The sequence below is a fragment of the Dendrobium catenatum genome, unplaced genomic scaffold, assembly GCF_001605985.2.
Source record: "Dendrobium catenatum unplaced genomic scaffold, ASM160598v2 fragScaff_scaffold_231, whole genome shotgun sequence".
Classification (NCBI taxonomy): Eukaryota; Viridiplantae; Streptophyta; class Magnoliopsida; order Asparagales; family Orchidaceae; genus Dendrobium; species Dendrobium catenatum.
The window spans coordinates 4,081,806-4,142,753 of record NW_021318693.1 but is presented as its reverse complement, the minus strand read 5'-3'; the positions used below and the strand labels follow the sequence as shown (position 1 = coordinate 4,142,753).

At 33.4% G+C, this 60,948-nt stretch overlaps 3 protein-coding genes across 3 annotated transcripts; 2 read left to right on the top strand and 1 right to left on the bottom strand.

Moving 5' to 3' along the window:
• Positions 1-8,422: 8,422 nt before the first annotated feature.
• LOC110097985 (probable ubiquitin-conjugating enzyme E2 C) lies at positions 8,423-21,622 on the top strand. Its single transcript, XM_020824676.2, has 6 exons — positions 8,423-8,603; positions 8,743-8,770; positions 17,582-17,809; positions 17,890-17,953; positions 18,040-18,099; positions 21,185-21,622. The coding sequence occupies exons 1-6, from the start codon at positions 8,500-8,502 to the stop codon at positions 21,241-21,243; spliced, it is 543 nt and encodes a 180-aa protein (XP_020680335.1). The 5' UTR covers positions 8,423-8,499; the 3' UTR covers positions 21,244-21,622.
• Positions 21,623-24,967: 3,345 nt separating this feature from the next.
• LOC110097978 (fasciclin-like arabinogalactan protein 11) lies at positions 24,968-25,914 on the top strand. Its single transcript, XM_020824667.2, has one exon. The coding sequence runs from the start codon at positions 24,990-24,992 to the stop codon at positions 25,734-25,736; it is 747 nt and encodes a 248-aa protein (XP_020680326.2). The 5' UTR covers positions 24,968-24,989; the 3' UTR covers positions 25,737-25,914.
• A 3,093-nt stretch (positions 25,915-29,007) lies between these two features.
• Positions 29,008-31,658, bottom strand: LOC110097991 (uncharacterized protein At4g08330, chloroplastic). The gene is made up of 2 exons (XM_020824686.2): positions 31,470-31,658; positions 29,008-29,685 (listed from the first exon to the last, which is right to left on the bottom strand). Exons 1-2 carry the CDS (start codon positions 31,550-31,552, stop codon positions 29,289-29,291), a joined length of 480 nt encoding a protein of 159 aa, XP_020680345.1. The 5' UTR covers positions 31,553-31,658; the 3' UTR covers positions 29,008-29,288.
• Positions 31,659-60,948: the final 29,290 nt, after the last annotated feature.

Below are 60,948 nucleotides of genomic sequence, written 5' to 3'. Positions count from 1 at the left end.
ATTAGGTAGATCGGTGATGAAATCCATGGAGAAATCCTCCCAAACATGAGAGGGAATTGGAAGGGGAGATAGGAGACCGAGTCGTGGTAGGTAACTTGATTTCTTGGCATGTGAGACATTTACTAACAAATTCGGCAACAATTTTATGTAGCCTTGGCCAATAAAAACTTGCGGCAAGCCTTTTGATACTTTTAAGAGTGCCAGCATATCCTGCAAGAGGTGTAGAGTGAAATTTTGTAAGCAAGTAATTTTTTAAGAAATGCATGCTTACTAATTTAAATATGATTTTTAAAGTAGAGAAGGTTATCCATGATTTGATAGTCCTTGGTTGAGAAATCACCATTGGCAAGATGTGATGTAATATGGACTATATCTGGGATAGTCTTTTTTTTCTTGTTTTAAGTCCTTACCAAAGGAGAGAAAAATTAGTAATTAAGGCAAAAGAGGGAACCAAGAGATTGGATAGAAGACTCCCTGACATTGGGAAGGTGAGATAACGAGTTAGCCATTGTATTTGTTTGACCTAGTTTATATTAAATGCGAAGATTGAAGCCTAATTCTTTACAAAGATTATATTGTTGGTTGGGAGTTTGAATAACTTGGGTTTGTAATTTATGACGGCTCTTGTGGTCTATACGAATAACAAATTTGGTACCTACTAAATATTGGCGTAACTTGGCAAACTGCTTATGCAATATCATATAATTCTTTTAAATAATTGGAAGATTGAGACAAATGCGAACCTAACTTTTTACTATAAAAAGCAGTCTTATTTTGTAACAAAATATCCCCAATACCAACATTGGAAGCATTAGTTTTAATAACAAAGTTTTGATTAAGTCTGGTAACACTAGAATAGGAGCAAAAGTCATAATGAGTTTCAAATTATGAAATGTGGTAGAGGCATGAGTGTCACATTAATTTTTTTTTTTTTTAAAAGAACATTTGTTAAAGGAGTTGCAATAGAGGCGTAATTAGTTATGAAACGCTATGAAACGCCTGTAATAACCTGTTAAGCCCAAAAAGGATCATACATGTCGTAATGGAGTAGGCCATGTAGTCATTACTTCATTCTTTTTGGGATTCGCCTGGACGCCTGGACGCTACGAGAGGTAATAATGTGTCCCAGATATTCAATTGAAGATTGACAAATTTGATATTTATTTAATTTTAAAAAGCGATGATTATCTTGTAGACATTAAAAAACCATACGGAGATGGTCATAATGGAGATCCAAAGTATATGAATGGAAGACTTGATTCATTAAAGCTCGAAAAGTAGAAAGCAATTTTTGAATATCTTTGGGATGCATACAAACTTGATGATAAATTGAACGAAGATCTAGTTTAAAAAAAATTATGATACCATGTAATTCATCTAAAAGTTCATTTAACATAGGGATGGTAAATTTTTGTTTGATAGTTAAAGCATTAAGGGCTCTATAATCAACACAAAAACGTCAAGTTTCATCACGTTTCTTGACAAGTAGTACATGATTGGAGAAATGACTATGGCTATGATGAATTATTTCAGAATGTAACATTTCAGTGACCTACTGTTCCATTACATCATTTTGAAAATGAGGATAGCGGTAAGAGCGGATGTTTACTGGTTTAGATAGTGAAGATAGGTTGATACCGTGGTCAATGAGATGAGGAGGTAGTCCTTGTGGAGGATCAAATAAATGTTTAAAATGTTATAAAAAATTATAAATAAAAAGTGACAGATGGTTTATAATGGAAGTAAGAGTTTCATCTAGGGAGTTGGTGAGTTTAGTGCTATTGTCTAAAACATGAGAGTGAATATTAAAAAGTTGTAGGGATGGAGAGTATGATATTAAAGCATGGAATGATGAAAGGAAATAGGGTTGGATATTAATTGAGGTTCTTCGGAGAAAGTGATTTGACAGTTGTTAGCAGAGAATTGCATGGTGAGGTTTTGATAATTATGTAATACAGAGCTTAATGACTATAGCCATTTCATGCTCGAGACAATATCAATACCTTGAATAGAAAGAACAAGTAAGTCAAAGAGAACACGATAACCTTGCATGAGTATAGTGACTTTGGAACATTTGGAATTGCAGACTAGAAGATTATCATTGCCGACTGAAACTTTAAACTGTTTGATTGGTTGGGATTAAAGGCCAAGTTTTTGTAAGAGGCTATCTTGTATAAAATTAGTACTACCACTATCAATTAAGATATAGACCTTATGTTGGCTAATGAAGCAGTTTAAACGAAAGGAACACAAATTAAATTGGTCAGCTAAAGCACTTGAACTTATTTCGAGTGTGAGGTCTTGGGAGGTAGTATCGTCAATAGAAGGTATTTGATCATCTGGAGGATCAGAATCGTCGGTGCCCAGTAAAAGATAAAACTTGTTTGGGTAATGATGTTGAGGAACAAATTTAGAATCATAAAACAAAGACCTTTTTCGCTGTGAAATTGAATTTTTGTTGGTGAGAGTTTGAGTTGGGGTGGGGGGGTGGGGTGGGGGGGGGGGGGGGCGGGGGGAGTTTTGAAATGGTTGAGGTGGTTGAGGAATGGAAGTGGGTGTCTGGCCGAAAGGTGAAGTAGTGGCTATGTTTTAGTAGTTGTAGTGTTTAATGTAGGTTTTCACCAATGCGAAGATGGGAGAGCGAATAAATCTTGAAATTTGGATTCATGACGACGGGCAAATTCCATGGCATCCAAGAGTTCTCTACGTAATTCTTATTTTAAGCTGGAAATAAAATAGCTAATTAGAGTTGATTTAGATAGATGAGGAGCTTTGAAAGCAATATTTTCTAAAGCGGTATGATATTCCAGAACGATGGATTGTTGTGTTAGTTAGAAAGATTTTTTGTATAAATCTTCATAATTGCAAGGATAACATGGATTTGGGCCAAGGAGTTTGGCCTTTCATACGTAACCATTGATACATGTTGCGGTCCTTCAAGATGAAAAGATGCAATGTGAACGCAATGAAAATCTGTTGTGTTGTGAAAATAGATATACTCATGTGCTTTAAAGATTCAAGTTTCTACATCAAAGCCATTAAAGTGAGGGAGTTCGATTTTCATATTTTCAAGGAAAGAAAAACATGATATGGGTGTAGCTTGCTGTTGGGAGGGTGAGTGGACGACAAATCCTAGGATTCCGGCGGACCATGATGGTTCTTGATACAGTGCAGGAGGCCAATCAGTGCATAATCTCTAGGCGCTTGTCCACGGAGTCCATGAAGGCTTGGAATTGTTGTAAGGTGGTGCAGATGGAAGAGAATTGAACATCAGCTTGGTGGAGTGATTTCTGAATTAAAGAGAACTGTGATTCTTGTTGATTTTGCATGAAATAGCTTCTACCAAATCTGCATTATTCATGTTGGTTGGTGTTTGCGGATGGGAAAAGTTGGAAAGATGCAATTCTTGATATCAAGAATAGGTACCTGTACCCAAAAAAAAAAAGAACAAGTATTCCGCAAGAAAGTAAGGAAACAATCAGACTTAGGTTTCGTTTGAGGCAGCATTCTTATTGCTTCTTAAAGCAGCTTTCTAGTACAAAAATTTATTTTTTTCTACTAGAAATCTGCCTTAAGAAGCAGTAAGCAAGCCATCCCAAACGAAGCCTTAATCTTGGAAAAGAAAAAATAGCAAGAGGTGGCGTGGAGGGTTTCTGTTTGCTGAAATTGGTGTTGCTTAGACTGTTGAAATGCTGGTTGGAGTGCTTGCAGTAGAAGGGAAATCTTGAAAGGTGTAGCTTGCTCAGGCAGGATGTCGGCTGCTATGAACTACTTTTTTGCTGCAGATCACAAAGGGATTGCAGCTGATAGTAACTGTAGGAAGAAGAGCAAGAAGTGTTGGCCGGTGAGAAAAAAATGTGGCTGTGAGGAGGAACGACCTTTATTTTCCTGTTCTTTAGTATTCTAATCCATTCTTCCCATTTTTTCTGAATGAGAGTGGAATCCAATTGAATAACTTGCTGCCAAACAGTCCTATCGCCGCATTGGCAATATTGCATGATGAATGAGTTAAGTCGCCTATCTTGCTTAACATTAAAGTTAAAAAAATCAGGAGTAAATATTGCGACTTGTGACTTGCACTATGGTCATGTATATAGTATTAAGGCTTCGTTTGGAACAGCTTTCTTAATGCTTAAAGCAAATTTCTAGCATAAAAATTTAAAAGCTGCTTAAAGAAGCAGTAAACCGTCCCAAACGAAGCCTAAAGCTCAACGTTAAATGAAGAAATCAGGATACTCTCTTAGCAATGATATTTTCATCAGTTCTAGGATTATAGTTCGTGTTAAGACTAATTAGGTTGACGGACAACCTTCACACCAACTGGTGCAAGGTGATTGGCCAATATGGGGAGAAACTGGTCTACTAGTGCTCGAGAATCTTCTCTCTTAGACAGTTTTTTTGTTTGTCATTGCTGAAGAAGCTATCTCTTCTTAACCATATATTTGTCTTTAATGATCCAAATCTTTGAAAGAATATAATATCCACATTAAGATCGACTGTCATCAATATTATGATCTTGGAATTGAACTTCAATGTGAAACCCTTTTAGATAATTATTTTATGAGAATTGAAAGCACCATCACTTTACATGCTGTCCTTGATGAGTACCCTAAAAATACCACACATGCTATCCAGTTGATTGTGATGAAATTGAAGTTCACATTTGATGCGATCATTGATAGACCTCTATACTTTATCTTTGGCAATATTGCATGTCTTGCTTGAATCTTTAGTTCCATGCATCATTAGATACTGTAGTGTTTAAGCATAAATATCTAGTTGCTCACTCATTCTATCTTTAGTAATCTTAATCTCTCTCAATAATGGCTTCCGACGCTAATGGCGCTGATATTCAGAACAAGAAGGCACTTGAACTTACTTCCCCTCTTAAAGAGGCTCCTTTCTCAGTAAATCTTTCTATGATCATTAGAGTTAGGCTCCTCAACCTTTAAGTGCAGCACTTTTTAGTTTTACCCTTTCCAAGCTCATCATGATGATCCTGATAAGCCTTGCTAGCTTGAGTCTTTTCTCAATGTTGTAGTATGAATAACAGCTTGAGTTGGTCTTTTTTATTTTCTAGAATGTTTCTTCAATGTTTCATGAAATTTTCTCTCATACTTGTAGCTTTATGTTAGGAAATACTTGATTATTTCAAATAAATCGTAACAAGAGGTATGAAAAATAACAAACAATTCATAAAATCAGATGGGAAAATACACCAAAGCAGTAGCATTTATTGTAGGAATCAAATCAAAAGAAGAACTAAAACAAGATACAATTGATCCTCAATTCAAGAGGAGAATCGTTCTCTCCCAATCCTTAGACGAATTTAGGGCCCAAGACACAAACACAATAACTCCTAAAGCAGCCACAAAACAAAGCATAACCCTAACTCTAATTCCCCCCCCCCCCCCATTGATAGACCTCTATACTTTATCTTTGGCGATATTGCATGTCTTACTTGAATCTTTAGTTCCATGCATCCTTGGATACTGGAGTGTTCAAGCATATAAATATCAAGTTATCCACTCATTCTATCTTTACTTATCTTAATCTCTTTCAATAATGGCCACCGACGTTAATGGCGCTTATATTCAGAAGAAGAAGGCAATTGAGGCAATTGTACGTGCTTCCCCTCTTAAAGAAAATATTATTGTCCGGATAGCGGTACCACTGTCGGTACCGAGTGGCATCAAGCGCTGTACCGAGCGGTACCACTGTCGGTACCGAGCGGTACCGAGTGCGGTATCGAGTTCGGTACCGAGCGCCTAGTGATGTGGCATATTTTTATTGGTCTCTGGACATGTTTGGTATCCGGACACAATAATCTCTCCTCTTAAGGAGGCTCCTTTCTGAGTAAATCTTTCTATGGTCATTAGAGTTAGGCTCCTCAACCTTTAAGTGCAGCACTTTAAGCTAACCCTTTCCAAGCTCATCATGATGATCCTGATAAGCCTTGCTAGCTTTTGTCTTTTCTCAATGTTGTAGTATGAAGAACAACTTGAGTGGGTATTTTTTATTTTCTAGAATGTTTCTTCAATGTTTCATGAACTTGTCTCTCGTACTTGTAGTTTTCTGTTAGGAAATACTTGATTATTTCAAGTAAACTATAACAAGAGGTATGAAAAACAACAAACAATTCATAAAATCTGATGGAAAAATACATCAAAACAGTAGTATTTATTGTAGGTATCAAATCAACAGAAGAACTAAAGCAAGATACAATTGATCCTCAATTCGAGAGGAGGATTGTTGTCTTCCAATCCCAGACAAATCTAAGGCGCAAGACACAAGCACAAGAACTCCTAAAGCAGCCACAAAACAAAGCCCCTAATTTTAATTCCTCCCTCATACTTAAAACAACAATTAATCATTAAAGCCAAAATACAAATATTAAAGTAATTAATATTCTAATTTTCTGTTAAGATTTCAATTAAGATTTGAATTTCAAAATTTATCTTATACGTTCCAAATGAGAAAAAAATTTGTGTTTATTTATTTAATTTGAGGATGCTATATTTGTTCTTACCCATTATTATACTAATATATGTTGTGTTCCTTGATTAAAATTTATCCATAATCCCACCCTTAGGCTATGATCGAACAATAAACATGGATCAATGTAAACTATACTGTCTTTGATTAACAAACTTATATTTCTAATTGTAGGCTTAGGCTTCATTTGGGGCGGCTTTTTTAATGCTTTCTAAAACAATTTCTTATTACATAAATTTGAAGTTCAAGAAATTTTCTGTATTAGAAAGCTGCTTTAAAAAACAGTAAAAAAAGTCATTTCAAATAAAGCCTTGTTTGAAATAATTTTCTTATTGTTTTCTAAATCAGTTTTGCTTTAAATTTTTTTTAACTAAAAGCTGCTTTAGAAAACATTAAGAAAGCCACCCTCAAAGGAAGCTTTAATTACATCAATCTAAAAGGTTTGAAAAATAAAAAAAAATTGAAGGTCTAATTAATAAGAATAATTATGAAGAAGATTATAAATATAATTTAGAATTGTTAGAAAATGATGATGTTATGCTAAAATACTTCTCTTCTTGAGAACGAATATTCTCTGTAAATAACTTATGAGATAAATGTATGAGGTGGACATAAAAAGTTTGAGAAGTATAAGACTTTTTGGCTCCATTCATGTGCTTTAAGATTTGTTCATCACACAAAAAAATTATAATTATGCCTCATGAGATGGAAAATTTTGGAGATCTCTAAAAGGCTATGATCTTGATTAAATTTTTATTTGACATAAATCTCAAATCCCATGGAGTGAATTAATTCATTTTTTTTATTTTTTATATTCTCAAAAAAATAAATAGAATTGATGGACATAATCTCATATCTGTCTAAATTAGATTCAACTGCTCAAATAGTGAACTTATTCGAGTTTTACGAGTCAAAGATGATTGAAATGGATTGAAATATAACATTTGATAGGCAACTAATTAGCGGTACTTATCCTCTACATAATCTAAGACTTCGTTTGGGACAGCTTCTTGCTACTTCTTAAAACAGTTTTTTAGTTAAAAATAATTAATTTTTATGCTAGAAAGCTGCTTTAAGAAGCAGAAAGAAAGCCGTCCCAAACGAAAGCAAAGTATTAATCCTATGAGGCTCTCGAAGCAAGGGAGATGACCTTTACAATTTTCTTAATATAATGTAGCGCATTATATAGCGTTGACCTTGATTTATACCTATAAAAAAAGAAGGTTAACAGCTCGTAATCAATTATTATTAGAAGCCTAAGTATATGCCACATGCCATTTTTATTAATTAACTCATAGGATATTCATTCATAAAAAATTAAGATATCCATTATATAGAGTAAGAACTAGTCAAATGTACATGATAAATGAATGAAATCATATGCCAATTTTAAAATATATTCTACAATAAAAATTATATTATAAGAATTTCATTTATTTTGACTATAAATATGAATTTTTTGAGATATATATATTTTTACTTAGTTCCTTTTTTTTCGTGCAAATAAAATGGAGTGAACCTATAAAACCTAACAAAAACTCTTAAAATTATTAATAGCGCTGATTTGTTAATAAAAATTATCTTTTAATGTTGAAAATTAAAGTTTTTTCGTGGTAGAACTCATAGGAATATAAAAGTTAATATTGCCAAATAAAATTTAAATGAAGTTTTTTAAGCTATAAATTTTTTTAATGTTGTTCAATAAACTAATAAAACTATCTATTTTCAAATAATTCTCTCTAATTAATTCCCCTTCACATTACATAAAATTTACTTATAATTAAATAAATATAAATATTATTTTAAAATAATAATAGTAATTATAAATATATTATTCAATTTAGAATAAAAATAAATAATTTTCTTCAATAATCAATGGCCATGAGTAATTTCACAAGCATATAGTGTGAACTTTAAATGTTAGTACTTTACGACAGCGCTGGAAGGTTATCAGCGAAGGGTCCGGGCCGATCCTGTTGAATTTGAAGGAGAGGTAGGAATCGGATGATGGAGGTTAGAAACGAGGAAAACGCCTCCGCTGCGCCCGCCTTTTCAAAGCAGACGAGGCCGGCGCCGGCCTCCGTCGACTCCGCCGCGGTCTCCCAAAGGTTCGGATTTGCCCCAGTTCTTTCGTTTTCCCCCCAAAAAATTGTCCTTCTTCTTCTGGCTGGTCAAAGGCGGCTTCTTTCCTGCTTTAGACTCTCTTTTATCTAGGACGTGGTCGCTTGATTGATATTTTTCTTGCAGGCTTCAGAAGGAATTGATGTCGCTCATGGTACGTTGGCTTCCTCCTCGATTTACCCTTTTTTGTGATTACTTACTTCCACTGGATGCTTGAATTCCATTTTTGTGGCCAGGATATATTGTCTGGTATTTTCTATATGGCATAATTTGATCATTTGGGATCATTACGTAAATTATTTTCGATTCAGTCAGTTGTGGAACTGATTTATTATTTCGGTTCTGTTTGTGCACATTCAATTCTTGCTTCTTATCAAGGTTTTGTTTTCTTAAAATAAAGAAAGTGATTTGACTTACGTTGCTTGTCAAGGAAAGGCCCATCTTTTTTTTTTAGGTTTGATTAAGTACTCTTTGAAAAGTTTACTTCAATCCCAGATTGCAGGAAATTTCTGTAAGCTGGAAGTTTATCTTGATTGCGGTTATATTCATTGCCTGTAGATGAATCATGCTTGATGGCCACTAATGGTGAAGTTTGGGAACTCATGTGAAATTCAATTCCTTTCAGTAGCATCGTTGGATATTTAGCTTTCAAATATTTTTATAAAAAATAAAAGAGGTTAGTGCCTGGCACACTTGGTTATTGGACCAATAGGTCCTCAGTAGCTGGCTTGATATGGAAGTGGCGAGGCTTTAAATTAAGATTCGGTTAAGGTTTATAATATACTTCCAAGAATTAGATTTATAGCATTGTCTTTGAAGAAAGTTCTACTCAAATTATGGTATGTAGAACTTGCAATTGAATTAACCAAGTATGGAGGTCTCCTTGCAAGTCTCGACCAAGAAGGCTAGCTTGAGATTTTGTATGTAAAATGGAAAAGGTTGATATAGATCCTAAGAAATTGCTAACCTATCACCTATGACCAAGACAAACACTATTTATTACCAACTATATGATGTTTATTTCTTTTGTTGATCCTTTTCTTTTTCATTGGAATGCCTCAGTTAGTGCAAGGTGCTGTATCCATAGTTTAGAGAGGGTTAGAAGGAGTGAGAGGGACCCATTGATAAAGAGAGTTTGAAAGGAAATGGAATTTTTTACACGTCCCTTATTCATAGAAAGAGAAAGCACTTGATTCAAATTGAAAACTAGTGTTTGTCATCCTTAAAGTGAGCTAAGTGGACCTTTCTTCCCTACTTTGCAGAAGTTTCCCTTCTTTTCTCCTCTTTATAATAAAATTAAACGGTAAAAGAATTTCCTCATGAGTAATTCTACACTACCCAAATCATCTAAAAAAAATCTTGATATGTTAGCTATTAATAAAGTTGCCAACATGTTAATAAAGGTAGCCTTATCATGTTAATGCCCATTATTAACTTGTTAATAGAACTACCAACATGTTAATGGAGACTACATATATGTACCATATAAGCTGGGAACACACCTAAACTTATTTTTTGGGTGCCATGGGCTGGGCAATATAGCATTCTCCGCCCTTATTCCATGTTACCCTGGTGTGTGGCTACATTTATGGTTGTATATATATATATATATATACTATATATAATATATATATATATTTAGAGAAAGTCTGACTAATTTTTTACACCTACACCTATTAGATCCGGTTGTACAAGATTAGTTCTATGCATAGTTTAAATTTGCGCAATTTGCTCCAAAATAAGCCTCAAAGCCTAGCAATTTCTCAGGATCATGAGCGTACGCTCAGGTGGAGTGAGGTGCGCCTCACTAGTGTTATTGTGCAATTCTCTTGAGCGTGACGCCTCTAATATGGGGGCCCACTTACTTAAAAACCTCTAAATTCTTCCTTATATCCACTTTCCCGACCAAAGACTACTTCCCGGCGAAGACGTCAATCGAAGCCCAGCGATCAGACACACAGACGCCACAGACCAGCTCTCCGCGTTTCCGCCGCTCTCCCGCGGCGCGCCGTGCGTCGCGGCGAGTCTTGTTTCCTGCCGCCTCTCTACACACTTCTTCAAGTGTTCTTAGGATTTTTTTTTTTTAAAGTTTAGGGGTTTGATTTTTCAACTTATAGGAAGCTAGGGTCATAGTTCTCGGTCACCTGCTATATAGATGTCAGATACGCTGTATGTACGCCGTAACATGCTCGGTACTGGCTAGGTACATGCTGGTACCTGCTAGGTATCTTTCCATACAAAGACTTCGAACTTTAAAATAACCAGAATCTTCAAAAGTACTTCTTACAAATAAAATTTGTTTTTGCTGTTTTAGAGTTTTGAGCCTCAATTTTTTCTTCTCTGGGTGTGCAGCGAAATTGAGGTACATATAATCAAGTGCAACGAAGAGACAGAAATCGATTTTCAACACTCAGAATGAACTCCTTGTGTTATTAATGCACACACACGAGAGGGTAGAGATAGAAGTTGAGGCAACTGGGAGGATGATAACCTCTGTAGTGTGTGGATGTAGGCGTCGATAATGATGTGATTCTATAGATGTTGAGGACAAATTTGTCATTATTAGGATTGCACTAAGGATTAATGTGTGACGTTCTTGAGGGCGCCGAGTAGTCAAATGGAACACATCCACTAATACTCACACACAGTGCATCTCCTGTCGCAGCACAACAAGCAAGCTAAATGTATTCCACAACTTTAATGTGCTCTTTTATTTAAAAATTATAAACTATTTATATATTATTATATATATATATTAATTAGAGAATATTATATATAAGTATTAAAGGGCAATTAAATCAATGACAATAATCCATTTTCTTGAACAGGGGAAGAGAAAAGCGGGAGTAACATTGAAAATGATGAAGATATGATATTCATAGATATAATTGGAGAACGAAGATTACCTCTGATGACTAATTTAGTCGATGAGACACTGATTTGATTTAATATGTTCTTTCTTATATGTACTTTGGGTTTTGATAGACTTTATATGTGGTTCTGTACTTTGGGACATGATTTTATTGGCATCTGTTTTCTTACTTTTCACTAATTTCACTTTGTCATTTGATGTTTTTATTGTTGATAGAATCTTACTTTATTTACCTGCTAAACCCTTAAATTCTCATTTAATTGCGTTCATAGAGGCTTACGCCTCACAACGCGCTTAAGGCTTACGCTCGTCTCACAAGACGAAAATGCTTCGAGGCTTATTTGCAATTGTAAACCTTGGTTCTATGTTTGTAGAATTCTAAAAATAATAAGGAAAGTAGTAACAAAATGGAAGTGGTTGCTACATTTTGAATAACAATGGTGATTGTTTTTGTATATTCATGTGTGCGATGCCCATGGCATCATTACTGTAGATGTTTAAGGGTATGGGATTTTTAATGCAACTAGGATGTGATGTAGAACGATATGGGAGGGGGGGGCGCATCGGTTGGTAAGTGAGCTTGGGGGTGGGGTTTAGAGACTTGCCTTAATTAAGACACTTAAATGAGGAATATTGATTTAAATCAAAACCTATTTAAAATTCAAAATGGTTGGTTTTAAGTAATTTCCTAATATAAAAAAGTAGATTAAGGAAGAGATTTCAAGTTAAAGAAACAAATTTTATTGCTTTCCTATTGTGATTTGCTTCCCATAAGGAAACAATTAAGAAGTAATTCGAAATTTGGAGGCAAGGGAGAGGGGCCGGCCAAGCAGAAGGGGATTGGGGCCAAATTGGAAGAGAAGTGGCCTGATATGGGGCCGTTAAAGAGAGAGGGGGAATAGGGGTGTCTAGGTTCAATGTATATTAGGTTAAGAGGATGTGTCAAAATTGATTAGTTAATTGAATGAAAGAAGTTCCAAAATTAATGTAATTATGAGTGATTTGAATTCAAATTAGATTAATTTGAATTTAAAATCTTTTCAAATTAATGACAACTTAAATAAGGGAAGAGAGATTTTTGGAGGAAGTGGGGTTAGGGAAGGAGGTGGCCGGCGGGTGGGTGGAGCCTTGGTGGTTTCGGCCAAGGGGAGGAGAGAAGGGAGGGGTATGGTGTAGGCAATGGTGTGTGGAGGATGATGGGGTGAGAAGACGGCCTTGGTGGAGGGCTTTGAGGTGGTGTTTGTGAATAAGAAAAATAAAACAAAGAAAAAAAGATAGAACCGCGGTCTTGACTCTTCCGAAGCTACGGTGGTGCGTTGCCTTCACCCAAGGGACTTCAAGCCACGAGCCGGACTTCCTAGGCTAGTGGAATACGATTCCCTCTATAAGGATTCTCACTAACAAGTCTCCCAAGGAGCAAGTGCCTATAAATATTATTTTATATTAAAACTGCATCATATTCATTATTGCTAGTAAGGACTCTAATATATAGCCTCAGAACTAAAAAATGAAACATAATATTTAGATAATGCCACCTAGGGCTTACATGAAGATTAAGACCCTTATTAAAAATGATAAAATGATATATATGTAAAATATAAAAGATTACAAAATAAAATGATGTGAAACTACTAGAGTTACGTTCCAAAATTAAAGAGAATTGTTAAGTTTGCGTTTATAATTTTATGGATCATGCAAGATTGAGTAAGATGTCGAAACGTTAAGTCTTATGCTTAGGCGAAAGAGTTGCAAACAAGATTAACCAAAACGATTTCTTTCAAGCTAGGCGAAATTTAATATGCAAGAGTAAACAACAAAACCAACGTTTAGAGAGTGCTGTGGCGTGATTCACTGCAATGAAGGTATGGATTTTTGGCGGAAAGTAATATGAGATCCAGAGATGAACGAGTTCATACTGGGAAGGGCGCCGAAGAACTTCGTTCGAGGGAAAAGTTGCCGGTTGGGTTGAAGTCGTAGACGACCCGTTCGAGGCTGCCAAGGCGTGCTTTGAAACTTTCGTGTAGATCTTGCGCAGGATTGGAGCGACTGATCCAAGCTTCTTAACGTGTCTGTCTCAATTTCCTAGCGTCAACAGGTGAACGTAGAAGTGTGATGCGTCACCGTCGGCACTGAGCCAGACCCCCTCAAACTCACGGATCCGCATTCAACATTGAAGAGAATAAGAGAGGGGACCGTCCCACGTTGTCGTGGTGAGGGCTTTTCAACGTATGAGAGAAGGAGAGAGAGGGGGGGGTGGTGGCGGGATCCTCGAAGGGAGAAGATGAAGCGGCGGGTGGCAAGGAGGGAGAGTTAGGGTTGGAGAAAATATGCTTAGAAAATTATGGGAAGGGAATTTCAAATCTGAAATTTAATTTCAGTTTTGTAATTTAGGGGAAGGACTTGATTTGAGAGTTTGGAATTTCAAAAATCAATTGGAAATTAATGCCTTGATTAGGGAAATAATGGGGGAGCTTTAAGGGGGAGGCCGGCGGTTTTTTTTCTAAAGGAGAGAGGGAGATGTTAGTGGTAAAAATTCTGAAATAAATTAGATTTGAAATTTTGGAGGAATTTTATTATGGAAATTATATCTAATTTCAAATGAGGGAGTGATTTAGTGTGGCAATTAATGGGAGTGGGGGGCTTGGTGAAGCCGCGGCATAATGAGAGGGAGAGGGAAATTGGTGGAGCAATTTACACAAACGTTCAAATTGGTTGTTTGCATTGAGAAAGACTAAATATGAATTATTCGATTCGAAATTTCGAAATGATTTTAAATTGAAAACTTTCCTTGTTTGTTTCAATTTGCAGTGTTCAACCAAAATTTTTGGTTTTCATAATTCGATCAAGAAGAGTGGGAAAGGGGCCGGTGGTGGAGGTGCAAGGGACGGTGGTTGGGGAGGGGTTGCCGGCGGCCAAGGCTTGACTAGGGCCGGCGGTTGTGAAGGAGGAAGGATAGGAATGAAGGGGATAGACCACGAGCCACGGACTCTTCCAATGACTGGTGGGTGTTGCTTTTCGCCCTCACCTTGGGCTCTCGCTCTCCTCTCTAACTCTCCACAAGAAGAAAAAGAAGAAGACAAGACAATCAAAACAAATTTTCATTCATAATATTCATTAAGCTCAAAATGATACAAGAGACCACTATATATAGGTCTTGACTCAAAAAAGTGAAAAAAAAAACTAAATTGCCCTCTGGGCTACAAAGAAACATAACTCCCCACAGGGGTAAACTGGGACAACAGTAAATCAAACTAGACAATAATAAAATACATCATGTCATCTCAATCAAAAGTAGAGGCGCTGAATCGTGGCCGTCGATCTGCGGTTTCGCCGGCGATAAACATGTCGGTAGCGTTTGTCGATGTCCTCATCATAAAAATTTAAGATAACGTAGGACGATCACGACTGTCGATCTTCAGCTCCTTAGATAGGCATGAACGGTTGGATGCCCGCATCAGGATGATGTAATGAATGTTTATCGCATGAAAGAAATAAGTATTTACATATCAAAGACTACTAATTATAGGTGCAAACTTGAAAATACTTGAAAGGAACGATAAAACAATGATTGATTAAAAAAAAAGGTGAGAAATTGAAACTGCAAAAATTAGAGAGGCGATTGAAATTTCACCAGCACAATTGAAAGTGCAATTGTGACAAATTTGATCTAAAATTGGATGCCTCATAATCTATTCAATTGTGAAACTGCAAACGCACTCAGGTGTTAGCATAGTAAAAGCCCAATAGACTTTTCATATATGTAGATATGTACCGCTTGATACACCACCTAAATAGGCACATTAATCATACCTCTTCATAGCAGCGATGGGAACTGCCACTGTAACCTCCACAGCTACAGGGATTGCAAACGTTGGCAGGGAAAAAACAGAAGGCACCGTCAAAGCATCTTTCTAACAAAATCACCTGCTTCAGGAACCGATTAGACTAGGCTACAAGATAAGAACTTCTGCAGCACGTCCCAATTCTGAAGAAGCCTAAACTGCCACAGAATCATTCCTTAAGCAGCTCCAAAAATAGATAACTCCAAATCCATGAATTAAGCACTGAAACAGCTTTGAAACTGAGAACTCATTCATTTTCAAATGAACCAGTTAATCCAACAGCTATAGTTGAATAGTTTTAAAAAAAGATAATCCAGTTGTCACCTCTTCAATGCTACATGCCAAAGTCTAAATGCAGAAACTTCCCAATTATCCAATTAACATCATAAATCATCCATAGCCATTGCTGAAACATAGATTTCATCACACAATCCGTTGTGATGCACATGTGAATCATGCAAGCAACTTCTGATTTTATTGCATTTGGAGCCTCCTATATCATCATCTTTCATAGCAGCATTACTGTTTTCCTCTTCTTTCATGATGAGCCTCGAGGCGTATGCCTCAAACGCCTTTTTAAACCATGCATGATGTAAATATTATTTTATTATTTTAGTATTCCAAGAATATTTATATCTTGGCAAAAGTGCTTGCATAATTGCTATTTCAAGCTATGGAGATTGCTGGTAAAAATTATGGTGCTTTGCCCAGATGAAGTAATCACTAGTTGAGCAAGGTTACATGAGTTTGTTCTGCCCCTCAAACGGTGAAGGCTAGATTACAAGTATGGAATGCTAGTTTGACTTCATGTGGTTGTAGTCGTGAATGCTGGAGAAGTAGTGAAGGACGATGATTGTTGGACAACAACAACCAAACGATGGTGGTTCAACTATGATGGTGGGCAATGACGGTCGAGCTACAAAGGTTGGTGCCAATGATCTTCGGTGCCAATCGGCGGATAAGGCTCTAAAGTTCTTCATATCTCTAAGGTCTATTCTATTTGGGTCCCCTTGTGAAGTAGCATTTTGATAATCTTCTCTAATTTTCCCAAACACTACATCAAATGGCCTTTGTTGATTTTATTGATCATAAACCAGTTTTTAGCATTTAAGTACCTTAATGATATCATCATTAAGTGATCTTATTCTTGTTAGGTTTCAATCATTGAGATACTCGTTTTAATTATACGCACGTAATATTCAGAGATCATTTGATTATTCAATTAATATCACGAAGTTTTCCAGCTACACACTCGTTGCTTAATTTTGGTTCATTTGGACTCGAATCTAAACATTTTGCTATTGTTGGACTCATCTCATTGAAATCTTTGTTTAGGCTATACATTTGCTATCAATTTTTTTAAATCTGTGTTGGATGATCTTGAATTTAATTTTTGAAGTTTTTAATTCAAATATTAGGTCGAGATTTGTGCTTTGATCAAATGAATTTTCCAATGGTGGATAAAATTTAATTTGTATCTATCTTTTATCATTTTTATATCATCAAAACGTTGATGGACTTAGATTGTTATTTGGTGCAGCATATCTGGTTGCCATGGTAAAAACCTCGATATCGTACATGAGACTATTAATGTTTCATTTGGTTCCGGTTTTTGCCATCTTAACATTTTTGAAAATCACCATTTTGCATATTCACTTCTCTTTGATCTCATGAATATGCAGATTGACCAATCTAATAACTCATATTTATATGTGAGAGCATGATGGCTTTATGTCATACAACTAATTAAATTCACACATTAATACAGTTGTATAAGGGTCATAAATTCTAAAATTTTTCTCAGGCTCATTTCACTTATATTTTCTTGTTTTTGTACTCTTTTTGACACTAACGGTAAAAATTTTTCTGCGTGATTTTGTATAAATAATTATTGAGATCATAAATTATAGGTCTGCTGCTTAATTGATGTCTTTCAAGTGATTTAACTCTTTTTCAGGATCATCCTATGAAACAGAAGTGATTGTCTTGCTTCTGCTACTTTTCTTTTCTGGATCTGTGGTTTGTTTTCTGCTTTTAGTTATGGATGGTGATTTCGGGTGTGCGAGTCTGTTTCTCTTAGCCAGTCCTTTTTTGTAGATGAGGATTGCGAATATTAGGAGTATTCTAAATAACTGTTTTGCACTGCCTTCACCCACCATCCTAGCTAAAACTCTCTTTGATGTCTGTTTTCATAGCATCTCATTTTTTTATATCCTCATCTATCATATATTGCCCTTCCTTTGAACCACAGATGAGCGGCAACCTTGGAGTATCTGCCTTTCCTGAAAGTGAAAACATATTCTCTTGGATAGGTACAATAGATGGAGGCAAGGGAACTCCATATGAAGGTTTATCTTACAAACTTTCTTTGCGCTTCCCTCTGGAATACCCATTCAAGCCTCCTCAAGTTAAATTTGAGACCTCCTGTTTCCATCCCAATGTTGACCAGTATGGGAACATTTGTCTTGACATCCTCCAGGTATTATTGCAGGCAATTGAAATTTCAACTGTTATTAATGCTGCCACTTAAAGCTAATGCAATCTGCTTAATTCTGAAAGGACATGTGGTCTTCAGCATATGATTGCAGAACAGTGTTGTTGTCTATCCAGAGCTTATTAGGAGGTGAGCTCTCAAGCATTTGGTCCTCGGGAATGCAGAATTTTTTTTTTTAAAATCAAAGTTCCCAACTTCCTTGTTGTTTGACACAGAACCCAACAATGAAAGCCCTCTCAACAGCTATGCTGCAACGCTATGGAGCAACCAAGAAGGTATGCATGTTTTTATTGTGTTTTTTAAACTGTTTTCAGTACTTATTCAGTAAGCCTCATTCGTAATTTAGGCTTAGTTTGGGATGTCTTTCTTATTTGTTCTTAAAACAGCTTTCTAATACAACTATTAACATTTTTGTACTAAAAAGTTATTTTAAGAAGCAATAAGAAAGCCGTCTCAAACGTAGCCTTAGTGTGCTAAATAGTGTGATATGGATCTGTTCCAACAGTTTCTTGATTATTTTTTCTCAAATAATTTCTTTGGTGTTGCAACTTGTTTGAGCTGATTTAAATTCTTTGCCCGTTATCATTATGCCTTCTCTCGGCTTGAGTTTGTTTAGCAAACTATTCATCACGCCTAGTCTGACTATTTTGGGTTCTGTTACAGATCTTTCATCAGTCCTTCCTATTTGGATTTGCATATAGTGTTCATTCTTGATAAACATTTTTGAACAATTTATGACATGTTTGCCTTCTAATCCCATCACCTTTCAAGTCCGACATATTCTCTGCCTTTTATGTTGTTGATACTTCTTTTCTATATGTTATGCGCATACCTAAGTCTTCTCAATCTATCTTAATCTCCCAACGCCTTGAGCCAAAAAAATGTTACTCGTAGACTTTTGGACTTTGGAGGTTCTCATTAGAATCGAAAAAATATACTTTTAAGGGTAGTTAGATAGTATACAAACAGTACCTGTTCTACGGGTGGCAACCTTATAGTTAATTATCTCTTATGATTATAAGAGAGCACTCTCAATTAAAGATATTGTGAGGCTTTATATTTGTTTTTATGCAAATTTCATCTTATGATTTGGTTTGATTTTTGTTGGGGGTTGGTTATAAATCTTTTTATGATCCTACGATTTCGTCATTTAGGGTTTGCCATTGGAGCCTGATCAAAATAGGATGAAGATAACTCTTGTTGGAAATTTTACCTTGGATAGCTTTGCTAGTAACTATAGAGATTCTCTAATCTAAAATATCACATATACCGATGTTGGAAAACATGAAAAGGAAGTTAATTAAGAAGGATTTAGAGGTCTTCTATCGGAGGCTAGACCTAAGAGAGATGATTATGATGGGTTTGATTGAATATTGTTGTCACCATGTATCGAGTCAAGTAGGGTTTATTTTGTTGGGGAATTGTTGACTTAAGGGTTGTTTTGTTATGTGGCAATCACTAATCTTGTTGAAAGACTTTTTTGATAATTCCACCAATCGAAATTCCCACCTAATCCTTTAGTTGTCATCGCTCTATATAAGCCTAATTCAATTCTCTTAATTAGGGAGTGAATTCAAGAAGAACACATACATTTTTAAGCCAATTTGAGAGAATAAAGGAGAAGACCAGGACTTGAAGATCTTCACCAAGGCCCATAATGAAATATTATCTTCACTGGTGAAAGACTTAATATCAATCAGTAGCTTGTGGCTACCTTAGATTGTTAAGTGTCTAGGTAGCGTCTCACGGTGTGGTTTGTATCACTTGGTACACTGCAAATTATGTTGATATGGGTTCTTGGTAGAATAAGCAACTTGACCATGTTATGTTGTGGATTATTTTTTTCCCTATGAAGAAAATATGCTTGCAGGTTTTAGTCGAAGCAAATCTAGTTAATTATAAGCCAACCATCCTTGAAATGAAGCTTTCAAAATCTAAATTTCTAGTGATAACCGAGTGTGTTTTGAGTTTCTGGCATAATTGTTGGCACTAATGAGGCTTTGATGGCACTAATGAGGTAGTTTTTAGATGTTTTGTTTGTTTGTTGGGTGGTATGGGTGACGTTATTAACCAAGGCTATATGAGGATATGCTAATCCATATGAATCATTGATTGTCAATATCGAGGCAATGGCGAAAGGCTAGTATCGATGACATCACGGAGCTAGGTTCTATGAGGGCCTAAGATGACCTTTTGAAATGTTGACTGTCATATCCTTGGTGATCCCTAAAGTTTAGGGATCAAGATGAGTGAGTTATGTTATACCTTAGTGTGTGCGACGGCAATGCTTGGAAACAGATCATCAATTTACCTTGCTTTATTCATTTTCAACCTCCTCATGAGGAGTGATTATTCTGTGCGGAGGCTGGACGCAGCTCTATGTGCGGAGGCGAATTAGGTACAGCCACATCAGTGGTACCAAGCAGTACCGAGCAGTACCGAGCCGCAGTACATAGTGAAAGGATGATATGGCTCATTTTTGTTGATCTCTAGATGACGTTCGACGTCTGCACAGAATAATTAATCCTCATGAGGGGATATATTTACGACAGAGGGGATGTTATTTCCCTTGATGTGGGGCTGCCTTAGCTTAATAATATTAGTATTTTTTTTTGCTTGTTTTCTTTTTTGTCTCTTGTCCTTGTTGGTAAAAATGCTTTTCCTACGGTATGTTATCTATTAGTTTTATCTACAAATTGTGAAGATGTACTTCCTTTAGTTTCATATAATTTTGAATAAAACTTGAAGGGTCTGTTTGGGACCATGTTTTTTTTGTCTAATTTTTCTGATTGTAATCATAATTTTGTTTGGCTATTACTTTATTGGTGCTTTCAAAATTTTTTTGTGATAGGAAGTTGCTTTTTACAGCAACTATTAAAAAAATTTCTTTACCCATAAGAGTTTTATAACAATCTTTACAAAAAAACTGCAGTCATCCCAAACAAATCCAAAATAATTTCATCTCAAGTGCATCGATTGGTTGTCAATATCAATGTATGTTTCATCCATATATTACATGGATGTAGCATCTCTTCTAACATATTTATAACTTTATTAATTGGGAGTAAATTTTTGTTCAGGATAGTCTTGTGTGTTCTTTTCCTCTAAATATAATAATAAAACTAGTGAAACATAATTTGTCACTAATTTTTCTGTTTCCATTGCAATACTTTGGAATAAATTAAAGCTGCATACATAAGGACTATTCGTTCAATACATGATATGCAAATTACAGCAGATCAAACAAATTTTTTAACCATTTTTTTACAGCATTGCACCATCGATTGTTTGTATCTGTTGATGATCGATCATGCTACTTGGAATTGTTTTAGCTTAATTTTTGAGCTTTATGCGCTGCAGATTACAAGAGAATGGTTAACAAGCAGTACATGGAAGGTGTAGAGCAATTAGAACGGTGAGGAGATTCTCTCCAGCAGCTCTCCCTTTTTGTTTTTGTGCTGGAGATAAGGTTCATGCGTTTGTTCTCTTGCCATACAGTTCTGATGTAAATTTAAACAGCATAAATAGGATAAATTATTACGTGCGGTCACTGAATGTAATTCAGAGGTAAATTAGGATATGTCACGTCATCATTTTGTTGTGTATCTTAACTGTGTATCGGATGATGTGACATATCCCGATTTACTTCCGGACAGTCTGATGACCACACATAATAATTTTTATCCTAACGGTTAGATAATTTATGGATTGGTATTAATACAAAGAACAAATTGGTTATGTTATATATATAAATAAGGATTTAATCATGAGATGAACTTACACTGAACTACTATAATCTCTCCTTAGTCGCTGCAAATTTAGTTTCAGGTTTGCTTTCTTTTTTTGGGGTTATTTGGGATTGTTGCAGATATATATATATATATATATATATTTGTAAATCCATGAAAATCATTACTTCTCCTTGAAAAATCTTAGAAGTAATAAATGTGGTATTTAAATGTGTGGAAAAAAGGCTGACCTGTTTGAAATAGTTGTAGTATTTTATAAATGTGATTGTAAAGTTGTATGAGAGAAGTAAATTTTTTGAAAAATGTTGTAAATATTATAAATAAATTAAAAAAAATGAACAATTGATTTTTGAAACCATCACATTTGTAATTTTTTTTGGTAAAAAAATATTTCTTATCACAAATTTTTTTTAGAAATTAGTGATAAAATAAAAAAAATAATCAAATATAATTATAATTGTGATAAGAAATAAAAGAAATGACTAATGAGAATACTATCCGTAAGTTGTGTTTTACAACCCGCAATCACTGACGAAGCAGCTTTTTATGGATTCTCTGATAATGCTGAAGAGTAATTATTTTTAGGCAACTTCTCTACCATGAAAGCTGAACTTTTATTTGGTCCGGTGAACGTACGCAACTTTACGTTCGGCCGCCAGTACAATCGCGTCAAGCGTTTTTATTATTTACCGCGCGCGCCGACAACCCGACCCGGAACAGACCCAAGATTGCTCGGTATTGCTAGGTATTGGTCGATTTTGCTCGGCAATAACCAATACCGAGCAAATACCTAGCAATACCGAGCAAATATCGAGTTGTACCGAATTTTTTCTAGCAATACCGAGCAAATACCTAGCAATACCGAGCAAATCCCGAGCAAATACCGAGCAAATACCGAGTTGTAGAAAAACTCGGTACAACTCGGTATTTGCATGGTATTGACCTTCACAGAGCGGTATTTCTCGTTTTTGCAAAGCAATACCGAGAAAATCGCGAACATAGCATTCCCTGGTTCCGGTCCGAGTCAAGTCGTTGGGCCGCGTGGTAAAGAGTAAGAGCACGTGGCGAGATGTTATTGGCGGCCGAACGTAGCTCTACGTCCGATCAGAGGACGTAATAATTGTTCATGAAAGCTCCTCCTTCCCTATCATTTTCTCTGCAATGCCCTCCCTCCTAATTTCTACTCACTTTCTTCTCCACCAAATCTCTTCTTTGTTTCTTTCTAACTTGCATGAAGTTTCATTAAAAATGCATAAATTAGTCTACTGGAAGAAGCTGAGCGCCCAAATCCCACATCAAAATACAAATGCCATATCGGAAACACGAGTAATTATACTTTCATTTTTTATAGATGATAATTGTCTCATCTACATTTTTCATAGTTTGGATAACAACTTGCAGGTGTTGGCTTGGATAGCCATAGTTTTTCATGCCTGTTTTAAATTATTAGCACTCTTCGAAGGGATGAAGCTAAATCTATCCAAACATGGGGATTGAGGTTGTATGGGGGAGAATTATCATCTATAGAAAATGAAGGGTAGAATTACTCGTGAACATTGGGTCTTGTAGATGGAGATTTAAAGTTCTACTTGGGAGTATGGTTATCACCAATGAATAAAGAGTGGTTGATGTTCAAAGGATTTAGGTTTAATTTGCGTCAACTTTTTTACTGCTTTTTAAAGTAGCTTTTTAGTTTAAAAATTTCAAATTAAAGCTTCATTTGGGACGGCTTTCTTACATCTTCTTAAAGTAGTTTTTTAGCACAAAAATTAAAATTTTTGTACTTGAAAGATGCTTTAAACAGCAGTAAGAAAGCCGTCCCAAACGAAGCATAAAAAAAATTATATTAAACAGCTGCTTTAAGAAGCAGTAAGAAAGCTATCTCAAACGACACCATAGCGACGATCTCAAAAGTAAGGCTTTGTTTCATAATGTTAGTGAAGAGAAGGCTATGTCCAAGATATGACAGGCACAAAAAGACAGAAATAATAGCAGTGACCCTACTTACAGAAATATTATCAGTTGAGGTTTGAAGGTGCCTCAAAAAGAAATTGGGCAAATGAGAAACAAGGAGAGGGAGGAATATGATTATTTTTGATGGAAAATGAGGGGAAAGGAGCTTTCAAGACATAAAGCCTCATTTTTTTCATTAAATTATCATCATCCTTCCAATATATAAGGTAAGGCAGCTATTATTTATGCAAAAGAAAGGAGGCTAAGATGACATAAATAGCCAAATTATTTTCTACCAAGCCTAATGTATTCCTAAATGTTATGAACATAAGCATAAAATAAAAAACAGGCAAAATAAGAAATATATAATGGCACTAAAATGTATCAGGCTAACTCGTGGAGAGGAAGAGGTTTGGAGTCTGATTCTGATCCAACAAAGTTGAAATAAGTTTAGTTTCACGCAATATGTTCTCAGTCATAACCTTAATTAGGTTAGCTCCAGTTGTGATATGTAAGGATGCTATCCCGACTTGAGCCAATCCGATTCTGGTTCAAGATCGGCATGAAGTCGTTTGATGCTATCCCAAGTTGAGCCAAATCAGATTAAGGCTTCGTTTGGAATGACTTTCTTACTGCTTCTTAAAGCAGCAAAAAACTGTCCCAAACGAAGCCTAAATTTTGGCTTGATTTGATCTCGATTTGATCCAACCATGACTCATTAACCTAATTTTCGATCTTTGAAAACAAATTCTAAGTTTAATATACATACTTATACTCATGTATATACATAAACATACATATGAAATGATTTTTATAATAACCATATAAGATAGCAACTCAGAAACATCTGTGAACCTTTAATTTGGAAGATTTATGACAAGATTTTCCAGCTAATATATTCCCTTACAGAATTTTCAAGACACGCATTAATCATTCCTGGAGTACAAATTCCTATCACCATCCTCCCATACCAAACATCAATTTTGTTAATAGAAAAGCCAAATCAAGCAAAGCTAGGCTGGCATATTATCAAAAGCAAAGTACCACCTTAAGCACACAATAAAATAAAACCACATTCACCAACTAGTTGTTTTCTACTCTAATATTCAGTTGGACAATAATAATATTAAATAAGATTTTATATAATAAATAAATAATAGTATATTATGTTTTGGTGAATAAAGATATTTCTTCAGCAAATCAGGGAAAATGGGAGAGAATTCAAGAGTAAAACCCAAGCTTCACCATGCAGATGGAATGCTTACACCTGATATTGTTTGCTAACATAGCAAGCAATCAGAATCCAACGTCATACATTTGGTGCCAGACACAACCATATTACCTACCATCTCCTCTATCTTCCCTCCCTCACACTAAATCCCACTTATCTACAATCATATATAACTAATGTATGAATGGCCGAATGCATGTGTATGAGAGAGAGAGAGAGAGAGAGAGAGAGAATGGAAGGTTTCTCCACTTATCACTTGGCCACCATTTTCCTTTTCATCTTCAACATTGCCGGTAAAGCTCGAGGACAAGCAGCAGGAGGCCCAGCTGCGGCGCCAGCTCCAGGGCCACCACCTCCACTTAATGTTACAGCTGTGCTGGAAAAGGGTGGGCAGTTCAGAACACTTATTCGGCTCCTACAATCGACACAACTCGATGAAAGAATCAGAGGCCAGCTTAACAATTCCAATGCTGGACTCACTCTATTTGCACCCTCTGACAATGCCTTCTCTAGCCTATCTCCTGGTACTCTCAATACTCTTACCAACCAGCAGCAGGTCACACTGCTCCAATACCATATCATCCCTACACTCATCACACTATCACAGTTTCAGACAGTAAGCAACCCTCTAAGCACACAGGCTGGGGACAGCAGCCCTGGGCAGTACCCGCTTAATGTGACGACCGCCGGAAACCAAGTGAACATCTCCACCGGGCTCGTTAACACTACGATATCTGGAACCGTGTACTCTGATAACCAGCTAGCAGTTTATCAGGTCGATAAGGTGCTTCTGCCACTTGGTATATTCAGGCCCTCAGTGCCTGCTCCACCCCCAAAAGCAGACAAGAATGCTTCAGCACCTACTGAGGGGCCTTCCTCGAGAGATTCTGCAGATGCTTCTTCCATCAATGAATGGAGACCCTCCAGATTAGGGCTTCCATTTGCTGTCGCTGTGAGTATCTTGTATTGGAGCTTTTGAATAGTTCATGTCATTACTCAACTTTGAATGTCAAAATATGTTATGTAATTGATGCCCCATGGTTCTCGACTTCTTGTATTTAGCAATGGAGAGTTTTGATTGATATTTGACGTACACACATGGTCTGTAAACTATATGGTTTCTTTGATTTATTGATTTATATTTGGCTCAGCGTAGTGTGGCTACTTCATCATATCATAATGTGTCATTTGCAGTTAACTGTGGCCATCAAGTGTATTGAGGAGATCAGGATAGCTCTCTACTCACCTTATATTCGCTTATGAGAAATTCTTCATTTGTTCGGAACATGGTTATGTAAGAAACATTTGTGTATATTAAACTATTAAAATTGTAAAAGAAAAAAAAAAGTTTTTTTAAACAGACATACAATCTTTGCATATTTAGATCATTCAACCCTTTCCCAGAAATGTTATTTTGAACAATAAAAAGCATTGGTATGTCATTTGGTCGATATCTAAACTAAACAACCCATCTTACCATAAAAGTACAAATTTTAGGAACTTTTTAATCCAGAGATAAAGTTCTGTTCGTTACATATCTAAACCAACCAGGTTTGAGGAATGACACAATAGGTTTTATGTATCACCTTCTATTTTGAAATATACATCGAATAAGTAGAAAATTCACAATCCTGAAAATACCCAGTCATCCACTACCTGCATGGAATAACCAGGCCTTTTAACCGCGTGTAGCGGGTATGATTACAACATGTATGTTCCAAGTAATAAACAATTCTACACGTACTATACCAAGTTTTGAAAACCCAATTGTTATAAGAGGTAGTTCATTTTGAGAATAGGTAAACCAAATAAGGCTAGAAATTAAGTTAAACCTGGCCCAAAACCACCTCTTTGTGGTTCCTAGAAGGAGCTCATCATTTAAGGGTGATAGTCATGTGAGTCACTTAAGCCTAACAAGAACTGGGTTTTGATGTCTAAGTAAAAGTATTTCATATATCAGAACATATCACGTTCTATGGTCGATGAATAAATCCAGCATCATATTGAAAGTTTTGGAAGATTCTGGATAAAATGAATAAAATAATAAGTTTTTGCCAAATAAGTTTTGACAGTCACAAGGAGTAAAATCAACGGCCAAGAAGAATGATGAAAAGTAACTTGAGCTCTACGATGAGAGAATACAAAACTCATGTCAGGGTTCCTTTTTGTAAATAAGTTTGAAACTAATATTAATATTTCACCAGAATATTCATCATATCAAGCATGAATCTCGATGAAATATTTGAGTTGAAAACTTTTAGAATTAAATTCAAGGCCATCCGATTTAGGCAATATTGTAGTCCAAATGATTATTTTGAAGGGACGAATGCAAATACACCAAAATTATTCTGATCAGAATCCAAATAATTTAAATAAAACATGTTAAAAACTTCGTGATACTAATTGAAGTAATAAACGACCTTCAAATTTTAAGAGCTCACAGTTAAAACAAGCATCTCGATGAGAAAAATTCAACGAGCCCAATTTCACTCAAACCAAATGTCAGTAATGTATGGCTGTCCAATAGAATATTTGAGAATTTTGACTAAAATAATCAAAATATCACAATGTAGAAAATTATATATAGACACCATTTTTCACATGAAGGGGAGTTTGAACTTTTCGCTGAGATGAGAGAGAAAGAGTTTAGGGATCTAATGAAGTCCAAAGGCTTACCGAAAATCACCATTAGCGACTATCATAGCTTAACCACTGTAGTCCAATTACTGCTCTCGACCATAATCACCTTCTATGCAACAACATCCATGTGCGACATCGCTAATAAGATCAATAAATACTGTCGATACTAATGTTGATGCCTATCGCCACAAACAATATTGACGCATGCCATCTCCAATAAGTTTGATGCACGTCATCGACATCAACTTTGATGCATGTCATTGCTAATAAGACCAATGCACACCATTGACACCTAAAGGCTTCGTTGATTGCTATTGCCAACAAAATTGACATATGCCATTGCAACAAGGCCGATGTTGCTGTCAATGCCAACACCAATGTCAACCAACTTCATTGTTCGTAGTTGTTAATAACATTGATGCAGGTATTGCCAAAGCCGATGCACATTGTCGTCACTAATGCTTACTTCGTGTCATACCATTGCCAACAACATCGACACATGTCATCACCAAAAAAGCTGACGCACACTATCACCAATAAGGTTCGTGCATGCCATCAACATCAATGCCGACTCTCGCCAACTATGTTGTATGCCGTTGCTGACAACATTGACACATGCCATCACCAAAAAGGTTGATGCACGTCACTGACACCAACATAAACTAATTGACTTTGTCACCCATCGTCACCAACAACATAAATGCACGCCATTAATAACATGACAGATGCATGTTGTCAACATCAACCCCAACCCATGTTGTTGCCAACTTGGATGTCACTCATCATCACCACCAGTACTAAAGCTTGATGTTAACATCAAAGCTTATGTTAAATTTATTGGTATTTGATCTTCTTTCCTCAAAAGACAAAGATCAAATAAGCCACCAACGATCGTTTGAGGACAATTCAAATGCCTCAAGACATCTCCACTTCACAGTAAAGCCCATTTTTCCAGCGCGTTTAATATATATTATATTGTAAATACAATTTCCCAGGTATCGTGAGAGAAGAGTAAGTCCGAATCTTATTGTCACGATTAGCTGCATCCTAGAGATTTCTCTTTAGGATTACCATATAAAATTCCTTAACACTCCTATACGACAACATTAAAACTTATGCTCAATTGGTCGCAGCTAGAGAGGAGAAAAAAAAAGGCGAGACGATGTGGAGAGACTGCGTGTCTAACCGTGGTGGACCAACGAGTCGCGCTCTAATCGCGCGCCTTCACCCTCCATGAATTTTAGCAAATATTTTTGCTTTTGGAGTTATATGCTAAAAACAGAGTTCAGTATGTAGACATAGTATTCAACTAGATAACATGATGAATCAACAATCAATGCAAAATCTCAGAAGTCCCCTTGCTATCAATTTATTTGACAATTCATTCGATCTTTTCAGTAATCCCAATACTTCTTCGAAATACATAACACTGACCATTTATTCATTTGGTGCGTTCTTGTTGATAATTTGAAATCCTTCACTCACATTTAACGAAAACAAACTAGGAAGAACCTAATGACTATGCCTCCAAATACGTCAACCATACACCATATTCCACCACATAACAAACAGGTCTGAGTAGCGTCACAGGAAAAACATATGACCAAGAATTCTTGCAAACCAGAAGCAATTTTATTACTGAATGAGGCATATTTACAATAATATTAAAAAAAAAAAAACAATATCCTTGCAAGATTCATCATGGAATCCCCTGCAGGTCTTCACACACGCCCATGATGAGCAGGCTTATGTATAGCAAACTCATCTTACATAAGAACAATCAACTAATCAAACCTTTCATACCAGCAAAACTCTATCTAGATTTCAACGGTCAGGCAATTTTTCACATAAACAATAATAGAAATGGGAAAATATAACATATTCACAAACTTCAACGAACTATAAGAGCAGTACCCGACTCTTCTGAGGTTGGCTGAAGTGCACTAATTTTGATGTTATACTTCTTAGAATTCCCGATCGAGCTTGAATCAGAGACATCTGACCCCATAGAAGATGAAGGCAAAGGTGAAACCTCCTCATAAGCACTGCCAACAAAGTTCCCACACTGGCGGCATTGCAGCTTTGTCTTATGCCTGAAGAGCCCCCATGAACGTGTTGAATTGAAGTATGGAAAACAACTAAGCTCATCAATCTGAGCAAACCTGCTCTCATCAATTGAATAGAAGGATACAATACCCTTCTTGATAGCTTTTCTATACTTTGTCCCAATGTTGGTAGTATTCCGATGTGAAGAACTCAAATTCAGTGAATAACCACAAGACCCACAACTACAAATTCATCAACTGCAATTAGCATTTATAATTTTATAATAGCATATGACATCAAGTAAAATAAAATACAAAAAAAAACTGAAATTTGTAGAAAGCAACGCTAATGCATGTGAGAGTTATTGGGTTTAGTCTCAAATTGCATAGATGAAAAATATATTAGCGTAGAAATACAAGTATTGGGCCTATATGTTGGATTAAGTTTTTTGATTAATGTGTGCTGATCGATTGGCTCAATTAAAGCCTATGATGCATAGACACGGATACGGTGACACAGATATGACACGACACGGACACGAGACATGTCAATTATTGAAAATATAGGATAAGGACACAATGTTAAAGTTTTTATATTTTAAAAATAGTGCATAAAAAATAAATAACTATAATTTTAAAAATAATTTAGAAATAATAAATCATTTAACAAGAATTTGTGCTTAAAATGATGAATATTAGGATGTCGATAGTCAGGCGTCGATGTCGTTTATCAGTCATCGAGAGAGGAGATGAAAATACCTCAACTGCCAAAGAGAAATGAAAGTGAGAATATTCGATGAATGAGGTATTAAGTGCGGACGATTGATTTGGTGTTATGGATATGAAAAAAAAAGGTTAGTTTTTATATTTTAAATAAGTAAAAAATTTAAATAAAAGAAATTATATTTTAAAAAAATGCATAAATATTTAAGATACGCTTTTCAGATATGTGTGTTCAATTCGAATTTAATATTTTTTTAATCGAACACATTATCAGCGTCTCCGACACTTGTCGAAGGAGTGTCGGTCACATGTCATGTCGGATAAGTGTCAGACACTGCATGACTCTATGAGGATAAGTATTGGTGCATCATAGATTAAAGGCCCCATTTTCACCATCCTAACAAGTAGAAGAGCCAATGGTTTGGTCGGTATCAAGTAAATCATTAATCATGTGATTTGTAGCTCTTATATCTTCTACCATGGTCAAGTCAAGTTAGAAAATAAATGACTCCTATGTAGGCTATACATGCTTTAGTGTACTCTTCATATATCATACTTGATGCTGTCAAAAATCTTACATTTAGGAGAGAGAGTCATGACATAGAGAGCTCTCACATGGGGGAGATTTGTTCAGACACACAAGAATTATTAGGTTTAGTAGCACTTCTAATAGACAAGAAATGCATTGGTGTAGAAATACTAGTGGCTCACCAATAAGCTTACAATTTTGGTTTAATGAGCGTCCATCAACTACTATAGTGTGCTTAATTTAGGCCCCATTGCCATTCTACCCACATAACAACCAAAACTAATTCATGAAAAATCATAGTTCAGCAACTACGGGGCTGGGGTGGGTTTGATCCAAACAATCCAAGCTCGCATCTTCTCCAATTATGGAAATATTTTCACATTTATGGGCTAAAATTAAAAAAATAATAATTAAAAAAAAGAAAAAAATAAAAAGGGCTAAAATTAAAAAAACATACTAAAACAACCATAAACTACCAAAATAAATTCGTACAAAATTAGAAAGTCCGCATCTTTCTCCATTTATTGAACCCTTTTTCGAAATTTCGAACTGAAACTCGAAAAAAAAGTAACCAAACCCTAATTTTCTTACAAATGCACTAGCTGCTTATGCGACGCCCACTCAACTTAGAACCTACAAGGTAAACTACCCAACTAAAGCATCAACGAAACAACCATAGTTCAGCAACTAAAAAACAAGCGTTTAGAACCAGGTGACAGAACCAGTCCAAAATATTCTTTGAAACAAGATAGAATTGCAAGAGAAAGACGAATACCTATAGCTCACATCCCTCATCGACGACAGCCTCTGCATACTCCCCGACGGCGTACCTATCCCATACCCTCCTTCGAGAAACATCACCAATCCAAGAGAGAGAGAGAGAGAGAGAGAGAGAGAGAGTTGAGAAAGAGAGAGCGGAAGAGAGAGAGTCGGAAGTAGACGAAAAGAAGGGGGGCAGAACCGACTGTGAGCGCTCTCAATCACCGCGGCATTTTTTGCACGGCAGTCCTTTCTAATTTGTTATTGTTTTCGAGATTACGACAGCGCAAAAATATATTTACATGGATGTGAATGGCCGGCGATCCCTAGTTCCAAAATCGAAATTTTAAATTTTTTTTGCAATATGTATCATTATTGTTATAAAAAATAAATTTATCAAAATAAATGGGCGAGTCAAAGTGATCCTAACTGGATTTATTTGAGATGGCGGCAGTTTGTTAGGAAATTAGAATTGTAATAGTTATAAATGGACTGAATAATACATTAATATAAGAGTATTTATTATTTAGTATATGAGTAAAAAATCTAAAAAGTAAGAGTATATTTAATGATAATAATATATTATAATGAGAAATAGGATAAAGTTTTGTTATAAATATTGAATATATATAGTAATAATATTGATATGATGATATAATAATTTAAATAATTTTATTTTCATCATAAAATTAATTGGTATGTTGTGTAGCCTTTAATGAATTAGATCAATCAATGGTGATCCTATCTAATATTTATTTGATATATTCTCGACAGTCGTAGTCCTTCACTATTTGGCACCACATCGAACAATATTAACTCTCGATAAGCATCATTGCATATGATTTGGCACCGCTATCGACTAATATTGACTCCTAGCATCATATGTATCCATATGTCTATTATTAATTTTTGTTATTGTTCATCGTCTTATGCCCATCAATGACCGATGCCAACATTTTTTGCTCTCCAACTTTTAATGTTTGTCATATAATCTCCATTGATATCTAATATGGCCATTGGGCACTGTTATTAAAAGCCCCATACAATTTAAGTTTTTATAGTATAATCCCATTGTCGCTCATCATGTGAAGGGCAAATCATGGTGATCAATAGCAATAAGTGAAACTTTTTTAACTAGGCTAGTCCTTTTTTTTTTCTTAAACTAGGGTAGACCTTATAATACTTTCCTTTGTAGGATTTTTAGGTCAACAATTTATGTTTGATATGTGTGCATCTCTCTGTGTTTGGTGGATATTCTTACTAGCCAAATAATGATCTTAATGGACATGACAAACAATAGCTTAGACCATTTGGGATCCAAATGATCAATTGCAATTCTAATGTATTGAACATTATTGATAAGAACTCATAGGCATGGAATAATCTCAATTATTCATAAGTTTTAGCATGACTTAAAGAAGCATATCTATGACTTTGTTTGAGACAACATTCTTATTGCTTTCTAAAATATAGTTTTAGTACAAAAATTTCTTGAACCAAAAATTTTTGTAAAAGAAAACTGCTTTAGAAAATAGCAAGAAAGTTGTCCCAAACGAAGCCTAAGACATAAACATTTTGTATTATATGTTTTAATTAGTGGATTTGATTTTTCATTTCCTAGCTTGTTTTTATTTATTAATTTTTCTCTTACATCATCGAGCATGTTAGTATAGAAGCTAACCTGAATTTAGGTTGGGTAGGAATTTACATTTGTTGGATATTCAAAGTAAACTAAGATGGGGCTTGCATATGACTTGAGTTTTGATTTAGCGGGTTTCTCGACTTTATGATAATCCTAACTATTTAGGATGATGCTTACATCCATTAGAAGACCTAAGTTCTGATTTAAAAGATTTGTTAGTTGTCCCATCCATGTTAATTAGGTATAGGGATTGCATCCATTGGATGAACCCCTTTTTTTTGGTTTAATTGGGTATCTTAGCTTTATGTCAGTTCCATTAATTGGAGAATATTATCTTAATGATATGTTTGCTTGTAATTTTTTGGACATGTCTTCAAAGTTTGCAATAAATATGCTCCTTTATTTTATTTGAAAATTTTGATTATTATCTTAACCTTTGTCTTTTTTATTTGGAGATATAAGAATATTTTATAATTGTAAGTTGCACTAACTTGGAAATAAATGAAAGTTGTATTAAATCAAATTTGTAAACTTTACTTAGGTATTGGGGTTTCTCTGGTGTTCTTACTAGATAGATATTTATCATTATTATTAGTCTTATCCAAAATATCAACATACGACTTTATCAATCCTCTTTTTTTATTTGTATCTATTGACAACTTCATTAGGCATTGAAACAATTTTATGCAAACCTTATTACAAAATATCCATGCTATATTTGGTTTATCAAGTTTTTTTACTAATCCTTTGAGATTAATTTTGTTTGTCCGTATTTTTTTTGTTCTTTTTTACCCTATTTTATATATATCAAAATCATCTATGTGTACCTTATCTTAGTAGATGCTAGTCCCATCATCATCCGTCGCAATCTATCATTTCTAGCTTTTCCACTCAATTATTAATATTTTCATTTTTGGCATGCTTAACTTATTTATGAATGAATTCTTTATAGCCCAAGGTAGATCCATATATATTATAGCTAAATTATTGAAATTTCATAAAAAATGTTTATTTCACTATGATATTCTCTTATTACATAATATTATCGTGGCACTTTTTTCATTTTGTCCAACTTGATTTTAATCAAAGAAGTACAATATGTGATAGGCTATTATTAAGGATTTGAAATAGCCTACTTGTGAAATGATAAGATAACAACCTCCAGGATGATTCATTCTAATAATGGCCCAAGAAGAGTAATAAAGTAGTAACAAGTTAGTAACTAATGAATTAATAGTCTTTTACATCAATAAATGAGCCCCATTTGGAGAAATTACAAAGAATGAGAAAAGTCTCTCCCCAAATATATGTTCCTCCTTTTTATCTCCCGACCCAATTTTTAAAGTTGTCAAAGAACTCGAATCTATAATATATTAAGAGTTGTCAGTGAACTTGAATCCACCATTTATCATTTGCCCAATAATGGGTTCATAATAATTGTTTTGTTGTTGTACTTCTCCCTCTTATTGTCACCATTGATCCATTCCACCAAATTATTGCCATTAATCATCCTGCATCAAATCAAGAACCACCATTGTGAAAGAACACTAGCCATGAGTCTCTACTGATTATGCATTTCCATTTCTAAAGATCACGAATCATATTTTGATTGAAGATCATGTCTTCATGCCAAATCTTCAATCACATTATGTTTTGCATATATTTTCACTTGTGTAGATCCATCACCCCCTTCCAAAGTTAATTCCACAAATCCTTTCACCTCCGCGCTGGTGCCAATCTCTATAAATTCTATCATCCCATTTCTTAGTATATGTCCCAAACCCAGATTTGAACTAGTTAGTCGTTTATCTACTATCTTCATCTTAGATCCCACCCACTAATGATCGTTGATCATCCACTCCTCCCTTTAGATATCCCACAAGATCTATCAATATTCATCTCGTAATCGAATTTTGCATATCAATCCTTCCACCATTGCATCCTATATCTATGGTCATGTTCCAAATCTTGTGATGTTGTTCATTCCACTATCATCTCTTCCCACATCTAAATCTACCTTTGCCTGACCATTATCCAATTCTCCCTCACACCAACCTCAACTCTATCCATGATCTTCTCTACAAGATCATCAATATTACATTTGTAACATCACTTCATCTCATCTTTTACCACATCAAGATTTAAAGATTTAAAACTCGGTTCATTTAAGAGCCCTTCACAGATCCTTCTCATTTTAGATAAAAAATACTTATCACCTCCCATGCTATCGATAACCACTTGGTCGACTTGACAAGAAGGTTGGTTTGAAGGTAGGTGGCAATAGGGATATGAAAAAGACTCAATGTATAGTGATATATTAATAAGCTTGTGGATGATTAATTCTTAGATTAGACTAATAAGAGTGGTTAAAGAGTAAGAAGTTAGTTATCAATGAATTAGTAGTCTTCTATATCTATAAAAATATCATTTATTTGTAGATATTAAAAAGATTGAAAATAATAAGGTAAGTCTCTCCACAAATGTCTCATGCTCTCTATTTAACAACCCGATTTTTGGAGGTTCTAACATACTTGAATTTGATGCTTATCTAAAGTTGCTAGGAAACTCGAATCCACTAGTTTTACGATCCCAATAATATAGTCATAATAATTTTTCTTTAGTTTCACTACCTTTTGTTGCCATCATCAATCCATTCAACCCAATTGCTGACATCAATCAATAACCATTATTGCATAATACCTACACCCATGGGTCACCACTAATTTCACAATTTTGTTTTATTTAGATCAGTAAGCTTATTTCAATTTATGATCACATCATTGCTCCAAAGCTTCAACTTCTATTATATTTACTACAGGAAAATGCACTATTACTGGAGGACAAAATCTGCCGGTAACACAAGAAATATGTCGGAAAATCTTTATTTTCGGCGAAATACCGGCGAAAACTGTTCCAACGATAATTCGTGCGTCGGAAAATCTATACCGGCATAAGATTTCTGCCAAAATTTTTTTTGGCAATTTTCTGGTGCAAATTTTGAGAAACCATCGTCTTTTAAGGTGGTAAATTACCAACGTATTTTCCTGTAGTTTTCCAGTGGATACTGTACGCTGGAAGAACAAACAGATAATTCGCCACTCCCGGTCGTCACACTATTAACGGTAGAAATTACCGGCGGATATATAACCGAAAATTCCTGCGCAAATGTACGCCGGAAATAATGATTTAGTTTCATCGTATTGTGTTGCTGGAGGTGTTTCCGACGGATAATCCACCGAAAACCTGTAACAGATAGAAAAAAAAATCACATGACTTCTAAAATTAATTTCCATAAACCAGAATAGAAAAAAAAATGCAATACTATATACATTCAAACATCCAGCTCTAATCAAGAACATCACGAAACATATACTCAATAATAAAAATAAGAATAATATCATCAACAAACATCAATAATTATATAACAATAAACAAGTGCATATGTCCCTAAAACAAACAAGTAAACATGTCCACAAATCTTATTTTCCTCGTACTATACTCGGGTAGTTAGCAAAATAGACTTGACTTATCTGATAGCAATGATGAATGTGTCAAACTTTGAATATCTCCTGCCTCACTTAATTTCTGTTATACCGTAAAGCAGATGTATTCTAATACCTCTAGTATGTACTTGATCAAACCACTCACAATTGAATAGATAGACATTATTCCTTTGACCAAGATATTTCAACTGTAATACTTCCTGTAATACCTTATAGTACTCAGAATCATCACCTGTATGAGTATTCTCTCTTACACATATACCAGAATTCTCCATCTTTAAACCTTCTCACAAAATTTTGTTTGAAATTTGTAAATATTAATAAAAAAAATTGGATAACATTTCACAGCTCCCTCTCTTCTATTATCAATTACATGAACAATATCATCAACAAAAAGCATACAACAAGGTAAAATATATATCCTCTTACAAATATCTAGTGAGAACATCCATAAGTAAAGCCAAGTGCAAACACCAAGAGACATTTTCTTGCAAATGCCTAGTGAGAGCATTCATAACAAAAACAAATCAAAAGCATACACAAAGATACTTTCTCTTACAAATGTCTAGTGAGAACATTCATTACAATAGCAAAAGTATACACTATGATTCATTCTCTTGAAAACTTCTAGTGAGAACATTCATACCAAAACCAAAAGGCATACACCAAGATACCTTCTCTTACAAATGTCTAGTGAGAACTTCCAAAATCAAGGTAATGAGATAATACCTTCTCTCACTGGTCGCGTTCGGGGCAGCTTTTGGTGAAAGTCGACGAGGGTTCGATAAGGACAGCTCTCGGATGCCAGGAAAGAAATGCTCGCCGGTTCGGTTGGGGCAGCTTACGGAAGAGAGCAAAGAGAAGGAAAGAAATGCTTGGCGTTGGGGCTGCTCTCAGACAATAAGTGAAGAGGGTTCGATCAGGGCAGCTCTCGGAGGTGAGAGAGGGAAAGAAAGCGAAGAGGGTTCGGTCTAGATAGAAATGAGAAGTCAGATGGAAGACGGGTCAAAATAGGGCTTGTACCGACGTCTTTCCAGCTTATTATATTATTGGAAGATAATACACCGGTCACGTTTTGTTGAGTTTAAGTATGCTGGCGCAATATTCGATGGTAATTACCGGTGGAATATGCTCCGGAAACCTTTAAAATATCGGCAGAATATGCGTCGTTGTTTCAGCGGCAGAAATTAATTGCACCAGACATTTCATCGTTAATTTGCCGGCAGTAATGACAAATTTTACCAGAATGTCCGGCAGTAATGACAAATTTTCTTGTAGTGGTTCGACATATACCTTTGTCATTGAATATGTGCTTACTACCTTTCAATGCTAATTTCACAAATTATCCCATCTATTCTCCAACATAAATCTTCACAAATTCCATCACCCTAGTTCTATGCAAATGCCTCGACCCCATATCAACACAAGTCTAGTAGATTACCTCCTCGATGTCACTTCATCCATGCATTTCCTCTTGTAAATATTCAAAAGATTCACAACTCTAGCCATCCAAGACCCGTTCATAGACCTTTCCATGTTTAGATGAAAAATCTTTATCGTCTCCCACATCATCGGCAATTATTTGCTCAACCTTCAAGATAAGGATGCTTTTCATGTGCGGGTAATGTTAGAGTTTTAAAATATATAGTATCTATGTGTAATGATAGAATAATAAGCTTGGGGATAATTAATTCTTGTATTTGGCTAATAAGAGTGGATAAGTACTAAGAAGTCAATTAATAAGGAATTAATAGTCTTATACATCTATAAATAATCTCTATTTGGAGATAATAAAAAGAATAAGATAGTCTCTTCCCAAATCTTTGTTGCCTCCTCTCTATCTCCTCACCTAATTTTTCATGTCGTAAAATTGTGCTTCCACGGCTGAAGCGCCACCGCGTGCACGAACTCTAGATTTATCAGAGCTGACTTCAACTTGCCAGGTGATTTGTCCCATTTCTCCAGATCCGCTAAAAACATTTGCATCTTCAAGACCCGTCGGCATCTGTCTCTCCTCCATTCACAACTCAAGATCTGGCTAGATCCATCTCCAATAACTCGAGGTCGCCTCACCCCAGCATTACTTCATCATCACCTTCACAAATGCCGTCTACAAATACAACAACTACATTGGATCAAATGACCTTGACTGGCATCATGATCCTTGTCAATGGCGCCGAGATCACCGGCCCCAATCTTTTCAACAATGGTCAGATAGATCATCATATCCGACATCCAAACCCTAGTCGCCATCGCCGATAGCCCATCCTCATCTCCAGATCCAAAATTTCTCATCCCTCTCACCTCCCATTCTAGATTTAGCCGATTCTACCTCCTTCAACAATTGAGTTGAACAAATTAGTTACACCGCCATTATTTTCCCTTCGTGAGCTACTTGGAATTATCCTAAATAGTAAATACACAGCATCATCCTCAATAAGGCTTAATGGGCCAAATCCACCAAGAAAAAAAGGCTGAATGGACTAATAAATCCCAAAGCCTAAAATTCATCTTTAAACTCACCTAACCTTCCACCATACTGGGCCTATAATGGAGTGTTGCTTCACAATGAACAAAAGGTTAACTTTTATTGGAATGAAGAAAGTTCTATCGTGTTCTTAATTGTATAAAATGAGTCAAAATAGTGGTTGCGGCGCGTTGAGGTGCGTAGCAAATTGAAGTGTCATGTATTCGATACGGTTTAATCATCATGACATCTTTGGCGTTGCTGCCTTCCATCCATCGACATACTTGCTTTTGCTTTGTCACACCACAAGTCTAAGATCATCTTCAACCGAAGACCTTACTTTACACTCCAAAATACAATAATACTCTAAAATGCAATAATTTATTTCTATTCGAACTTCAATTTTTATATCAACTGGAAGAAATGAAGAAAAAATGGCGTACGTATATTGACGTCGCACTGTTCACCTCGCACAAAATGGCGCTAAATTTAACGTTCAGTTGGAACTCCGCGGCCACTGCAAATGCTCTCGAGATGCCCTAACATCCAGCCCTGAGTCACTCTCCACTTAACTGCACTACAAGACAAAATGCTCTAACAAAACAAATTCTTCTACCATTGTTTATTCTATTTATTCCTTTAAATTATTAAACCTTATCTTATCTCTATAAAAGCGCAAAAGTGGAAAGGTGAGAAAGTGTTCATAATGGTTCATATTTTACTTCTTAAATAAGCTCTATAAAAGCATTAAATAAAAAATAAAATAAAATTCTTATGAAGTTTATTATACTTTTTTACACAATTTTTTTATCAATATAATTGTTATCATAAAGATCCGAAATTTAAATAAATAATGATATAAAAAAATTTATGTCAAATTGTTCTGATCAAAAAATAATTATGATGTATTTTAAAACTTTTTTAAAATTGTTTTGAGATTACAATAATACATAAATAATTTATATTACACTCATCTTAGTATAAATCTAAGAGTTTTAAATTTAATCTTAATATTATTTTTTTTAAAAAAAAAATTACAAACATATCATAAATTTTTTATATATTTATATGTCTAACATCTAAATCCTTATATTCACTTCTACCACATTCAAAGATTTTAAATCATACAAAAAAACAATTAATATTCATTCATTCAGAATAAAATATATTTCTTATAAATATATTTTAAATAATAAAATACTATATTATTAAATATTATATATATGTAAATTCATATAATTTCAATGATATATATGCAAATTTCTGATTTCACACTCAAGCTGAAGAATGTAAAACATGTGGACTTTTTCCTGTCTCCATCACCAAACCTAAGAGTTACTATTATTAAATAGGGAAAAAACTATTTTTTTAAGTGACAAGTGGCGAATATTCACAGAGATATTTGTGTCATTTTTATGCTGATGTGATGTTGTGAGTATTTTTGGCTTTTGTCAATTTGACAATAATTGCATATCTTTATTGAGCTTATCTTGCCGATCTTGTTAAGCAACAATGATGGTGATTGAAGAAGGAGAGTTTGGGTCTAAATTACAAATCATATGTTGTCTTCTTATATAATTATTTTTTTTTTTGAAAGAGAAGATATTTTTACCCATTTAGATTGTGGAACCAAGAGATTATGGTTCATATATTATAAAATGGGGAAATTATTAGGGTTTTCTAATTGAATAGTTAAAGTGAGTTATAAGATGGTATTTTCGTAAATAATTTAATATGTTTTGTTATAATATAATAGGGTGAGATGTTAATTATTGCAGGGATATTGATATTTGCAGTATAAAAGGCTGTTTGATATCATTGATGCTAGTAATAATTTCTGACTAAGGGTTATGAATAGATGACCGTTATAACATACTCAAAAGAAGTTATGATACAAACTTATAAGTGGTGAAGACGATAGGCAAGCATACATTGTATTAGCGTTGGCATAGTGTTGTAAATGATGAAAATTGAAGGTAAGGGTTAGTGCAGGACCAAATGTACATAGTGACATTGTAAGCTTTTAGGTGGTTAATATATGATTGTGGTGCACCCGAAAATAGATGTTTTGCAACATAAGAAGAAATAATTATTACTTTGAAAATTTCTTAGAGGAATCTAAACATATTTAAATATAGTTAAAATCTTTAAAATTTAAAGCTTTATTCTTCTTTAATGATGAGTATAAAAGCTTTTGTTCATTGTTCATATACCTAGTGAGTTTTTTTAGTTGATGTTGACCAAGCAGTTAATTATATTATAAGCCATCTTAGTGAATCATTTAATGAATATAGTTGATCTTTCCTAATTAATATTGTGTCCCATCCTAGGGCTTACTTATAGTTAATCCATCATGGAAACTTTTAAATAATTGGAGATCCACCAATATGAATGTTTTTTCCTTATAAGGCTCATTTTTCAATAACTTAACCAACCCGATAGTGTGTGTAATATAATATATTTGAGTGTTGCATCTTAAAATAGTATAAAATTAAATACAATAATCATATTATCTTATCCACAACAAGTCAACCATTTTTCCTACTTCAATACTCATTGTGTATGTATTAGACCTAGTTCTTTACTTTTCAACATCATTAGCTTTCTTTGTAGGTTTTATATTCCAATACATTTTAAGTTTAAATTAGTGTGTTTATGTGAGAGATTTGATTTAGAGAATTTTGAAAAAAAATTCAAAGATTATGTATACCGATGCTATTGAGCACCACCCCCTTATTAGGCTTCTTTTGGAACATCTTTCTTGCTGCTTTATGAAATAGCTTTCTAGTACACAAATTTTAAATTCAAAAAAATTTTAAACTAAGAAATTGCTTCATAAAGCAATAAGAAATTAAACTGTCCCAAACAAAATCTTAGCGTGCCTTCGCTTTACATAGACTTTATAGATTCTAGAAGATGCTGCTTTCACTCAATTATTTAGAGAATGCATTTATATTCGATGGGGAAAATTTTGATGCTTCATGCATTCATCTAAATTTCACTTTTCACCTTAAAATTGGTAGGCTAACTTCGTAGATGTCTTTTGTATCTCATAATTTTTTTTTTCATTGAAAAAAATATTGAAAACAATTCATATAATTATGAACCCAACATAAGATAGCTGTCATAAGATGCCTATCCTTGCATTGGCAACTCTTAAAACATGCTTTTGTTGGAGGCCAAATTTGTATCTTTTATTCTTTTATTTTTAACATATTAAATATTTCTCCATATAATATATTGTTGATATACACCAGATTTGATGAGTCATTATCATGTAAATAAATAAAGTTTTATGATATGTGAATAAAATTCAATTTATATGATTCTTTCTTCTATAAAAAGAAGATTCTTCTAAAAGATTTAGAAAGAGGATCATTAAATATTTTTTCGAAGAAATTACATACAAGTATAACACCCAAATCTTATATCTTTAGCTTTTGTCAAATTTCAAAGGTTTCATCGCTGCACACACAAATATATGAGTTCAATAATTCAATGGTTGCATGTTCATTATTGACCCCCCCCGTGTTAGAATTTAATATCATTTCTTTCATTTTTATTCAATTCAGACAAAGATTCAAGGTTTATTGATAAATTCAAAAATAAGTTCGTTTATTGTTTTTTATTTCTTCAATATTTATGTTTAATAAGAAATAATATCAAGTAAGGTAGTCAGCGACAGCAGTGGACCAATGTTCCTATCACTAGAGAGAGAGAGAGAGAGAGAGAGAGAGAGAGAGAGAGAGAGAGAGAGAAGTTCAGCAAATTATAGAGAATGAATCTAAAATTTCAATGTTGAAAGGAGGAGAGTTATTTCTTCATCCTGTTATTCAGCTGGAGATTCATACTTCATCTCTCAATTTAAGGACTTCCATCATCCTTCTATTAGAAGTTATCATTCTGAGAGCTTTCTCTCTCACCCTGCGGCCCACTTCACTAAATTCCACTCATAATATGCCAACATGCATGAATGTCTGTGCATGCATGCATTCCTTTCATGTCATTTTCTTCTTTATAGTTTTAATCACGTGTTCATGCATGGTGCAAATCACGTCATGTCATTCATGGCAGAAGGATAATAAAACGAGATAACAATCATATCATCATTCATATAAAATACAATAATTGGGAAATGAACAAACATTTATAATGAAAATGTCATATTACTAATTAATGAGTAATTTGTTCTTTACTTCGGTATGATGTTGTGTATATGACAAGTGATGTTAGGGTTGATATATGTGCTTGAGGAAGAATTATATTTATCTTACATATTTAGGGAAAAGGAACATAGTTTTATAATATTTATTCTATTATCCATTTCACACTAACATCTATTTATCATTAAATAAAGGTTAGATTTTTAAACTCATGAGCCTAAGGATTCGTTTGGGACGGTTTTCTTATTATTTTCTGAAGCAGTTTTATAATACAAAAAGTTTTAATTGAAGACATTTTTGTACTAAAAAGGTGCTTTAGAAAACAGTAAAAAGCCAGTGCCAAATGAAGCCTAAATGAGTATTGTGTAGCTCATTCATGATTTGATGACAATAAATTTTATGTGGTGTAATCTGATAATTTATTAATTGGATATTAAACTTATAATTCAATTAAGCAAAATACATAGAGATGGTGATCAATTGTACTAAACATAGGCTTTGTTTGGGACATCTTTCTTGATTATTTTAAGGCTTTGATTTAAGACAACTTTCTTACTATTTTATGAAGCAGCTTTTTATAACAAAATTTTCTAATTAAAAATTTTTTAAATAAATTGAAATTAAACTAAGAAGTTATAGATGATGAAAATAAATTGAAATTAATGCTATTTAATTTACAATTATAAAAAATATATGTTATATTAAAAAAAACTAATTTTTAATTTTTTTTGTAATATATTCAGTTTGATTTCTTATCATTTTATTCATTACTAATTAAATATTAATGTGCAAATTGATTATTAACTATATATTTTTTGATAAAGTGCTTAAATTAATTATATTTTTATTTGATCAATTACGCTTTAAAAAAAAATTTAGTTGAGCTGATTGTTCATTGAATTTGTTAAATACAATTTTATATAATAACTAATCAATATTACTAGTAATAAGTATTACTATTGTTATTTTAAATGAAGGAATTTGAGCTTAATTTTATTTCATTGGATTCATTGATATGTTTATATAAATTAATTTGTATAAATAATCTTAAAAAATCATTAAGTTGTAATAGGAAAAAAAAGACAACGGAGAAAATGGATTCATGTAGCCTACCTTATGTTGGTTAAAGACTTGTTGCTATAGTTATAATAGAAAAAAAAAATTACTTTTTATGAAACTTATGTATGAACATCCTCTTAAGGAAATTATTATTATTGGGTGAGAAATCCCTTATTTGAGATCAAGCTAGTGGGATGCTCTATAAAAATCTTGATCTAAGTGTTGAACTTCTTTATCATTATATGCAAAAAAAAAAAAAAAACTGTAAAAGTATTATAGTAGGTGCAATTAAGAGACCAATTAGTGAAAGATATATATCCTAACATATTATCTCAAAGTCCTTACATTTAATTATTGTAAAGTCCTTGCATTTAATTATTGTCTACAAGCATGATTTCTAGTTGATAAAGCTGAAATTATTTCACTTAAATGGTGATAAATTATCACATATAAGAAATAAAACTAGAAGAGTGATGATTAATATTAATTTTCCTTGCATTTTCTTTGATATTTTACACATAATTCTAGTAAATCAAATAATTAGGACAAAAGTTACTTTGTATAAAACCTAAAAGAAAAATACTATATATATGAGTTAGTTGATATCATCTATTACTATAATTTGACATAAGATATACTACCCTTTTTGGAATGGATAGAAAAGGCATCATTATAACATCGCAAGCTTAGTTGTTTGATTAATTATTATAGGAAGCTAAAGTTTTATTCTATAGAATGTTAGTTGCATCATCAATATTGACAATAATATATAAATTGAAAACTATAGCTTAGTTGTTCTTATGCAATGGAGAAAGAAGGCAAGGTAACAAAATATCTAATCAATACTTTGAATGTTGATGGTTTAAAATTTGAACATATACATTATAGATAATAATTCTGATAAATTTATGGCCTCTATAATGGTGCCATTATAAATTAACAATAATATGCATAAACGTTTTTATTAAAGGGATGAAACTAGTTCAATAAAAATATCTTGCAAAATTATAGAATATCAGAGGTGAAAATAGCTTTAAAAAACTTAAATTTCTTGAAATTAATTGCGAAGAAAAGTAAACACATTGACTTGATCAGTGGTTACCGATATGTTGCTCATGTTGAGGTGAAATTAGTTGGCTAGTCAAGTAGGCCCGCTCTATCACAATTGATGTTGGCTAAGTTCTCATATTTCTCTTTTTATTGAGCTAGTTGATATTGAATTGATTGATTCTATCAATTGAAGGTCCAACTCAACGTTATGTGTTGGTTCGTTTTTGTGTTGGCATTTTATGAGTTGTTTGGTCTTTAATTTGATCTATATCTCTAATTAAAATCAAATTGATATCCCAATAATTATAATTTAACAATGATTGATTAATATATAATAATAATAATAATAATAATAATAATAAAGCCTCATAAAATCATCTTACAATTTAATAAAGAGTGCCTTGAATTCAAGTTATATTTAACTTAAATATCCAAAGTAAAATTGTTTTCCTACTATCTAATTAATAATCACATGGAAAATCATAAGTAAAAAATCTCACATAAATATAACTCTAACATAATACAATAAAATGATCTTGAATAATAAATATATACTAAATTATAAGAAAAGATCACTAGTAAATTAATAAAATATTTTTTTAAATATCTTCTAATTATTTTTCATATTATATTCTTATTTGAACTATTTGATTCGAGAATAAAAATATATTAGTAGTAAGAGAGTATATTATATATATGATCTTATTCCTTTCAATTAGTCATTTAAAGCAAAATGAATCGAGCTTTTCATCTACATTCTTTAGCTTTATCGAACTTGAATGAGAAGAGATGTCTAGATGTTGATGTTCACACTTGCTCTTCTAATTTTAGCTTCAAAGTAAGAACTTCTAACTATAACTTTTCATGTCTTGATCTATTTGTAATGGTGACAAAACTTGCATGTCTATATCTTGATTTGCTTGGAGAATCTCATTCCATTCATATTAAAATGAATTAATGCTTAGTGGCAATAATGAAGAGATAAAGTAAACCCTCTTTATTGGAAAAGAAAATTGCTTGGAGATGAAAGAAAATTGCTTCAAAATTAAGGCTTAATTAGTTTGGGACGGCTTTCTTACTGCTTCTTAAAGAAGCTTTTTAGTACAAAAATTAAAATGTTGTTCAAAAAATCTTCTTTAAGAAATAGTAGGAAAGCAATTCCAAACGAAGCCTAAAAGAGAAGATCACTAGTACAATAATTGAAAAAATTTTGAAGATCTTGGTATTGTTTGTATTTATACTCACTTTTGAACAATTCGATTCGGAAAAGGATACATCATTAGTAGGAGAATAGATTATGTGGTTTCATTCCATTGAATTATAATCATTTAAAGCAAAATGAATCAAACTTTTCATCAACATTATTTATCTTTATCAAACTTGAATGAGAAGATAAGTTTAGATGTAGATGTTGATATTTGTTCTTCTAATTTTAGCTTTGAAATATGAAATTGCTTATAACTTTTATATATTGATTTCTCCATAAAGATGAAAAAAATTGTGTTCATCTTGTTTTGCTCAAAGAATCTCATTCCATTCATACTGAAAAGAATTAATGCTTAGTGGTAATTGAAGACTAAAAGTAAACCCTCTTTATTGAAAAAGAAAATTGATGAGAAGTTGGATGAATAAGTTTTTTTTCTTCTTTTTTTAAGTTATTATCAATATTCTTTAGTGAGAACAGTTAGGGTTGTCAATATTTGATCCGATTAGAAATCTGACCTGAATCCAACAAAAAAATTTTAGGGTTCAGGTCAATTCGTTTGGCAATTGGGTTGATTCCGAATTTGAATTTTTATCCCGTTTTGAAAATTGGGTTGACCCAAAAACCCAACTCTTCTTTTGTAAATCAATCAATATCTCTTGTGATCCTTAGCACTCTTTCTAAACTCATCTTTGATGAGAATAAAAATTAGGAAAATAGATCACTCATAATGGAGATTAGGGTGTCAATAAATAACCTAGCCTAACAACCCAACACAAAATTTGGATTTGAGTTGATGGGATTAATTTTTTATTTGGATTCAAGTTGGAATCTTGATCCCATTAATTTTTTAATCAAGTTTGGGTTGACCCAATAACTAAAAATTGACTTGATTATAGTTCATGTTTTACCAAATAAAAAATGAAAGTTCGGTGCTTGCCAAGAAAACAACACAAATTTTGGCCGGGTTCTCTAGTGTGCTACCAAAGTCCATCCGCCAAATTGATGGTCTCATGGAGCTTGCCAATATCACATATAATTATGAACCAGCTCATGTTGCTTATCCTCTTGGTAAAAAACAAATGCATTGATTGAAAAGAAATCCATCTCCTACTTAAAATATTGTTGGACAAAGGACTCTTTAGGACTTCAGTCTACAATTATTCTTTTTTCTACTAAGATCTATTAGGAAGTAATTCCACCTAAGTTCAAGGACCCACAACATGTAATGTACAAAGTTACCACCTATCCTTATCTTATGTCCTAATATAATTTTTTTGATACACATAAGTGTTATTTTTTCTCAAATAACTACATAGGGCCATTCAAAGGTAGTTCAATTTGTTATTAGCATCGAGCAACAATGCTTTTGATTTAGTTATTTCAATTCCAACTTATCACCCTAAAAAGGCCAACAAAAAATCTTAGTCATAATTCTATTATAGAAAAAAGGAAAGGGAGTATTGATAAGGCTAAATGTATAGGTATAACTAAGTGACATGTGATTTCATTGATGGAGATAAGAATAATATGGTATAAGCTATTGTGATGCCCCAGAATTTAATTTGAAAGAATTATTCTTTCATCCTTTAAATAAACAACAATAAGAGCTATATAATATCATCTATCAGTAATAAACAATAAAACATATTCTATTGCTATTGTATTTGAGTTTTACTATTATTGCACTGATTCAATGATCATATGGATGCAACTGCTATGATTGGACTGTTGACAAGCATATTGCTATGTTACTATGCATTTAAATTCAGTTGTATGTTTTGGTGACCTATTGGGCTTTTTAAGCTCATTATATGTGGTTAAATAATTTCAGGTCAGGACAGGGGAGCAGGAGTGTGAGACTAGTTATGATTTTTCAGGTTCTATTTCTTTTTGTTATAATAATGAGTAGTGTATAAATTTTTTTGAAATAAATATATATGTGTACATTGATGTTTTGTATTATAGAATTTGTTGTTTATTACTGATTGGTAATATTAGATAGCTCTGGTTATTATTTATTAAAAGATTAAGAGAATAATTCTTCCAATTTAGATTCTGATGCCTCAAAATGAGTGGGGTTCAAATTCTACATTGGAAGGCTCGGTATGTCTTCAAATATATTCATACCGAGCCTTTGACAAGGGGGGTTCAAATTGTAACAGCTCAAACTCTTAAGTATCGAGGTTTTGTTCGCTTTGGCCTAACGGTCTCACGATTTTGTCATGTTGGTGTAACTTTCCGAAAGGTCACCTAACACAAGATTTTTCTGGGATAAGCATGCTCAACTTCCAATTGTCTTAATGAAGTTCCAACCATTACACCAAAAGGCTTCTCGATGTTTAAGAATTTAGTTTCTTTTTACTTAGGGGATTTTGTAATCTCTCCCATTTAAGTAACTAACATTATTATTATTATCGTTATCCCACAATAATACACCAGACATATAGAGTTTTAGAGGTTGCCCCTACAAGTTCAAGTGGTGTATCCTGTCACGTAGCACTTTATTCCATATAAAGTTCAAGAGGTGGTTCCCATGTGCAGCACTACGTATTGTTTGACACAAATCTTTCGGCTGATGCAGTACTTTGATATCATTTGTAACATCTCATACTCTTAACTATCAAGATATTGTTCATTTGGGCTTAAGAACCTTACGGTTTTGTCATGTTGGTGTAACTTCCTAGGAGGTAGCTCGTCCCAAGATTTCTCTGACATGAGCATGCTTAACTATGGAGTTTCTTGATGAAATTTCAACTATTACACTAAAAGATGCCTCGATGTTTAAGAGTTTAACTTTTTTTTTTTTTACTTAATGGGTTTCACTCAAATTTTTCATAGTTAAGAACCTTCCTTAAACTGTGGAGAAAATGTTGCAAAAGCCCATAAAGTTCATCAACACATAGGAGTATGTGTCCAAAACCAATAATATAAATGCTTGCATAAATGTGTCCAAAACCAATAATATAAATGCTTGCTCTTTTATGCAACCAAGGAAAGGGAGTTATTCATAAGAAAACTTCATCTCAGCTCGAGGTGATTCAGAAAAACCCTTTAAGAACAATTTTCTCTCATCATTTGTGGTCAAATCCATAAATATTATAACATGATTAAGGAAGAAATCAACAAGAGAAGTTTTGTGTGATTAATCTACCTTTGTTCAATTATCCTTTTATCATAGTCATAGTAGAGATTTATATAAGAGATTATTTTAAGTGGTTGCTCAAATGCAAATCATTGAAAATAAGTGCCAATTTTGCAAGTATCACATTGAACAAATGCACAATATTGAAAATTATAGAGTTCTTAGGTCTTAATCAAGAAGCTACTAATAAAGAAGGAGCATTTTAAGGAGTTCATTGCTTGTTATCAAATAAGAAGGAACTAATAGATGAGTCTATAGCTAAGAATGACACCATCAAAATGAGTGGTAAGATGCACATCTTCAATGGGGAATTGATCCATAGGCATCCCTATAAAGAAGTCTCAAGAGACTCACAAAATTTAAGGCTAGTACTCTTAAATCTACTCCTACTACACGTCTTTCATTTATCAATTATAACAATTTATTATATTATAATATTTATTATATTGTTCTAGTGGTTTTGACAATTATAAATCACTATAGGTATTTCTGCCCATGGTTGGCTCTGAAAGCTCTATCAACGTCCTATTCTCTAATTTATTTAATAGCATTAGGGATTACATACAAACTACGAAGAATCTTCAAATATAGATTGATAATTGGGTTCTCAAGAAAGGAGAGAGAGAGAGAGAGAGAGAGAGAGAGAGAGAGAGAGAGAGATTATCACGAGGGGATACTTATTATGAATGTAATATGCGAAAATAATAGCTGCCACACGTTGTGATACATACTCTACTTTTTTTAATCCAGAGTATTCTAAAGCATAATATTATGTGATAGAATTACCTATAAAGATTTTGATTTATGTACAAACTTTATTCCTTATATCCTATATAAACTATAGGTTAGATCATCTTCCACATTTGGAAATATCAGTAAAGGCTATCTTTTCAATTCTCATTTTATCTCTCAAACAGTTTGTGCTTTGCTCTACCAAATAAAAAATGAAAGTTCGGTGCTTTCAAATCTCATATTCATTAAAGCAGATAAGGATGAGAGTAATAAAATATTTATAAATTAATAAATAATTAATGGAGCTAAAGTACAGCTAACACTAAAGACCTTTTAGGCTATGATTTATTCATTTTTTATTAGGTTTTAGTAAACTGTTAACAACTTTATTTTAATTATAAAGAGTCAAATTTTCTTTGAAGTTATTTTGAAGGGAAATTTTTTTTTTTTGAAGGGCAAAACAATAATTTTTTTCATGTGAAAATAATAAGGGGGATTTACATACAGATCATTTTATTTTATGCTTACATATCTAACACTTAAAACTTTAATATTATATTTCTACCAGTCATATAAAATTTTAATAACAAATATATCACTCCAATATTTCATTCTTACCACCCTATACATTTTAATATTTCATTCCATGCACATATATTTGTTCTATGGGTGAAAGATCATTTGTAATATTAAAATTTTAAATATTAGATATGTAAATATCATAAAATAAAGTGGTATGTATGTAAATCCCCAACTAATTATCTATAACATTATTAATTATTGCTTAACAAATGAAAGATATATTGCATATATCTTTCCCCTTTCACTTCATGGGATTATATTCACTTGCTTAAAGCTCTTTTCACTCTTGCATTTCTCTTCTATAATCATCAAGGTGCACTCCAAGCCATTGAATCTTAAAAAGTTAATCAAAGTGTTCATCTTGTCATTAAGAAAAAAGAAAAAAAGTTTGATGTTTAGTTTGATAGTAAGCTCGGATCCAACTTATTTTATAAGCTGAGCACAAATATGATTTTTATTGCATGCCGAAAAATTCATTTCAATAAATAGAATTTTATATTCTAACTTTGCATAAAGATCTAGTACATACACTGATGAAAAATAAAAATGAGGAAGATATTAGGTTTTTATATGTAAAATTTAGAAAAGAGAAAAACTACGTACGGATCTGACATAGATGAAATGATCCACTATGTAAAAGTAAAGAGGTATGCTCTTCCTTTTCAATTGGAGAAGATATGATACTAAGGCTTCATTTGGGATGACTTTCTTACTGTTTCTTAAAACAGGTTTTTAGTATAAAATTTTTATTTGTTGCACTAGAAAGCTGTTTTAAGAACTAGTAAGAAAGTTGTCTCAAACGAAGCCTAAGTATATAATATAAGCTTGATTTTTTGTGATTGTGTGCTAGAATATTGGAGATGCATTGGAAGGATGATGATGGTCGAACGATGTTAAACAAATGATGACAATTGGGTAGTGTGGGTTGGATAATTGTGATCAAAGTGCAATGAGTAGGTGATGAAGGTTGAGCGATGATGGTTGAGGGATGACAGTTGAATGATCGTGGTTTGACAATGATGAATGGATTGGGATGACGAGGTGGTTGTGGTTAGAAGACGATACTCTAGCAATGATTTTGAAGGTTAGCTAGAGCTTTAGGGGCAATTTACGTTATTTTGGATATGCTATTTTGATAAATCTTGCCTAAATTTCATAGTACTTTATTGAAACATCCTATATTAAATCATTTGAATATATATCATTTACTCACTACTTACGTGATTTAACGACTTGGGAACAACTGGATCTTGGGCTCATCGCATTCGTCTTATTAATGCGCTCAATTTGATTATGAGCAGGTAAGCTTTGTAGACCATTTAGTCTTTTAACGAATGTCTCAAAGTTTTTAACTATACATCAAGTATTTGATTTGGGCTGAATTTGACAATAGTTAGATCATCTTTGGAGCATTTGAGTTCGTCTTAGTCGTTAAATTTGACAAAAATTTTCTTAAAATTAGAGCTTGAATTATCGTATTTTTTAAAAATTTCAATACATGTTATACTTTGATATTGTCTATCAAGTAAATTTTTTAAAAACATTTTAATTTAATTAAATTAGATAATTACATATATACATATGTATATATATACATATGTATATATGTAATTATCTAATTTAATTAAATTAAAATGTTTTTAAAAAATATATATAGAATTTCTCAACTCTTTAATATTGTAATTAGAGAATTTAGAAATTTTGAGTCCTGTTTTGATTAAAAAAATCATAAAATTTATTTAATTAATTTTCTATTTTAATATATGTAAAATCGCCTTGATCGGGCATGAATCTCGATACAAATTTGAATTAAAAACTTCTAAATTAAAATTCGGGATCATCCAAACTTTGATTCCAACAAGCTTATAGTCAAATTAAACATATCAAGAAAATGAACCCAATGACACCAAATTCAATAATCTTAGATCAAATGAGCCCAAATCAAAGGACTAAAACACTCTTGGAAGCTTCAAAGCATTAATTGGATGATCAAATTATATCCAAATATAATATGCTTATAGTCAGATTGAGTGGATTGAAATGACCAATCCAACGAGCCCAAGATTGACATATTCTGACATCATTAAGACACTTAAATGTTCGATAAACACTCTATTATCATGGGAGTCACTATGAGACATCAGATAGAACACTACAAATCTATCCTGGATCTTCTCCATATTTTATGAGGATATTACTCCAAAAAAATTATAAATAGTCTTTCATTCTTCACGTGAAAGAGGAGGAGAAGAGGAAGGAAGGAACAAGAGGAGAACTTTGAGAATTGAAAATACTAGAGCTATACCCCGTCATTATCACCTATGAATCCGCGCCATCAGGCTACTACCGATCTCCCCTCGACCATCATTGTCAAATCTCTATATGGTAGCCATTGACGACCCTTTCGACCTTTGTTGCTCAGAGAAAACAGTCTTTCTGACCATCTTCTCCCGCCCACACTCCTTCTAACCTCCATCGCCCTCCAGCTACAGTCATTCCGACTTTCGTCATTTATTGACTATATACGGTCCCTCTGACCATAATCTCCTGACTACGATCCTTTAGACCATCATCACCAAACTACAGTCATTCTAACCTCCTTCACCATCTGATTATAATCCTTCTGATCTCCGTCGTCCATCAAATACAGTCCTTCCAGCCTCCGTCATCTGCCGACTACGATCCTTTTGACCATCATCATCTGACTACGACCCTACCAACCAAATGAACATGACAATGCTCTATCTCATGACATTGGGTTCTTCTAGCCTCAACCATGTAAAATATACTATATGATGTATATTAGCTACATTGACCCAACACTTTCTCCTGAAGAAGGTCATCATTTGTAATCAATTACAAATACTAGCAGATTCATTCAAACAGCGCCATATCCCGTGGTTTTCTCCTTTCTAGAATTTTCCAAATAAAAATCTTGATGTCTCTTAGGAATACTGCACGGCGCTCCTTTATCTGTTTGCATGTTTGATCTTCGTATAAAATTAGGATGTTAAAATTTATATCTCTCTACCACTGGAAATTTTCCAGGATGCAACATATATACATATCTATTGAAATTTCTATTATATTTTGAAATAATAAAATCAATTGCTATTATTTATAAAAAATAAAAATAGCCAACTGCTAATACTCTTAAAATAAATTAAAATAAAATAAAAAAAAGATTTACAGTTTTACACATATGATTCTGTAAATAAGTAAATACATTTTTGGAAGCTTCCGGACTGATTTAAAACAATCACTTTTGGCTTCAGTAAATTTTTATTTTTATTATTATTATTTTAAGCTTTACGCTTTTATTTTTGACGTGTCGATATTCGGTGAACTAACTGTTGGAGCCACCACAGTCGGAACGGTGTGTGGGCCCCACCACCTGAGACAATAGATTTGGTAGGCAGCATCCATCGCTAGAAAGGTGGCCCGAAAATGATACCATTCCCACCTTTAGTAGTTTGGATGGATGCTCCATTAACAAAGAAATCTGAGTGGAGGATATATATGTGGATATAAGGAGACCAATATTTTCAATTTTGCCCCTCTTAAAACACCTCTATGTGACTTTGATCATTAGTCTCAATAACTATGATTTGATGGTATATTTATGATGATAGAAAAATATATTCATATTTTGATTTTGTATAATGATTTTATAAATATATAAATGAAAAAGATTTTATATTAAATATTAGAGTTTCTATATGAAAATTTTGTAATTGAGTTAGTCGATGTCAGTGTAATTAACTGACGATGGTTAGAGGAACTTAGTTGAGCGAACAAGGTTGGGGGATCATAGATGTGCCACGGTGGTTAAATGTTCATAATCGGGTGATAGTGTTTTGAGAATCGTTGTTGGGTAATGGTAATCGAACGATCGTATTTGAGCTATAATGGTCAGAGAATCATAATCAAATGATGGTGTTCGGAGGATCGAAGCTAGATGATGATGTTCAAAAAATCACCGTCGAATAATAATTGTCTAATGATCATAGTCGAACCATAATAGTTGAATGATCATAGTCATACCATAATGGTTTGAAGACTGTAGTTAGGTAAAGACAAAACGGATGATCAAATGTCAAGTGATGATAGTTGAAGGATAAAAGTAAGATGATAATGGTCAGAGAGTCGTAATTGAACAATTGGAGAGTCGTAATCGAACAATTGAGGCTGAATGATTGTAGTTGGGAAATAATGGTTGGAAGATCATAGTCGAGCAACGATTGGTCAGATGACCTTAGTTGGACAATGATAGTCTAAAAATCATAGGAGGGCGACAGTGGTCAAATGACTATAAGAGAGTGACAGGAGTCAAAGGATCATAGTTAAGCGACGGTGGTTGGAGGACCATGATCTCACTACAAAAAAGTTAAGCATTTTCAGTAGAATATTTTTACTTGAACGAGCAAAATTCCGTCAGTAAATTTAATTTCCATCAAAATTATATCTACCGTTAAATATTCAATTGTTCTTCATACACAAAACACTAAAATTCAATTTTTAGATCACATGGTTTCTTAAAATCACTAAAAATTACATAAAAATTCTCCCTATTTGATTATCCTAAAATAAAACTTAGATAATTTCAATGTTTTATACCCACAAGCAACTACCAATTTGTAAGCCCTAAAAGTAGCACACTAACTTTTTTTCTAATGTTAATGCTTCTCATGACTACAAAATTTACCTATATTAAATATATATATATTTTTCATATAATATAATATAGGTAAGCTAATTATTATTATAACATATCAAAAAAGTGATGTGACAATAACTTTTTTTCAACACTGTTGATCTTTTTCAATTAGCCCTATGACTTTTTAATTATTTTATTTTTTTTTAAATCTCAATTATGACTAATTAACAAATGAATAAAAAAATAAATATGATTTAGAAAAGAAATATTTTTACTTAACATTTAAAAAATATTAGATACTTTTTTTATTTTAATATAATTATATAAATATTTAAATAGTATTTTTAATTAAATAAATATTTCTATCGAATTCATTAGAATTGTCAAATTTTATTATAATTATATTGCAAATTAGAGATGAATATTTAAATAGTGTTGAAATTATATTAACTTAGTGGAATACAGAAAGAGCCACTGAACTTTTGAAGGAAAAGTTTATTCAGAGAATTTCAAAGGCTGTACCGGTACTATTATTCTATAGCTGAAAGAGTAGGGCGTTGAAAGCAGATGCTGCCACTAAGGTGAAAATCTCTTCAAAGCTAATTTGCTGTGCTGGTTGGTAGTTAAAGCCTAGTTCGATAAATGACTGGTGAAATTTTATGAATGAAATTAAGTGGTATTTCAATATCTAAAATTTAAATCTTCATAGTTATACATAGGGGTGAAAGTGAGTCCAGCGACTCGTGAGTTTATCGGAGCAGTGAGTTCGCTCAAGCCTAGCTCGATAAATGACTGGTGAACTAAAATCGATGAGCTAATGAGTCATATTTGAGCCAGCCTCTACTAAACTTGTTAGCTCACAAACCGACTTATTTAGAATATACTACTATAAAATATACTTAAAATAAATTAAAATTTATAAATGTTTATATATATACATTAACTTCATCACATTCAACAATGTCTATAGGTCTGTTTTCAGTTATCCACTGACAAAGGAAAATATTCATTTTTTGTATCACACTTACTTACAGATCTGTAGGAGAACAGTTGCATTACATCACACAGCACCAATTCAAAGTTTAAACAATACTTGTCAGAGTTATATATTGTAGCATCATAAACTCTTAACTATCAAGATATTGTCCGTTTTGGCCAGAGTCTTACTGTTTTGTCATATTGACGTAACTTCTCAGTAGGTCATCCATCCTAGAATTATTTTTGGAATGAGCACCCTTAACTGCAGAATTTCTTAGTGAAATTTCAACCATTACATCAAAAGGCACATGATGTTTAAGAATTTAACTTCTTTTACTAAAATTTACATCAAATAGTTAGCTAGCTAGCTTTTCTACTTAGAGATTTTTTATATTGCAGGCTTGCAACTACTGTATCTATGAGAGAGAGAGAGAGAGAGAGAGAGCATTGAACAAAACCATTAGGGGTCTAATCAATTCCATGTGCGTGTGGCTAACAACAAACCAAACTACTTTGATTTGGTGTAAAGTGGCAAAAAGAAGTCCTGATGCTCTTCCATGAAAGGCAAGATATGTATCTCCATTGTTGCAAATTGCATGGTGGCTACCTTTACCCTATCTATGTGCTTTATTTCCATCCTTATCATTTATTCCTTTGTTGAATAATTCAATTCTTGCTTTTATCAACTAAGCAAAGAAGGTTAGAATATCATTCAACACACTTTAAGCAATTAGAATAAGGCAAATTAATGGTTCATGTCACCATTGTTGTATTGATCTTATTGTTCTTGTGGAAGAGAACATAAAGGAGAGAGAGAGGAAAGGTTAGATGTGGATGAAAGAGATGGTATATGTGGAAGAAGGTGGAGCACATGCACTATTTAGTTTTGTGAGGTTCACCTTTAAATAGGAGCCATTGCTTATGACTTGTGAGCTTTATAGATGTTTTGTTTTTTATGATATTTTTTTAGCTTAAGGCTTCGTTTGTGACATTTTTTTTAATATAATTTCTAATTGGTCATTGCTTTTTGGTTACTTAAAAAAAAATTTACAAGAAAGCTGCTTTCTACAACAACTTCAAAAATTACTTTCTCTGCAACAACTTTACAAAGTAATAAGAAAATTGTCACAAACGAAACATAAATTTATTAGAGAGTATAGATTTAGGAGGGGTGTAACCATGCAATGAACACAAAACAAGAAATAGAAAGCAGCGGAAATAAGAGGATACCAGGATTTAACGTAGAAAAATTTGAAATCAAGAAAAAATTATGGAGTCACACCACACCAAGAACTTCACTATGAAAATTGAGAGATATTTGTACATATCTATCTTCTCTCTTACTCTCTGTTTTCTTATATCCACTCTTACATCGTTCTCACACACAAAACAAAAGTAAAAATTAAGAAAATAAGAAAGGAGCGGAGCCACATCATACCAAGAAATCTACTATGAAATAGAAAGCAGCAGAAATAAGATGATACCAAGATTTAACTTGAAAAAAATCCAAAATCGAGAAAAACCCATGGAATCACACCACACCTAGGGGTGTTAATATTTGACATGACCCAAAAATCTGACTCGAACCCAACTGAAAATTTCGGGTTAGGGTCGTCCCGGACCCGAAACAAGTCGGGTTCGGGTTCAGCAAATTGACCCGTTTCAAAAAAAGGGTCGGGCTCAAGTTGCCCTGTAAACCAAAATTGATCCTTTTTACACGTTTTTGACCTGGAAACCCGTTTTTTTGCCTGAAAATTGGAGATTGATCCTTTTTTTACCCGAAAACCAACAATTTTTTGTCGGTCTTGAGTCATTCGGGTCATGTCAGGTTGACCCGGACCCAAAGCAGGTCGAGTTCGGGTCCGAAAAATTGACTAGTTTGCAAAAATAGGTCGGGTTTGCGTTGACCGGAATAATATCGGGTTTGTTCTGGTTTCAACCCGAACCCGACCCGTGACCCGAAATTGACACCCCTAACCAAGAATTCACTATAAAAATTGAGAGAAATATATATATATATATATATATATATATATATCTCTCTTCTTTTGCTCTCTTTTTGCTTCTCTTCATTCTTACAACATCTATATAAAATAGTATCATTCATAATTAATCATTAACACATAATATTAAAACTATTTCAACTAATAATGCCCCCCATAAATTTATATTTTTTAGCTCATAATAATTCTAATATGGTAATATAATTCACTTTTAATTTATACTTTTGAAATCTTCTTTTAAAAACCACCTACAGTCTTAATAGTTGAGATCCATTGATAAGGAAATCAATTTTCTAATATGTCACCATCCCCTTCCATACCATCATAGACAACATGTTCATGCACTTATTCACTTCATGTTTGATCACAACACAGTATCTCACAAAAATAAATTCCACACACATCATAAAATAATAATAATAATTTTTATTAATATCACAATTATTGCAACATTGACTGTTCCTTCCATTAAAAAAGTCATTGATAATAGCTAGTCAAGAAAGAACAAGTACAGTTGATATCACCTTCTCTACTTTCAATAAAGCTTTCAAAAAAGCTCATTAATTAGCTATCTTATTTAGCTAATTTTTTTTCAATACTTTTCTTATGTTTTGAAGATATTTTTTTTTTAAATGTTATTTTAAAAAATAGTAAAGAAATTATCCAAAACAATGCTATAAATTGAATCAAACTGGTATTAATAAACTTTTCTTTAATTGTATTTAGGTTGCTAATGATTTAATTATATATAACTTGAATTTTATAATTATTGTATTTATTTTAAAATGAAGATTATATTTGATGAATTTAGATTATGCTATTTTTTAAGAAAATTAATAATTTTAAAATATATCATCATATAACTTATATAAGACTATTTTGTTTTATTTTCTATATGAGATATTTTAGTTTTATTTGGAACAATTTTTTAGGCTACTTTCGTGATTATTTGGCAAAAAATAATGTAATTTTTCATCATCATTTTAAATTTTTTATTTAAAAAGTAATTTTGAAATTGTAACTAGGCTTAGGCTTCATTTGGGATGGCTTTCTTGGTGTTTTCTAAAACAACTTCCTAGTACCAAAATTTTTAATTAAAGAATTTTTTGTACTGAAAAGCTAGTTCATAAAGCAATAAGAACAGTCTCAAACTAAAGTTTCGTTTGAGACTACTTTCTTTCTACTTCTTAAAGCAACTTTTTAGCATAAAAATTTTAAATTTTTGTATTAAAAAGTTGCTTTATGAAGCAATAAGAAAGCCATCCCAAACGAAACCTAAGTCATAGTTTGGGTCAACTTTTTAAAAAATTTGTAAATACATTTTAATAAAAAATTTGGGTATTAAAAAAATGCTTTAGAAAGTAAATTTAAAAGCTTAAGAAAGCAGCTTTTAAAAAAAATAGAAAAGCATATGGGTCTATTTGGGACTGCTACATTATTTTGTAAATGTTATTATAGGGAATTTTATTTTTTAAAAGCTGAGGTAAAAAGGAGCTTTTTAATATAAAAATTTATTAAAATTAATAAAAAAAATACTAGAAATAAAGAACTGTAATTGTATTATCAAAACTAAAACAGTATGATAATTGTCTTAAATAAACATTAAATTGCTTTAAATAAAATCTTAAATTTAAATAATTATATTTAATTAGATTTATATACATGAGAATCAATTAATTTAGAAGTTGGTCCTCATCGAGTGGCGAACGGAGTCGGGACAGTGACGTCGACTTTGCCTTTTATGGATCGGACACGTATCGGCGGCCCGAGCGTGGGGCCACCGCAAAAATGGCCCGTAAATATCCAAGCGGGGAACCGGCCTTTTGTTGGACAGAACCGGTGGGCCCTCAACAGCTCGGCCCGGCCCGGTCTGGCCCCGAAAGGGTAAGCAAAGCCACAGCGCGGCACGTCAGAGTCGCGGACATTAAAATAAATAAAAAATTAATTTCAAACAAAAATAAAAATCGAGTCAATAATTGCGCGTAAAGGAAACATTGCGGCCACGCAATGCGCGTTATTATGGACTCCGGCGATGGGGCCCGCAACCTTTTTTCCGACCGGAAAAGTGGGGCCCAGTTCTAAGTGCTGCACTACATTCAAAGCGCAAATGGATTTCATGCTGTGGAAGTTAGGTCGTGCTGTTGTAGCAGTGACAACGAGTGGACTCGATATTAAATCATAAAAAAATTCATCTGATCAGATACTAATCTCGATGTAATGGATTCATTCAAATTGGGCAATACCCAGGGGCGGATCCAGCTTCTTTTTTTAGGATGTGCAAAAAAAATTTTTTTGTGAGGATGGGCAAAA

Excerpts from the sequence above, each read along its gene's own strand:
- LOC110097985 (XM_020824676.2), top strand. The coding sequence starts at position 8,500 with ATGATGGAGGTTAGAAACGAGGAAAACGCCTCCGCTGCGCCCGCCTTT. Across the intron at positions 17,810-17,889 it reads TTTGTCTTGACATCCTCCAG|GACATGTGGTCTTCAGCATA; the intron begins GTATTATTGCAG and ends TAATTCTGAAAG. Across the intron at positions 17,954-18,039 it reads TATCCAGAGCTTATTAGGAG|AACCCAACAATGAAAGCCCT; the intron begins GTGAGCTCTCAA and ends TGTTTGACACAG.
- LOC110097978 (XM_020824667.2), top strand. The coding sequence starts at position 24,990 with ATGGAAGGTTTCTCCACTTATCACTTGGCCACCATTTTCCTTTTCATC.
- LOC110097991 (XM_020824686.2), bottom strand. The coding sequence starts at position 31,552 with ATGTTTCTCGAAGGAGGGTATGGGATAGGTACGCCGTCGGGGAGTATG. Across the intron at positions 29,686-31,469 it reads ATGAGGGATGTGAGCTATAG|TTGTGGGTCTTGTGGTTATT; the intron begins GTATTCGTCTTT and ends ATGAATTTGTAG.